Raw genomic sequence first — 72,089 nt, forward strand, 5'->3', positions numbered from 1 at the left:
TATGTGGTTTGGATTGCTTATTTGCCCTTCATGGCTTTGTTGGAACATTGGTGCCCTTTTGTGGCTTGTTGGTCATATTCGCATATATTGTTGATTTTTAGGTCATTATGCAGAGTTCGTTATGATTTTTCGGTGGAGCTGAAGTTCGTTTATCGATTTCTAGCCATCTTGTGGAGTTCATGCAATTTTCAAATGACCCCGGAGTTCCCATGTTGATTCTCTATTCATCTTACGGAGTTCAGTCGTACTGTGATTTCCAGGTGGATCATAAGTTCGCTTATCGATTTTCTAGTCATCTTGTGGAGTTCACGTACGATATGATTTCCGGGTGAAGTAGAGGTTTATATGTTGGTTTCCTAGCCATCTTGCGGTGTTCAGTCGTACCATGATTTTCGAGTGGAGCTGAAGTTCGCTTATCAATTTTCTAGCCATCTTGCGAAGTTCACGTACGATATGATTTTTGGGTGGTTAAGAGTTTGTATGTTGATTGTTTCTTCACCTTACGGTGTTCAGTCGTACCATGATTTCTGGGTGGAGCTGAAGTTTGCTTATCGATTTTCTAGGCATCTTGCAGAGTTCATGTACGATATGATTTTCGGGTGAAGTAGATATTTATATGCTGACTCTCCCTTCAATTTGCGGAGTTCAGTCGTACCATGATTTTTGGGTGGAGTTGATGTTCACTTATCGATTTTCTAGTCATCATGTGGAGTTCATGTACGATATGATTTCCGGGTGAAGTAGAGGTTTAAAGGTTGATTTTCTATTCACCTTACGGATTTCACTTGTTCCATGATTTCTGGATAGAGCTGAAGTTCACTTATCAATTTTCTAGCCATCATGCGGAGTTCACGTACAATGTGATTTTCAGGTGCAATAGAAAGTTGCATGATTGATTATTTGACCATCTGGACATTTTCCTTGCATTGCAATTAATATTACATTTTGCTTATGATTAGATTATGTTGATTGGCTAAATTTTTGAGTATATGATCATGATTATGAATTGCCCTGTTTAATATATCTATTCTCATGTCTTGCGATCTATACTTGATTATGAATGATGATCAGTGTGAAATCTTAGAGGGTGCTCCTCACTGCGATAGCCATTGACGCTATCAAACTGTAATAGTAGATGCAGGTGTAGAGTGAGCCGATGTCATTCACTGGGTCGCTAGAGCAAATCGGGTAGCAGGGGAGCTAGACAGGGTCCCTACAGCCCATGTTGAGCTCCATCATTAGACGATAGATTTATACCTTTATTTAATAAACTTTGTTATTTGAAATTTTATAAGTCCTGTATGGGTGCTACATTTGAAATTTTGTGATGATCAGAATATTTTTATACAATGCATGGTTTATTCTGCCAACATAATTTGCTGCTAACTCTGATTAATGATAAGCGGTTCAAATTTATACTGAATTTTGAAGGCTAACACTTGGGTTTTTGAAGAACGAGTCATATACTTAAGTTCCAAAAATCGGGACGTTATAAGTTGGTATCAGAGTGAGTCTAGATAAACTAGGCCTTGGGGAAAAACATGACTTATATGACTTCAAATAATCCATGGTTGTATTGAAGAAATTAGGGACTTGAAACTAGGTTTAATTCCCTTAGTTTTAGGGTAATTCGTGAACTTAGAAATCCAAAATTTCAGGCTCCCATGAAAATATCTAGGGTAGCCATTGAACTTAGAAACACAAATTTAGGTGTTGTGGAAAGTTTGGTTAAATTCAAGAACTCATAAGTTTAGACCCCTTGTAATCCATCTCAGGACACAAATATAAGCATAAGATTATCGTAGGACCTTGGCTATAGGTCGAAGATTAGAAGGTGTGGGTATAAGGATGCCTAAATGGTTATCTTAAGATCTTCGGAGTCTTGTTGCACCTACTCGCAAAGGATAGGGAGTTGTCGAGCACACATAAATTGTTTTGACCATGATAAATCATTTCTTTTAACAGGATTATGGCCCCAAAATCCCGTCGCCCGAATCCGCAGACTATTGATTTATTAACTTCACCGACAAATGTAGTTGTTAGGGAAGAGGGTCCTGAGCGCTCTCATGTACCTCTAGTCAGGCCAAGTAGCCCAGGAAGAGGGCCACCATCAGAAGATATCGCTTCTCAACTACCTGCGGGTCTTGATGGCACCCCTCCATCAAATGCACAACATGAAGCTCCACGTGGCGATGTTATTAGCCAGATGACTACCATTATAAAACAACAACAGGCTTCGATCGCCACACTGTTAGAGGCTCTCCAACATAATATGCATGCATCAGCCTGGAAGACTAAAGAGGTTAGTGGGGGAAATCTGTTTGAAAGGTTTCATAAGTTAAGGCCACCGTCCTTCTCGGGAGCACCAGATCCATTTCTAGCAGAACACTAGCTGAATAAAATGGCCAAGATGATGAAACCGCTAGATTGTTCAGATGCCCAGAAGATTGTTCTCGCCACTTATGCCTTGGAAGGCGAGGCTGATACATGGTGGGAAAGCGTGCTAAGAAGAGTCACATCTGATTATGAGTGGACTTTGACTAAGTTTAGGAAGAGGTTCAATGAAAAATGCTCTCCTCCATGCTATTGTCACAAGAAAATATCCGAGTTTCTTAAGTTGAAGTAGGGAAGTATGTCGGTGTCTTAATATGAAGCGCGCCTTGATGAATTGTCACAATATGCACTAAAGGCTGTTGAAGACGAAGAATATAAATTGTAAAAGTTTAAGAAAGGTCTCCGACCTGAAATTCAGTCGAGATTGTGCACCTTCGACTTTACTGGCTTCGCTGATATCGTGGACAAAGCCATGCGAATAGAGAGCGTATGGCCAAAACACGTTCTCTTATTCGAGTTCAGTAAGTAAAGCCAAGACGGCACCATCTTCATCTCATATGACTGAGAAGAAGGTGAAATTAATGTCTCACCCAACTCATTCTTCAGGTCAGGATAAGCTTTGCAGCTATTGTGGAAGGCCAGATCACTTCTTAAAGCAATGTTTTAAGAAACAATGAGATGAGAGGATCTTCCCTCTAGTACAACGACTTCAGCCACCGATTCAGGCTTCTTCAAATCCTGCTCAAGCCTCGCGACCTCAAGCACGAGAATGAGGAACTCATCGCATGTACGCCTTGGATACACCAAACCCTGAGCCAGCCCACCAAGGTATGATCTTTACGAATCTTCCTTCTTAGTTACATAGTAGTTAGTGAGGATTAAGAGTTTTTGAATGTGTAGTAATGCGACTTTAACAATTTGAAATAATTAAATTATAGATTTGAGAATAGCACCCCATATAGTTAAAATGCAAAGTTAAAGTATAATGGACCATTTAGGCTTATTCTTTTACCCCTAATCCATAGCTCAAGTGGTAGACTGAGTGAAAGATACCTTGTTTCAACACTGAGGTCTTGGTATCGATCCCTAGTGGGGGTGGCTAACAGTGTAGTGTCAACTGACAGGGGTGTACTAACAAGCTAAAAAAAAAAACTTATTCTTTAGGAAAACAGGAAATTAAGTAACATATCTCAAATGACTAAAATGATCAGGAACACGAACTGACAGAACCATGTCTAAACAAAGTATATGTGGTTTGACGTGAATTCTAAATCCTAATTATTACAATGATTCTTAATGCCATGATCAAGCAGAAGATCGATACTCACTGGCATTAATAAGGATATTAGCAAACTCATTGCCTGGCCAGGCAGAAGTTTAGCGTATTAGGTTCAAACCTACTATAACTGTCCTTCCGTGTTGCCTGAATAATTAGAATGTGAGATTTCTTTTAAATAATAGTAAGATATCCGCTTACCTTAGATGGTAAGAAACTATTCTCGATTTCATTCATGATGGAAGAATTGAATTTCGAGACAAAATTCTTTTTAAGGGAGTAGATTGTAACACCCAGTACTTTTCAGTACTCGGGTGTTACCATGAAGACCAAATTTGGTAAACGTGAACCCGATTTATGTGAACATTTACATACTCTAGCTTAAATCCGACCGTTAGAGGTAACCTTTATTTGTAGATCAAGTCATCCTGCCATTTAGTTTCAAGTTGGACTATCTCATCATCCAGGGATTCACATTTAATCGCAGAGGACTTGATTCTAGGGACTTAATTGGCATAAAATGTTAGATAACACTTTGTTAGATTGATTAAGCCACACCAAAATCAATTTTGAGACCAAGAGCCACTTGATCCACACTTCATTGGCTTCAAGACCCTTGGGAGTGTAAACTATCTCTCAAGTACTCATAACGGCTATCCAACTATGGTAACCAATCTCAAATTCGCTCCAAAATGGGCAAGGGAACTGTAGAAACTGTGGGAGTCGAATTTGGAAATAATCCAACCATCGAGTAGGCGAGAATCGGAACCCAAACCCAAAAACAAAGCTGATGTGGCCAATCAGTGTAAGGTAACATCAATGTAAATGAAATAGTGGCCCTCGGTGACTTGCTAGTTAGATGAACGGTTCATATTGCATAATTGGACCACATATTGTTGACAGATCGACAATGATTGGCCCTCAATGGCCATATTTCAGTTAATATGGTCCACTTAAGTTATGGATACATCTCATCCTTTGGGCTGGGTCTTAAATTAGGTGGACAAAAATGAATGGACGGAGCGGATTTGTAGGCTTCATTGCAGTGCGCCCCACATTCATCGTGAGTACACAACATGTGTGTGCACTCACAGTGCACTAGACCTCCAGCGTAGTCAAATGAGCGCTGACCCGCGCTCGTCCGAAAAAGGAAATTTTCTTCCTTCTTTCATTTCTCGCCCGAGCCAACTCAAACGGACAACATCCATTTGGCTTAGATATGCCCCACCAATTTTTTTATCCAAACTGTCTATCTGGTAGGCGTGTTGAATCCATCCAAACTACTAAAGGTTCACATGATGAATCATACGTGCAGTCGCACAAACATGGGGTGCAATTAGGCCATGTGCAACCACTCTTCCAAAAACGGAATGTTCCGTCCTTTCTCCTCTTCCACGCTGGTGATCCGCATGATGTTGAATCCATACATCTTAGCCGTTGGAGCGAGCTCATCCGGACCATCCATTTCCTCGTAGTTTAGGGCTCCCTTAACAAGGTGAAAACCATGACCGGTTTTGGTTTTACCAGCTGTACTTGAAGGCTACTGCAAACCCCTATAATCCAGGCCATGTATTCTCCATCCGACGGTCTCAAATTGCTTAGGGCTTTAAAAGAAGGAAATATATAACAAGGGATTCGTTGTCTCCATCCCTTGCAGCCATTCCTTCCAAAACTCAAACCCACCATCTTAACTGAAGCTTTGAAACTAGCAGTCGGTAAGCATGTTAGGATCAGGCAGAACCGATCCTACGAAGCAGAACGAAGGAAGGGCATATTTGCCCTATGTGGCTTGGATCGCTTATTTGCCCTTCATGGCTTTGCTGGAACATTGGTACCCTTTTGTGGCTTTTTGGTCATATTTGCATATATTGTTGTTTTTCAGGTCATTATGGGGAGTTCGTTATGATTTTCGGGTGGAGCTGAAGTTCATTTATCGATTTTCTAGCCATCTTGCGGAGTTCATGCGATTTTTGAATGATGTCGGAGTTCCCATGTTAATTCTCTCTTCATCTTGTGAAGTTTAGTCATACTGTGATTTCCGAGTGGAGCTGAAGTTCACTTATCGATTTTCTATCCATCTTGCGGAGTTCACGTACAATATGATTTTTAAGTGAAGTAGAGGTTTGTACGTTGGTTTCCTAGCCATCTTGCGTGGAGCTGAAGTTCGCTTATCAATTTTCTAGCCATCTTGCAGAGTTCACGTACGATATGAATTTCAGGTGTTTTAGAGTTTGTATGTTGATTGTCTCTTCAACTTGTGATGTTCAGTCGTAACATGATTTCCGGGTGGAGCTGAAGTTCGCCTATCGATTTTCTAGGCATCTTGCAGAGTTCACATACAATATGATTTTCAGGTGAAGTAGATATTTGTATGCTGACTCTCCCTTCAATTTGTGAAGTTTAGTCGTACAATGATTTCCGGGTGGAGTTGAAGTTCGCTTATCAATTTTCTAGCCATATCGTGGAGTTTACGTACGATATGATTTTCGGATAAAGTAGAGGTTTAAAGGTTTATTTTCTATTCACCTTACAGATTTCACTTGTACCATGATTTCTGGGTGAAGCTGAAGTTCACTTATCGATTTTCTTGCCATCATACAGAGTTTACGTACAATGTGATTTTTGGGTGCATTAGAAAGTCGCATGATTGATTATTTGACTATCTGGACATTTCCCTTGCATTGCAATTGATATTACATTTTGCTTATGATGAGATTATGTTGATTGGCTAAATTTTTTAGTATATGATTATGATTATGAATTGCCCTGTTTAATATATTTATTCTCATGACTTGCGATCTATACTAGATTATAAATAATGAGTGTGAAATCTTAGAGGGTGCTCCTCACTGTGATAGCCATTAACGCTATCAAACCGTAACAATTGATGTAGGTGTAGAGTGAGTCGATGTCGTTCATTGGGTTGCTAGAGCAGATCAGGTAGTAGAGGAGCTAGATGGGGTCCTTACGGCTCATGTTGAGCTTCATAATTAGACGATAGATTTCTACCTTTATTTAATGAACTTTGTTATTTGGGATGGGCGCTACATTTGAAATTTTGTGATGATCGGAATGTTTTTATATAATACATGGTTTATTCCGCCAACAGTTGTTGCTAACTCTGATTAGTGATAAGCGGTTCAAATGTACACTGAATTTTAAAGGCTAACACTTGGGTTTTTGGAGAATGAATCATATACTCGGGTTCCAAAAACCAGAGCGTTACATTATGATTTATGGCTTAAATCGTCCCAAGGACAAGGTAGATGGACAAACATCAATCTCTCAATTTCCTCTTTTTACTCTCGTTGTTGCTTAATGTGTTATTCACAAGATAGCATCTTCCTATTTATAAGAAAGGATAGAGAGTTTGGATGAGATCAAAAATTATTCGGTCTTATCCCTATCTCTTCATCTAAATCTTCATTTAAAGTTGAATTTGAAATTCAACTTCAAATGGAAGAAAGAAAATTGATTAATAAAAAGAGACCTAACCTTATGGGACCCACCCACTAATGATTGCCTACTAGTGGGCCCCACTGGCCTATGTTAAACATCTCCCACTCAATCACATTGTGAGATAGGTACACAAAAAAATTTGTCCATCTAACTTGCCTAATAACAATCAAAACTAAACATCGTGATCAAAGAATCAGAGGCGTGGGACCAGCTGGATCACTGTAATCTTCTCACATGTGTTTAAGTATTAAGTGACCACCTAACTAGTACTCAATAACTCAAGTTTTACATGCCTGTTTAGTCCGCATGACCACACCGAATGTAGTTAACTCCCGATCTAGAGTACTCAGCTAACATATGCACTTATCCAACTTATCGAGTTATTCTGAAAACTCAATTTTCACAAACTTGGAATTAAACTAATTTAAAGCAATACATATACATACATACATACATACATACATATATATATATATATATATATATATATATATAAGTCTATAAAAAACTTGATATTACTGGCGGATAAGTCTTCAAGTGAGTATTTATAGTTCTAAAAACTTGGTGTAACTGTCACAGGATCTTCCCCACATAGATGTATAATTTGGAATCAATCAAGTTGCTTTCCTAACGTAATTGAGTCTAGCCAATCAAGGGTCTTTCGTCATAAGACACTAAAGTAGCAACACTCAATCTCATCCTAATATACACAAGAGGAGGGTAGTTAAGGACACAACGTGTCACCTACGGGACTGGCTACTCGCACGTTACAATGATTAGATCGAATCAAAGCAATCTGTAGGTAAAAGGTCCTAGCACGTGACTACAATACACGCCGTAAAGTAGACAATATTAGATATATGTCGGGTCTATAATGCGAAGTTCATTTCACATGAGGTACGACTCATCTCATAATCTCACAACCTGACTATTAATTTAGGCCATAACATTGATCGCATGTAAAGTAATGGTGTGATTATGCTATTCTACATAATCAGTCTCATATTCAATCTTTCAAGACTGTAAGCGGATATGACTCACTCATATCCTCTTCTTTTATTATTCGTAATAAAGAGAAGTCCATACCTCAGTGTATGAACATCGTCCCAAATAAACTTCTCTTGTACATTCAAGGTTGGTCAACCCATGTGAGTGGGTGACCGGCTTGCCAACAATAAGTAGAAATCCTACATGATCTCATGGTAAATGTTGATGATCTATAAACATATTCTATATAAGTACTCAATACTGAATAAATGGAATGTGTTATTTATTAATGAAAGATCAAAGGTACTAGATACAAGCATATCAATCAAGCTCTTCTCAATCCCATCTGTCTGACGTGAACCTGAAATAGATCTCTAGCTATAGGTTTCGTCATGGGATCAACCATCATCTCCTTAGTAGAAATGTAGTTGAAGGCGACCTTCTTATCTCTCTCTTGATCACAGACGGAATGATACTTGATCTCAATGTGCTTAGACTTCTGGTGGTGTTTAACGTCCTTTACCAAGTCAATGGAAAAAATATTTTTATCGTCAGTGATATAGGTTGACGAATGATTGGTACAACACACAGACTTAGTAAAAATCTGTGAACTCATACACACTTCTGAACTATAGCACAACATGCAATGTACTCGGCCTCTATAGATGAAGGAGCCGTGGATGTTTGTTTCTTCCTCGACAATGAGATAACTCTCCCTCCGAGTAAGAAGACATATCCTGAAGTAGACCTTCCATCGTCGACGTCATTATCCCAAGCAGCATCAGAATATCCTTTAAGCTCGAGACTCGTGCCTTCATAACACAATATTAGGTCTTTCGTTCCTCTGAGATAGGGGAATATATGTTTGACGACTTGCCAATGAGACTGTCCCGGGTTACTCTGATAACAACTGACTATGCCAACTGCATAACTAATATCCAGCCTGGTGCAAAACATAGCATACGTTAAGCTCCATACTGCGCTTGTATAAGGTATTGAGGATATAACCAATTTCTCGGCTTTAGTCTGGTGACACGATTTTCTATCTAAGTTGGTAGCTTTGTCCATAGGGGTTTCAACAGCTTTTGAAATTTTCATCTTGAATCGCTTTAAGATCTTTTGTATATAAGTGGCTTGAGATAAGCTTAAGAATTTCCTAGGGCGATCATCATGGTTTTTACTCCAAGAATAATGTTAGCTTCACCAAGATCTTTCATCTCAAAGTTTGAGAATAGCCAATCTTTAGTCAACATCAACAATTGCATGTCATTATCAGCTAGCAGGATATCGTCTACATATAGAGATAGTATCAGAAAAGATCTTTCAGACTGTTTCATATATACACAATGATCTTCTTCACTTATCATGAATCCAAAAGTAGTGATGGCTAAGTGGAACCTTATGTACCACCGTCTTGAAGATTGCTTAGACCATATATAGATTTCAACAACTTCAGAGTTTCTTTCGATGTTTTTTGTCTACATAACGTATGGGTTGTTGCATATATATTTCTTCATTCAAGTGACCATTTAAGAATGCAGTTTTTACATCCATCTAATATAATTCTAAGTTTAAACTTGCGACAATGGACAAGATAATATGGATTGAAGAGAACTTTACAATAGGTGAAAAAGTCTCATCGCAATCAATGCTTTCTTTTAGTGTGAAACCTTTAACAACTAATTGTGTTTTGTACTTGTCCACTGTACCATCTTCCTTTCTTTTTGTGAGGCCTGTATCCTAGCATGTACTATTCCATAAGCTTCCGCGATCCTCCTGGTCGAATTTTGGCGACTCGCGATCTATTATCGGGATTTACGCGCAGCCCTGAGTCGTGTCCTATATTTTAGAGTCGGCTCGACCCGAGACTTGTACCCTTGTGACCGCGCCATCGCCGTGGTTCCGCCGACGCGTATTACGCTCCAAGGCGATACCCAGGCCAGGAGATGTGGGCCCACGTTCAGTTCGAGGAAAACATCGTGCGTTGCAATCTCTAGAAAATCCATCATATCAAATGTCAAATACACATCACATCACTCCTATCACTCACACCCATCCCCAAGTACAACTATCCATCCCCAAAAGTCAACTTTCCATCACTTCACCCATCCCTCTCCCAATCACTCCATCACTCACATCACCTCTCTCTCTCTCATCTCTCTCTCATTTTTCTCCCAAGCTCCATGAGAGCAACCCACGTCCAAGCTTTCCTCCATTTTTTCACCCACCATGAAGCTTCATACCCTATCATCCAACCTCTAAAATCCAATCTTAACTATTGATTCATTCTCCTTGGAGTTAGATCACCCTTGTGTGGAAAAAGGAGTAATAGTTTTGAAGGTGGGTGATTTCATTTGGTTTTGATGATTTGAGGGCCCACCTATGGTGGGACCCATCATGATTGGTATCAAAGAGGGGCCCATAGGGGCGGGGTCCCTTCGTTACTCCAATTTCTCTCTCTCTCTCTATCTCTCTCTTTCTTTCCCTTTTTTTTGGAGATGATGTGGCCCACCTGATCAGTAAACCCATGCCATCCAGCTGTCCATCTAGACGTGCTGGGTAAGGCCGACTTTGATGTATGGGTTTTATCAACACCATCCATCTGACGGTGGACCCATCCATGTGGGTCGCACCTTGATGTTTATATGTTATCCACCCCATCCATGCATGGGACGTGGGGCCCACTTTGATGACACGTTGAGCGCAGCACGTGGGACCACCGTGATGTATCTATTGATCTCAGTCGTCCATCATCTAGACGGTGGGTCAGCAACAACCAGCTGCTGTAGGATGCTAGCAAGTTCTATGAGTCGATCATGAGATATGTGTTTTATCTAGCCATCCATTCATTTGCGTGGGACCCACCCCACACGTGCGATACGTGTGAGGGTGGGGCCCACCAGATGAACGTGCTTTATATATGGCCGTCTGTCTAGCAGGGCTGGGACGGCGGGCCACGTGATGAATGTATTGTATTCAGTCGTCCATCATGACGCTGGACGTTTCAATCCAATATATATATATATATATATATATATATATATCATGTGTGGGCCACACCACGTGGGCCCACACGAGGCATCCCATCCACACCATCCGTGGCGACCAGGGACTGAAGCAGATCCAAACCTCTGGTGGGCCACCATGTGGACCACACTAGGATATATGTGCTGCATCTGCACCATCCATCTGGACAGTGCATGGTACAACCCTACCATGAAGTGTGTGTTTCATCCTACTGTCCATCTGGACGGTATGGGTGGGAGACACCATATATATATATATTACGATGGGTCCTACGTGGGACCCACCTGGTATGGGAAACCAATTGGCTGGGCGCCTCAACCAACCATATAGTTGCTATTTGTGGGACTCCCATGTGTAGTGTGTGGTAGATCCAAACCGTCCGTCCCTTGGTGGACCACACTAATGTATTTATTCCATCCACACCGTCCGCATGGAGTTAGATGGTGCTAGACAATGGCTAGACAGTGCTGATTTACATAGGTAATGTTTGGATGGTGTTGATTTATAGTGGGCCATGTGTCCCATGGAATGATAGCGTATAGTGATACACATGTTACATCTACAACTATTAAAATGATTTTAGTGTGGTCCAAGCCCACTTGAGGACCATTGGTGTGGCCCATCCATGAGGCCCAATATGATGTATTTTGGCCCATGGGTGGGGCCCACCTGTTTGTATTGTTAGGCCCAAATATGTGGCCCATGTGATGCATTTGAGGCCCAGGTGCAGGGCCCACTATTGTGTGTTTGAGGCCCGTTGGTGCGGCCTATTAATATGGCCCACTTTATGTATATTGAAGCCCATGGGTTGCGACCCATTATGATGTATATCGAGGCCCATGGGTCGTAGCTCATTGTGATGTATTTGGGGCCCATGGGTCATGGCCCATGGTGATGTATATTAGGCCTGTATGAGTGGCCCATTGTGATATATTTCCGGCCCATTTGGTAAGGCCCACAGTGATGTATTTCTGGCCCATTTGGTAAGGCCCATTGTGATGTATTTCCGGCTCATTTGGTAAGGCCCATTGTGATGTATTTCCGGCCCATTTAGTACGGCCCAATGAGATGTATTTTCTGGCCCATATATTGTGGCCCATTTGACATATATGGGGCTCATGTATTATGGCTCATTGTGATGTACATGAGGTCTATGAGTGAGGCCCAATGCATGAATGTGTGGATCGATATAATGTGTGATTTCACTATAATGTATGTAATGATGTTTACGTGGGCTACTGTTTGGGAGTATGTTGGTTGAATGTCCACATTGTGACCTTTCCTTAGGTCAATTGTCGATTCTGATTCCGATTGTCGATGTCGATTGTTTAGGTCGATTCCAATTTCGATTGTCGAGGCCGATTCTGATTGTCAAGGCCGATTGTTGAGGCCGATTCTGATTCTAATTGTCAAGGCCGATTGTTGAGGCCGACTCCGATTTCGATTGTCGAGGCTGATTCCAATTGTCGATACCGATTCCGATTGTCGAGGCCAATTGTTTAGGTCGATTTTAATTCCGATTGTCGAGGCCGATTGTTTAGGTCGATTTCAATTCCGATTGTCGAGGCCGATTCTGATTGTCGAGGCCGATTGTTGAGGTCGATTCCGATATCGATTGTCGAGGCCGATTATTTAGGCCGATTCCAATTTCGATTGTCAAGGCCGATTGTTGAGGCCGATTCCGATTCCAATTGTCGAGGCCGATTGTTGAGACTGATTCCGATTGTCAAGGCCGATTGTCGATACCAATCCTGATTGAAGAGGCTGAATCCGATTGTTGATTCCCATTCTGATTGTCGAGGTTAATGGTTGAGGCCGATTTCGATTCTGATTGTCGAGGCCGATTATCGAGGTCGATTCTGATTGATGGGGCCGATTATTGAGGCCGATTATGATTGTCGATTCCAATTGACGAGGTCGATTATTATGGCTGATTCCGATTGTCAATACCGATTCCGATTATTGAGGCTGATTCCGATTGTCAAGGCCGATTGTTGATGCCGACTCCGATTCCGATTGTCGAGGTCGATTCCGATTGTCGATGTCAATTCCGATTGTCGAAGCCGATTGTTTAGGCCAATTCCAATTCTGATTGTCGAGACCGATTCCGATTGTCGAGGACGATTGTTGAGGTCGATTCTGATTCTGATTGTCGAGGCCGATTGTCGATTCCGATTCCGATTGAAGAGGCCAATTCCAATTATCGAGGCTTATGGTTGAGGCCGATTCCGATTATCGAGGCCTATGGTTGAGGCCAATTTCGATTTCGATTGTTGAGGCCGATTATCGAGGCTGATTCCGATTGTCGATTTCGATTCCGATTGTCGAGGTCGATTATCGAGGCTGATTTTGATTGTCGATACCAATTTCGATTGTTGAGGTCGATTCCGATTGTCGAGGCCCAATGAGATGCATATACGACCCGTATTTAAGGCCCATCGTGATGTGCATTCAGCCCGTGTTTGAGGCCCAATGTGATGTATATGCGGCCCGTATTTAAGGCCCGTTGTGATGTGTATTCAGCCCGTGTTTAAGGCCCAGTGTGATGTATATGAGGCTTATGTGATGAGGCTCATTGTGATGCATTTAAGGGCCAAGTGATGGAGCCCATTGTGATGTATGTTAGGCCCATGTAAAGGCCCATTGTGCTGTGTATTAAGCAATTAGTGAGGTCATGGGTCCACTATATGTTAGACTCTATGTGGGTCATTCCTTGGGGGCAATGTTAGTTAAATGTCCACATTGTCGAGGTCGATTGTCGATGCCGGTTATTGATACCGATTATGAGTATGTGACAGCTTAACATCATGATACATACCCATACGCATCATCTACATGTTTGTTATGAGATATGATTGACCATTGCATATGTCATAATGCCGGTCGTTATGAGACTCTCTGGTAGGCAGAGATTGTCTCACACGAGTGCACGGTATGCACAGGATTGATGCATGATTAGACTACATAACTCATGCATCTTGTATTATGTGATTGTGATTACTGTACGCCCTAACGACATCAGGGCTGTGACCTCCACAGGCATGTCGTGGATGGTCAGATGGGACACCAGAAATGTTTGGTTTGAGCATCTGGGCACTTTGGATGTCCGTGGATGAAAGTCTCTAAACCTCCGAGACCAGGAGACGCCCCAACATCTAGACCGAGTGGATACATGAGCGCCCGAGTGTCGAATACCAGTAGGTCGCATCTCCCACTGTGTCGTGGTCGGTTGGGAGGGGGTGTAGCCTTATCTGCCCGAGTGAGGGGGCTGTAAGCTAGGTTGAGTTTAACCAGCTCCTAAATGGGTCCGCTATCGATGAGCCAGGTAGGCATTGGTATACTACCGGCAGACAGGTGGTGAGGTCTTTTCCACTCGCTGGGCTATGCGGCCGGCTGGGGCGGTAGCTAACTTGGAGTGTACTAGACCCCGGTGATGATCCAGAGATGTACAGTACTGATATGTAAACTTATTGAGCAGGAGTTACATACTCATTCATTCATTCATTCACTATCCACTCGGGCTGATTGTGCACAACTAGTTAATATGTGTACCTCCTCAATGGCCAGGATTTCGGTTGGGGCGTGCAACCAACCTGAGATCTAGAGTTTACCACATTGAGTCTGACTATCCAAATTAGGTATGAGACTGGTTTGGATAGAAGTCCCTTGTGATGGACCCCATAGCCTGCAATACTACGTACTATCATCCCAACTTCACACTTCAGCATGGTCATTCCATTCGCACCGCATATTGCAATATATCTGTGGCATATGACATTTTGGGCTATTGTGTTTCTGTATTTTTATGGTCTAGATATGGTTGACGCTATTTGTGAACTCATCAGGAATTGTATATTGCATTGCATCCTCGGCATATGATATTTGGCTCTTTATGACTCTTTATTTGCATAGCTGATCTGTATTGCGTATTCTGATATTGATTGACTCATGGACTTATCAGTATTTCCGCTTACTCTGATATCATATGATTTATGATCTTATTAGTATTTCCGATATTGCATGATTATGGCATTGTATTGAATACTTGACACTTAACTTGTGCACACACTTACACCACCCTCTAAGATTTCTATAAGCTTATGCACAATAGATGCGTGCAGGTAATGTTAGATTGCAACAGCGTGGAGCTTGGAGTGGTAGCTAACTTCTGGAGCTTTGATTTTGACATATGTATTTCCCTTTCAGCATTGTATTCAAATGTTTATATTAGTGGATATGTGATGATGATGTTGCCTTTGTGATTTGGGTAAACTTGTGTTTATGCTTCTTACGAGATAAATGTACGTTGAAAAATCCTCCTTGTAAGATCCTAGGATCGAAATCTGGTGTATGTGTGTTGGGAGTCGAGAATGGGGTACTACGGAGGCTGTCGGCACCGGATTCGGCGATCGAGAATTTTGTGAGCCCGATTTCCGAGTCTAGGGCGTGACACTTTTGATCTTGAGTACCCACTTATTACCTATCATTTTGTGATTGGAAGATAGATTTACAAGTTCTTAAACTTTATTTTTCTCCATGGAAGAGATCTCTTCGTCCTTAGAAGTAACCTAATCGGTTGAGTTAGAAGATAATAATGCATCCTGATAAGAATTAGGTTCATCACCATCAACCGCAATGCAAGAGAATAACTGCCCCTCAATATCGAAGTATCTTCGGGGAATCAATCCTCTTTCGCCTCGACTAACTAAGGAGACTGTTGAGATGTCCTCCCACTATGCTGACAAACTATAAGAGCATCATAATTTTCAAAAAGTTCTATAGTAATCTTTTATTTTATTCAGCTGGGGTATTTATCTTTTGTGAAGGTCACGTTTCAAGATTCTATCTCTATCTATCGTCCATAGTCTTCATAATCTAGAACGTATCCCTTTGAATGCATGTGGTACCTTATGAACATGCATTCAATGATTTTACTATTAAGTTTTCCTCTATGCGGGGCAGACAGTAAAATATATCCCAAAGATCCCCAAGGCCATAGGTTGGCTAGAAAAAGAATCCTCCTAGACCACATCTCATATGGGGTCTTAGGAATGGATTTGGATGAGACTCTATTAAGGACGTAAATGGTCGTTATCAGTGCGTCTCCCCAGAATGTGGTAAAGAGATTGGCTTGTGTCATCATTGATCTAACCATATCCAATTATGTCATATTCTTTCTCTTTGCAATACCATTTTGTTGTGGAGTGTAAGCCATTGTGCACTGTCGGACAATGCCAACATTTTTACAAAATGATTTGAATATTTCAGATGTATACTCGCCACCTCTATCGGATCGAAGGATTTTAATCTTTTTCTCAAGCCGATTTTCCACCTCAGCTTTATATTTAAGAAAACAATCAAAAGCCTCAGATTTGTATGAGATGAGATACACGTCCATAGTATGAGTAATCGTCAATGAAAGTGACAAAGTATTGACATCTATTTCTAGCAGGTACATTCAATGGTCCACAAATATTTGAATGAATTTTCTCTAGTTGGCCCTTAGACCTAGCCGCTTTAGGGAATGGTTTCTTTGAAGTCCTCCCAAACACACAATATTTACAAAATGAAAAATTAATTTTGGATAATGAATCTAATAGAGAAGAATGTGCTAGTCTTGTCATATGATCCTTTCCGATGTGATCTAACCTCGTCGCACATGTCATTTTAGAGATTCAAATGCTATAGTTTCATTCGACATAGTAGATAAAGCAAGAGGTGCATTATCACTATCTATGTTAAATAAATAAATCTAAAATTAAATTTTTCCATGCAAAGATGAGGTTATTAAGTCTTAAAGAAACTCGTGTCCCGGAAAAATGAATATCAAAACCATCAATTAACAACTTAGAAACAGAAATTAAATTACGACGCATGCCCGGTGTATAAAGAGTAGTATGGAGGATTATTGTTTGACCTATGCACGTACGGAGATGGTAAACGTTAATCCTTAGTACGTTTTCAACAGCATTATTTCTCATATACACCTTGTAACTTCCCGTGGCTCTAGGTCAGAATTCCTTGAGTCCTTGATGACTTCGTGTCACGTGCTTTCTTACGCCTGAATCCAAAATCCACTCATTAGATATAATATTAATGGAAATGATTTAAGAATAAACCCGTACATACAAAGTATCTAGTGACTTAGGAATTACTATCTTTTTATGGGCACACTGCCGACCATAATGGCTAGAGTTTCTGCAAACGAAGCAGATTATGTCTGCCTTTTTGTACGTATTCTTTTCATTCTCCTTCTTGGGATTTGGAGGAGGTGTTGTAGACTTCTGTTCTTGGTCATTCTTGTTTGCCTTCTCGTGAACTTTGTACCGTTTCTTGTTAGCTTTCCGCTTTTAGGTCTCTGTTATAAAGGCCCTGACCGAACCTGGCTGAATTGCATTTATTTCAACCTTTTATACCGAATGACCACAAAAGTCTTTGAACATGGTGATAGAATCAGTATGGTTCAGAATTCTTTTAATCAGGGCCCAAGATTCAAGCAAAGAATGGTGCATTGATATTATCTTTTGGTTTTCAGTCAATTTACACCCCACATTCCTAATGGCTCCTATCATTTGCTCCATCTTGCGGATATGATCTTTGATAAGGCAGTCGACTGTCATCCTATATTCCTGGAATTCTAATTCCATTGTCCAAACTTTTGCATCCAAATTATGCGCATAGGTATTTGTCAGTGCTTCCCAGATTCCTTTAGTGGTGTCATGTACTTCATACGTCGGTATAAGTTCTTTGTGCATTGTGCTAATTAAAACATTATGGACAAAACGATTCTGTTTACATCACTTATTGTAGCGGTTCATTGCAGCCATATGTCCTAAACTTTCGTTTTCAACCAGTATAGGTTCTTCTTAAACCTCATCGAGTGTATGCGATATATCGTCCTCGTCCAGAAGGCTTCGCATTGCGTGGGACTAGTCTTTGTAGTTGTTACCATCGAATTGTTGACCTTTGAGTTGTTCATCGATTAGTGCTTTGGTGGCCATCTCTACATTGCATCAAGTATCACTACTTAGCTATGATCTAAGGTATTGGCACTAATCATCAACATTTATACGTATTATTTAAAATTTCAAGATAAAAAAGTAGTCAACTCATTTTAACGAGATCTAAAAGTCTACATACCTGAATAGGCGGTGTAGATCAATCAAGTTCTCTTATTTAAGATGAATATGATGCTTTTATAAAAATATATTTGTATAACATGCAATCTTCCATTATAGGTTACATGCATCATTTAATGGGGAAGACTTAACTTCCACTCAGGTTATGCACAACCTTTATATATATGGAGCATCTTAGCACTAAGTTTTCTATTTTCTAATGAAGAAGGGGCATAGATCTAATTGTATTAAGCCTAATTATATCACATATATAAATGTTATCATCATAAAAAAAAAGCGCTCAGATATTAAGAGAGCCCTATCATCACTAATGATCATGTCCATTCATGATGGATCCGATCATTACCGATAATGATCACCGTTGATGATGGATCCTCTCATCAACGTTGATCATCACGATTGATGATGGTTCCTATTACTAATGGTCCCTTGATCAATAGTGAATAGAAGAATATATTAAGAAAACTACATTCTTATGCATGCATATGTACATGTAATAATCAAGAAACACGTGAGATATACATTTTGATTGTTGAACTCCAAAATGTGTAGCTCACATTATAATTATTTAAGGTAGGCTACACATTTTTTGGAGTTTTACAGTCAAAATGTATATCTCACGTGTTTCTTGATTATTACATGTACGTATGCATGCATAGGAATGTACTTTCCTTAATATATCCTTTTATTCACTATTGATCAAGGGACCATAGTGATAGGAACCATCATCAATCATGATGATTAACATTGATGAGAGGATTCATCATCAACAGTGATCATTATTGGTAATGATCGGATCTATCATAAATGGACATGATCATTGGTGATGATAGGACTCTTAATATTTGAGTACTTTTTTTTTCATGATGATAACATTTATATGTGTGATATAATTAGGTTTGATACGATTAGATCTAAGCCCATTTTTCATTAGAAAATAGAAAACTTAGTGCTAGGATGCTTCATATATATAAAGGTTGTGCATAACCTGAGTCGGAGTTAAGTCTTCCCTATCAAATGATGCAACCTATAATGGAAGATTATATGTTATACAAATATATTTTTATAAATCTTCTTGGGTCAATAGGATGTAAATTCAAATATCGCATATTTGATATTACAATTATTATTATTATCATTATTTAATTTACATACCTTAGGAAGAAAATAAATAATAATAATAATAATAATAAATGAATATATAAATGATTGATGTATAAATAAAATAAAATATAGAATATAATAAAAAGGGCCACTGATTTTTTGTGATTAAAATAATAAATTGGAGATCCACTGTTGAGTTACTCTGATACCACTGAAAGTCTGCGCGGAAGAGTGAGCCCTCAAGATTTGACGGTATACACGATATGAGACCTCCACAAAGCCGAAGATGAACAATCCAGATCTAGTGGTCCGCCTAACCATTCCTAGAGCAAATGGGTCTAATCACCCCTCTGATTCTACGGTATAGATGGCCTCAAATTACGATTTATGGCTTAGATTGTCCTAAGGACAATCTAAATGGACAAACATTAATCTCTCAATTTCCTCTTTTTACTCTCGTTGCTGCTTAATGTGTTATTTATGAGAGAGCCTCTTCCCATTTATAGGGAAGGATGGGGAGTTTGGATGAGACCAGAACTTATTCGGTCTTATCCCCATCTCCTCATCTAAATCTTCATTTAAAGTCAAATTTAAAATTCAACTTTAAATAGAAGAAAGAAAAATGATTAATAAAAAGAGGCTTAACCTCATGGGACCCACTCACTAGTGATTGCCCACCAATGGGCCCCACTGGCCTATGTCCAACACAGGTGACCCAGTCTAGTTTTCTCAATTTTTTATCTGAGCTTGAAGGTCTCATCTCAAGGCCACAAAGATTGGAACCCTAGTCAAGCCAAGGATAGTGGGCATCGGCTTCACTAGATCCCAACAAATAAAAATAACATTAAGGAACATCCTACCTATTTGCAGTCCAGTGACATAAATGGCATTGGATCTTATATCCCAGGGATAAATGATTAAAGATTCAATTGTTCCATTCTCTCCAACAATGCCACCACTAATATAAAGTTTATTCATGATGTTATTGACCCTGTCGATATCAAAAGTTGATAAGACCTTGAACAAATTGTTGATTGGGAGAGTCTGAAACATGAAAGAGGCTAAATTTACAGAGAATGTGCACCCAAATCCAGCAGATATAAGGGCAGTTAAAGAAAAGATGATCAATAGATTCATGACTGAAATGACAGGAGTAAACTCCTCATGTATCAAATTTAATCTCAAGAGATTGTCTTTGATCTTGAGTTTTCCAAAAATAAAATAAAATCACATAGTGATTGAGTGTTTTGGAATATTAGTTAAGCTAAATAAGATCAATTTTGATGATTGGAGAAGAATTGGTCCGTTAGGCTTTCATAGTAGATTTGAAAGTCATTTGGCATTGGGATGAAGAGTTCACACAATTTCATCAACTACTTGAAAAAGGCTTAACTGAAGAGCCTCATTGATAATTTCAACTAGATGAACCAAGGATGGAGGGGGGAACATAATGCAGGTGCATTTTTACGTTGAGATCGAGTGGGGTGGTTTGTTGGATATAGGGGCACACTTGGGGTGGGCAGCTTGTGTGAGACAGGTGGCTCATATGAGGCGGAACTCATGTAATGTGGGGCTCATGATAGGGGTTTGACCGAGTACCTAACCCATGGGATGTTGGGCCAGTGTATGAGATAAATGGATTGATTCACCACGCTTTATCAATTTGAACTTTTAAAGCAAGTGGTTAGTTGTCCTACATCATAACACTATCTATTTTCATAGATAAAAACATAAATGCAGATGTTCTTATCCATTCCAAGCCTATAGATGGCATGGAACTTTAAACAATCCAAGAGAAAAAAGAGAACAGAGTAAGGGTTCAAATCACAATTTTGTCAAATTTCCATTCTCAATAAGAAATCTAGTTTGAGGCTTAGTAGATCCTCAACACCTAAGATATGCGCTAAGCCCGTGAAGTTATGGTCTAGCAACCTTAAATTCGAAATAGAAGCATCCTTGAAATACTTTCCCTGAACTCACCTGCATTGCATGCTATTTTCCCTTAAAGAGGATTTTTATTTTTATTTTTATTTTTATTTATAAAGAATTGTTTGATGAGACAGTCTTGACAGAGATTTCCAAGAGAAGGATGCTTAAGTTCCCCTTATCATTTGATGTGTAGTTTTGATCCCAACCAACGGAGTGGATAGAGTTATCCCTAAGAAAGCTCCTCGTTGGCTCTTCTACTATTCATAAAGAGAACTTAGGTAACGAGAAAGAATTAAACCCAAACAAGTGTTAATTGAAAAAAGGTTAATGAAATCAGCTCAAGTATGTGGCCTACTTGAGTTTTAGAGTCCTTTTTTTTTTTTTTTCTTTCTTGGGCCAACATCCTAATATGAGTTATAAAAGATGCATTGTAGATGTTACAAAGTCATCACGGTGAACCATATGTTGTCATTGTTGGATAAATTTTAAGTGGACTAGAAAATTAGAAAGGGAAAGGAGTGGGTAAAATCCAAACCTTCTATATGACATAGCTAAACTCCAATGCGTCTATTAGGGGTGCACGCGGTTCGGTTTGGTTAGGTTTTGGAGTGAAATCGAAATTGAACCATTTCTAACGGTTCTAGAAAAATCAGAACTGGAATTGGACCATTTGCACCCTAGAATCAAATCGGAATCGGACCGTAAAAACCGGTTCAGTTATACGATTTTGGGCTTTTTATTCTCCAACCCAATTGCATGGTTTATATATATATATATATATATATATATCCAGCCCAAGTCCATTCATGTTGTGATCCATTTGATGAATGATATAGATATTATGTAAGGTGTATAAAAAGATATTTATAGAAACAATCAAATATGACATTGTAAATCATAAATCATGAGTCAAATAGACAACTAAAATACATTATAAACTCATAAAATAGCTTTAAGACAAGACCGATTAAGCATGATAATTATTGTCTAGTTCCAAGTCCGGTTCCAAGTTTGATTCTACCGTCCGGATTCAGGTTCGGCCTCCAAATTCATTTCTATGGTCCGGTTCAATGTCTAGTTCAGTTCTACATAACCCTAAACTGAGAACTGAACTCACTAGTTATTTGATTTTTGGAACCGAATCCAAAACTAGTGCATTTCAGAACTGAACCAAACCGTGCGGTTTAGCCGGTTCTGGTTTGGTTCACCGGTTCGATGTGCACCCCTCGCGTCCGTATGCACACAGATTTTCAAAATTCCTTGCGTACCAAAAGTATATTTAAAATCTCATTAATACCCTGCATAATCTTAAAGGCCACGACCCTCAAACTTAATTGCATGGGCAAAACTGTCCGTTTTCTCCTCCCATTATGCATGGTAATGATGTATTAATCTCACGGTAGAATAAAATAGGAGTACCTGCGTATCAACCGTCGTACTCTACCAGAGTATCAAGTAGCCCCACTTGTGTGGTACATGTCACTGGCACTCATGGACGCCTTTCCCTCCACTTTCATTTCTGCATAGTACATCTCTTTTCCCTTCCTCCCTCCATTCACCAGCCGATATCGACGGCTTAAATTCACGGAAAGGTGGGCCCCAAAACGCAAATAGGTTGAGATCTCCCATGAGCAATCATCTCCCAACCCTCCACCATCACCAAAGGAATGATTTGTAGCTTCTCAACCCGGTTATTGAACATCTGCATCTCTGCCCTCTGCAAAGCCAGCAATCTACCCAAGGCCGAGTCCATCCTAATCGACGGCATCCGGCTTGGCTACACGCCAGACGTCGTCACCTACAACACCTTGATCACCGCATATGTCCGCCTCGTTGGCGTTGACAAGGCCCACTCCGTCCTCTCCAGGATGCAGGAAGCAGGCATCGAGCCCAACGTCGTGACCTACAATTCTCTAATCGCTGGCGCCACTCAGCATTGCCTACCTACAAGGTCCCTCGACCTGTTCGACGAAATGCTTCAGAGAGGTATCCTCCCCGATGTCTGGAGTTACAACACTCTGATGCACTGCTTCTTTAAGTCCGGACGGCCCGAAGAGGCTTACATGGTGTTTCTTGAAATGGTCTCGAAGAATATATGGCCATCTTCGACCACGTATAATATAATAATTAATGGCCTCTGTAAGTCCGGGAATGCGGTAAAAGCGCTTAGGTTGTTCAGGAATAGGGATGAGTTGGGGTTTACTCCAGGAATTGTAACATACAATACACTCATTGATGGGCTTTGCAAATCGGGGAGGTTGGGCCAGGCGAGGAGGATCCTCAAGGAGCTTGGGGAGTCAGGACATGCTCCAAATGTTGTGACGTATACGACAGTCATGAAATGTTGCTTTCGATCGGGGAAGGTTGAGCAAGGGTTTGAGATCTTTTCGGAGATGAAGAGCAGAGGGTATACTCGCGATGCATTTGTGTATTGTACGGTGATTGCTGCATTAGCGAAGTTAGGTAAGATTGGGGAGGCCAGTGCTTGCATTGAGGAGATGGTTAGAGATGGGATTGGACTGGATATGGTGGCGTACAACACACTGATTAATGTGTATTGCAAAGAGGGTAAGTTGGATGTTGCGTTCCAGTTGCTTGAAGAGATAGAGAAGGGTGGTCTTGATGGGGATGACTACACACATACGATCTTGGTTGACGGGTTGTGTAAGACCGGTGACATAGATGCAGCCATTGGTCACTTGCAGTACATGGAGATGAGCGGCTTCCAATCTAACTTGGTGGCTACAAATTGCTTGATCCACGGGTTGTGCAAGGTGGGTCACTTGGATTTTGCATTGAAACTGTTTGATAGGATGAAGGTGAAAGATTCATTCACATACTCATCGCTGCTGCATGGTCTTTGCAAGGCAAGGAGGTTCCGTGCAGCATACAGGATCATGCTGACTTGTTTAAGAGATGGCATGAAAGTACTTGCTTCTGCTCAGCGTGCCGTTCTTGTTGGTCTTCGTTTTTCAGGATTTATTAGAGAAGAAAGGAAGCTCAAGTTGGCACTTAGGAAAGCTAGGAGTTTACGGTGTTGAAATGGCAAGTGGGACCATGATTGATTTTTAGTTATTGGAAGATCTTTCTCTCACCAACTAAGAAGTTATCAGGGAAGGGGGCTTGGTTGTCTCTAAATGATACTATCAATGAGCAGTGATAAGGTCATCCATGACACTCATGTGCAAGATTCTTGAATGTGACATCCCAAAAAAGAAGAAGGCATTTCGCTTTTCTGATGGCCACACACGCATGGCCAGCTGGTCCTTTCCCCCCTAACTGTCCATTTATTCATGCATATTGCTCACCTGATGATTGGTGACCCCCAATTTGGCCAGCTTATGTTCACTTTGGGCCCATCTCATGACTTGGCTGGATCTAGAATCCACATGTCAGTAATTGCTTCTTTAATCTCTCCTTGTGTGCATTACATTACCATTTCTCATCATGCATTGAAGAGCCTGTGGCAATTCGTCTGCATCTATCAGATCAGTAGCATTTCTTTTCCAGAATCAAATCTTTAAGAGCAGGATAAAGAAGTTATTCACACTTTGTGGGTTAAGAAGCCTTTGCGTGAACCTATATACAAGCCGAATCTGATGGAAGCCTTGATCATGACCAGAACAGATGGAATAACATTTTAATGAAAGCAGCGAGAAGCTTGGCAAGCTCAGCTTGTTGGTTCTTTTGCCATCTTTTTCATCTAGCTAAATGGAATATATGGCAATTGTACATGAAGATGTTATATATCAAAGAATGGTTTAACTCAGCTTCTATGTTGTAACAGTAGGGTTACCAATGACAATTGCTTTACGATGAGTTTTCAGTTGATGTACAAGGATAGTTCTAACCACATGGAATGGTTGATAGAATTGTTTTAATTTCTAAGTACTTTTCATGACCCAAATACTCCCAACATCTGCCTTGTTTTGGGATATGTAATACACTGTTTCTTTGGCATAAGTCCCCATTTGTTCATGGAGAAAAAGGTGGATCCCACATGTTGCAATGCTGGAATTCAGAAGGAGGGCCCCTCTTCCTCCCGAAGCCCTGCTTTCTCTTGTTGTGTTCAACACCTGGTGACGGAAAAGTTGGAGGCATTCCGTAGCTAGATAAAAGATCATCTAAGAAAATACTGCCCTGGTAGAGACTGGGAAGAACAAGCTGCCATGTGTTGGTCAATAGCAACATTGGAAGGGATTTGGAAGGGCTAAATGTATTGTTAGAGAAGAGAAGCTCAGAAGAAGCTCAATATTAATTTTCAGCTTGAAGGGAGGGGCAGAAGTTTCCTTTGACTTACCAGCTGAAGATTCATCCCTCCTCAGCATGCCATTGAAGTATCAGATGAATTTGGATGCAGTTGGAAGTTGTAACCACTGACATTTGACAACACCAGAATTGGGGCATTTGCAATTTCAAGAGCCCGCACCAGTTGGCCATATTGAGCAAGCTGGGCATGAATTATGATAGTCTTCAGCTGCTAGCTGTGATTGGTGGTGAGAAAGATGTTGGAGATTCCCAAGCTTTCTTGTTCTATGACATCATACTGTATGAAGAGCACATCTGCCAATGGTTCTTAGCAGTGGGGCATTCAGAGACATGATCAGCAGGGCGATGATAGGATGGCCTACTAATCTTCTCAAGACAGGTAATTTCGTTTTGGTGTTGTGTGTATCATTTGAACTTTGAATATCAAGCTCATTGGAAAGTTTGGTCAGTTTTGCAGTTAGTTGGTTTTGGTTTTTAAAAATGTTTTGATTGCATTGCTGAATGGGTTTTCTTTAGTTGTCTCCAAATTATATGTGGAGTATACTAAGGATAGGGAACCTCTCCTTTTTTGCCTACCAAATGGTGATCCAAGCTGTCCACCTAGAAGATCCCTCTGTAGTAATCTAATCGATATGACGAACTTTCTCATCACCTAGATATCCTTACCATCCGTACTAGGGTGATATAGAAACAATGTTTAGATTTAAACATAGCTATGCATGGTGGCAATCTCCATTTTAGCAGGATTATCCCATGGACTTAATGCAAACCCAAGAGGCAAAGTAAGTAAATCAATAAGAAAATAAAGAGATCATGGAAAAGATCCAACAATCCTCTAGCCGGATGCTAGAGATCACAATTGCAAGACTGTGAGCAAGCTCAATAGTCCTTTGGTCTTGAACTAGAGATCACTTTCCCTCACTTCAACAGCCACCGTAGAGAAAAGAAGAAAATTTCATAAAGAGAATATTGATCAAGTTGTCTTATTCCATAGGATAGAAGTCCTATTTATAATCAACCTTACAATCTGTAATCAAAGATATGAAATCTAAAAATCTATGAAATAGGAAAGCACCTAAGTAACAAAGCTTTCTAAAATAAGAAGATACTTAGATAAGAAAATATTTAAGATTATTCCCTGCCTAAAAATAAAGCTATGAAAGAAAGAGCAGATTTCCTAATCTAGAAATTTGAAAAAATGGAAAGTGAGGATGGTTAAAAAGGGAAGATGGTCCTTTTCTTGTACACACGTGCAGAGTGTGCACGTGTGGGATGCGGGACGATTGCATCAGGACTCCATCCATAGTGGGTTATACGGGATGAAGAAGTCTTGATCTCCATGTTGTGGGTAGAAGTGATGAGCCTCCTTTGTGGGTAGAAGGGGTATCTCTTCTTGATGTATAGTTCCTTTTTTTTTTTCCAATGAATTTGTCATCTTTTAGTGGTGAGGATCTTTGTGGGTTGAAGTGGTCTTTCTTCTTGATGCATTGTTCCCTTTTCTTGTAGTGAAATTGTCATCTTTCAAAATTAAAAAAAAGGAAGGGCGAGCTTTTATGGCAAACCATTTATCTATGATGTTCAACTTGCCGTTTTTTCAATGATATGTCATCCTTCTTTTCCTTAGGGCCTGTTTGGTTTGGTGTAAATGCTTGTAAATGGTGGTTAAATTATAATTATGACAAGTGCACGCTGTTTGCAATAAAGTGGGATTTCCACCTCGAAATTGGGCAATTCTCAACCTTGTAACAGTTGGCCCTAACATGACGTATGATGCAGGACATGAAATTTATATATGATGTGCGAGATTTCAGGCTTCAGATCACGTTAGTTCAGAGACAATGACATAAATTCCATATCCCACATGAAAGTCCAAACCATTCAATTAAGGGGAATCCATGCAGGTCCAGGCCTACACATGATAGGGTTGGATTAATAAAAATTATGAACCAAACGATACTCAAAGATAAGAAATAATCATCCACACATGCATAGTAATCAGTCCCTAATCCAAATGATTCAGAAATTTCAATTCGGGGAACCCTAGGGTAAGAAAAGGGGCATAAAATTGGAGATTTGAGTAATTTAGGGTTAGGTTTAGGGATTTTGGGTGAAAGCGGAGTGAAAGAAAGGAGAGAGACGAACCAGAAAAGTACCGCATGCGTGGACAACAACAATGGCCCAGACGCACGTGCGTGTGATCCCGGCCACATGTGTGTGGGGCCCACTATTCAGACAAATGCCACCTTGGCCCTGGTCGGCTAGGGATGGACTCCAAAACCCTAAAATCTCAGCTCGATCCGATATATGGTTTGTGCGTGGTGCTCGGCCAAAGTTTCAGCCCTCATGTAGGGCCAGATTTTGAAATTCTGCTGTGGGGAGGAGAATTGCTGCAATAGATGATTGATTCAAAGTGTAGATGATGGGGTGAGGTGAGAAGAAGGGATGATAGAAGATGGGTAGTAGAGATGGCGATAGATGAGGGTGAATCGGGATAGATGTGGCTTTGCACCAAGGTAGTTAATCCTTCGATGAAGGGAGGGCTTCGCACCTAATTAGGTTTTCATAACTCAGACAGTAGTAAAACGCAACAATTTTTATTAATCTTTATTGAATGGAAAAAAGCTACAAGGGGTGCCTATTTATAAGAAAACCCTATACTCCAAAACTCGCGTCATGTGCGCAACCTATTACTTGGGGATAAAGTAAACCAAAATTAAAACCAAACAAAGAAATCTAAGTGGACCACACCACAAACAACAGTGGAAATTGAACGCCTTCCATTGAAAACTTCTTAAGGGTTATAGAAGTTTTGATCTGCCTCATTTTTTGTCTCATGCCTGAAAACGATCTTCACAAAATGAATGGACGGCATGGATATTACATATACATCATGGTGGGGCTCATAGAGAATAGGTAATGCAATCAAAGTCTTTTTTCAAATCCGTACCCATCAAAATCTGAAAATATGGAAGTTATCATTACATATTTACCATTGTTTACCTACATTTATAGCTAACCAAACAGGCCCTTACTATATTTGAATGCAAGCATTTCCAATGCTAGAATGAATCGTAGCATGATGATATTTGTAGGAATTTTTGGTAGTATTTCAAAGGTGAAAAGATCACATTTTGAGTGCTAGTATTTTCAAAGATGACAATATGGCATTTTAGTAATGGAATTATTATTTGTAGACTCTAGAAATCTGTTCTTGCTAGTGTTGATTTTGTGTGATGATGAGAATCTTCTTTCTAGGAGAAATTAAGTTATGCCAATGAGAAACATTAATGATTAATATAGTTAATTGGGCAAGGAGGAAAAAGATTTCCTCTGTAATCCATGGTATTAAAAAATAGTTACGTTACAGTCAACACCCGTTACTCCATATGGGGGTGAATCGGTTCGTCCTGGAAAAAAGGGGTTGTGCTGACCTGTAATGGTCGATATGGGTTGATACCAAGGTATTTCGCAATGGTAATGGTGGCCGTAATGGCCACCATAGTTACCTATACGATATGGGCTGCAATGGCCGTTACGGTCTCTCTCTCTCTCTCTCTCTCTCTTTTATATTGAAAGAAAACCTGAAAAACCTATATTGGACCTGTAACAGACGGTTGCGAGGCCATTATGAGTCATTTTTTCTGTAATGGCTGTTTCGACCCCGTAACATGTCATGGTTGCCACTATTACCTTTGCGTAACGGCCTTTACGATCCCATAACGGCCGTTACGGATGCCATAACTTCCATGAAGAATCCAAACAATATGACTTTCCAAACTCATGCTAGGGCGTTCCCTGTTAGCGACCTGCTGCATCGGAACCTAGGTGTAGTGAGAAATGGGCAAAGGTTGGCTAGTGTTTCCCAACTTGATGACTTATAGCCTAACTAAAGGTCTGGTCCTTGAGTGGAATGGCGGAACATGGTTCATGTAGCCGATCCCAATTAATTGGGATAAAGCTTAGATGATGATGATGATGATGATGATATATATATATATAGTTGGTCTATTATCATGTGTCATCTGTGGAAGAATAGCATCGATTGCGGAGTTCGTGAGGAGTGTAGAGTTACTTTTGTGGTGTAGAAGAACTAGGAGAAAATAGCATGGGCTAACAGATTGATCTGAGGTCTGGAAGGCTAGAAGGGACAGTGATATTGGAGTTGGGATTCTACAAGACTTTTATTAGCTTGGCTTAGCAAATGAAGGTGACACATAGCGAACATCAAGTTGGAACTCAGGTTTGGTATCTTCACTTGGTAGTTGATTGGGTCAGTGCTGTTGAATGGATGGAGATCAACTTTCTACTTTTTTTTTTTTCATGCATATCATATTTTGTTCTTCTATCTATTAGAAGGAAGATCCTTTGTTTTCTCCTTTTTCGGCTATATTCAGAAGAGGTCTGCACTAAGACATGGTTTGTGATTGGTTGGACAGAGTCATTTGGAGTTGAGCCTGCATAGGCACTCAAGTGATGTTATGAGCTTAGTCAAGGATGACAAATGGGCCAGACCAGGTTGAAGCATGTACATGTCCAATCCATAATCTAAGGACCTGAGTCCAGGCTTAGGTCAGCCCAAATCGGGCTTTGACTGGGCCCTGTAATCAACTATTCAGCCTTCCAAATTCAAATAAGTAGGGTGGATAGGCCTTCTTTCCTGGCCTTAAGGTAGATGCATGTGCAAGTCTAGCCCAGTTAATTGTCAGGTGTAAACTCTGGCTGTTTCAGAGTTGATAATATTTTTTCCTTCTAGAGAAGTTGATGGTTGTTCATTTTGATTTGAGGGGATTGCAATGTAGCTATTTCAAGGAATCCAGTGGGGTCGCCTAGTAAAACCAATTTGATGAAGCAAGTGTGTTGTTACCGCTTGGCAGACTTGATCAAAAGGAATTTTCCCATTCGATCAATGTCATACAAACTGGATGGTTTGAATCGAAGAATGTTTGATAATGAGTACATAGTGCATATGGTAAATTTGACTTTGGCTAAACTGTGATGCGGACATCAAACCCTTCAAAGTTTATCAAAGACGAAGGCGGCCAACAAATACATCTTTATGGCTTGATGATGGTTCATGACACAACCGAGGATGATTTTGAAGATATGGTTCATTGCACAACTAAATGATGATTTTGAAGATCTGGTTAATTGCAAAACTAATGATGATTTTGAAGACCTTACACGTGTCCTTGGATCAATTGGAGGTCCCGCATTAGGAGGACACCCGTGTAGGATGAGTTAGAAGACAGATCTGTTATGAGTGATTTTTATTTATTTAGAAAGCTTTGTTTTACGCGTTTATTTTTTTACTTTTGTTATAGGGGTATTTTAGTCATTTCCTTTTAAATCCGAATTTTATAGATAGGGTGCTCTCTACCCTAAACCTGATGATATTTTTTTAATGAAAGCTTGGTGCCTCCTTCCCCTTTCTCTCTGTGGTAAGTTCTTCTCTTCCCCTAATCTCCTCTTCTTCTAACTTCTATTTCTAGCCTTCCAATTTTCTTCTTCTCTTTCTATGCCTAGTCTTTTTTTTTTTTGTTGCTATTGACTTTGAAAATTCGAGAATTGATCCCAACCCTCTCTCAGATTTTCCAGCTGTCCCCATTCTAGAAATCCTTTGATTTCCTGGACTAGAGAAATTGCATTGATTGTTGGATTGAAACCATGCAAGATTGGGATGTCCCGTCCCTCGCCGGATCCAATCCACACATAATTTGAATATGGTACCGTAGGATTGTGATGATGGTCTGTAACCATTGCATGTTCCCTTTATTATTATCTTTACTATGATGTGGAATGTGAATATTTCAATTGATTTGCTTAGTTTATTTCGCTGGATCATTTTTGTGCACACACATGCATTCTAGTTTAGACCGTCATGCATCAAATTTGGTATCAAAGCTTTAGGTTTTGCATGGTTTTTGTTAGATCGAGTTATTTGAACTTTGGATCATCCGTTTTCTCATCTAGGATTGTTTAGATAATTCCATATCTACATCCCACAGAAATTGCGAACCTGCTTTTTCAGATTCACAGTCCTGTGAGATATAAATATGAATTTCTAGATTTGTGTTTTCATTCTAGTTAAATCTGAAAATCTGCAGCATTCATACATCATATAGAAATACGATCATACATCCATATTGAGGTCTATTCAAACCTTAAGAGTCGAGTTTTGGAAAATCGAGTTCGAGTTTTCGGTATATGCCCACTAAAAGTGGTAAGTGTTTTGGCCTACACCCCATCATGAGTAACAAGCAATTAAGCGATCACCTCACTCAATTACTCTAAAAGATAACTGCTATAGAGACATCCAACAAAACTATCGAATGAAAACTGACCGCCACCGAAGCTAGACTTGAGCGAATAGAGGCATCCCAAAGGGAGAACCCCACTATTGGGCGAGATGTGTAGTCGCAGGCAGGTGGTGTTGGTGAGGGACTAGCCCCAAGACAAACCCCCACCAATGATGGGCATGTGGGTAGAGAACGGGCATATCAGGACTGCTTTGATCCTGACGAGAGAGCCATGAAGAATGTCAAGATTAATGCCCCGAGCTTTGATGGTCGCTTTGACCCCAAGGCATTCCTTGATTAGTTAGCTGACACCAAGGTGTCCCGTATCGGTATCGGTTGGCATAACGGTGACCTCCAAAACCGATACGGATACGGGGGCGTAACGGCGATACAGGGGCGTAACGGCCCGTAACGACGCAATTTTTTTTTTTGCCAAAAAAATATGGATTAAATCCGGAATATTCTAAGCATTCCAAATATGCATTCATTTATAAATTGGAACATGTTTATGGTGGTGTAACGGTCCACTCTTTGGTGAGAAGTTGTATCGGACTGTCTGATGAATTTATGAACCAGATAACCTGAATTTGACTACAAAATTCATATATTTAATTTTCCAACTATCTACTATCAATGATAGATGTATTAGAATGAATATAATATGAAAATATCTTACATTAGGTGTTTACAATTATTTTTGAGGAATTTCTCGAACGTACCTGTGCACGTGACTGTGATTCCTGTCTATAACCTGTCATCCTCAAGTCAAGAATATTAAAATAAAATAAAATTAGTAGTGTCTGACATACTCCTCTGCAACTTAATCAAGGATTACTTGATTGGTTGTCAGGGGAGCTATTTTAAATACAAGTTCGGCAGTGTTAAGTGTGTGCATGACTGCATGGCTTCTTGCGATAATACTTCTGTGAGCTGTTTGCTACAAATAATTACCTTAATACAAATATATACTCACAATCACAAGTCACCACCAAAATGAAAATCTGCTTTTTTGTGGTTGCTCGACCTCCACATCATCATCATCATCGTCACCATCAGGCTGAGGCTGTCCAATAGGTGTAGGTGCTGTATATCCATAATATCTAGTGCCAGAAGGAAATACTAGATCAACGAAACCAGAGGATGACTGATCTTGACTACGCAACGACTCTGACCCCGAGTAAGGATATCCACTAGTGCCCGTCGAATAGCCATACTGGTGCCCATACTCAGGCTGTTGAGAATCTTAAGATTGAGAGTGTGTCTGCTGTGATGAGTAACTTGGATTTGGATCTAGATATCTATAATCATATGGATATTGATCGGGAGGGCTACTCCAACATGAATGTGATGGAACAGACTCAGTATAACCATCATAATCATAATCCAATTGACCATAAGAATATCCATCATAATAACCAAGACCATGAGCCTGTTGATGTTCCAGACCTCTCGGACCCGGTGCACCACTAGATGTACCCTCCTCTTGCTGGCTGTATCGTGACTCGGTACACTCATAAGTCCGATCTTGTGTACCACTTCGTCGATGTTCATCGGCATCGCTATCTCTAGATGGCTGTATAGGGCGCTGAGCAACACCAGAAGTGCCAGCACCAGGGGCAGGAGGGTCATCATCACCATCATCCCACATGGTCAGGATACCAATGCTTGTACTCTTTTGTTGATCTTGAGCCGTACCCTTACTTGGCATAAACACTGCCCCTCTTACTGGGTCCAACACATCCGCACGACTCTCTTGTTGCGCTCTACGTATTTCTGGGTCATCAATTTTCAATTCTTCACTATACTCTTCAATTTGCTTTTCCCTTGTTTCCAACCAAGGTAGAAGTGGGTCATCCTCATCATAAATATTGTCCAAATTTATTGGATAGTAGTCTCCGTCATCGACAGCTGTAATGCTCCTATGATGTCGTCGCATTCTTAGTTTTATATTGTAGTGCATGAAGATAAGTCTATCTAATGTTCTAGTTTGCAATTTATTCCTATTCTTTGAATGAAAAAGCGCAAAACAACTCCAATTCCTTTCGCAGTTAGATGAAGATGTTATCTGGCTTAAAACTTTTACTGCAATTTTTTGGAGAGCCTTCATACTCTCTCCGAAATTAATTCACCATTTGGCCAGTTGCAACCTAGATACTGCATACTGTGCAAGAGCATCTCCAAAGCTACCAAGGCGATTTCTAAATGTATCTAATTCATTCAACGCCTTTATTTGCATATCTAAGTCAGGCTTTAATCTCTTTATCACATTTTTTAGCCCGACACGAACTTCATCATCCTCAACAAATGATTGGGCATATCTATACCTAGGATTTAGATAGTAACCTGTTGCATGAAGATCATGGAGTTGTTTTGTCCATCTCCTATCGATCATCCTCTAATAAGACTCCCAGCTTCTGCAATCACGTTGAATTGCCAACTTTGCCTTATCCATGGCATTGTATAGGAAGCCCATGATAGGTGCTTCGTCGGTTTCAACAAGACGGAGTACCTCATTAGTGGCTCCATCACCTTTAGGATCGACTTGACCTTCTTCCAATATTTGTTGTCTCGTATGGTGTTCGCAACTTCAACCGGTGTCCTTGATGTCTTTTTCCCATGTTTTGTGTTGAGCCATTCTCGGGAAGCGAACATCTCACTCAACTCTCCCCTATGCTGGAATAAACTCTCTAATGCTATAAAGTTTATTGCGAATCTAGTCGCCGCAGGCCTCAACAACTCTCGTCCTTTCGTGAACTTTCTCATTATTCCAACTACTTGATTATGGTTGTAAATAAACGTCGTCACTTCTCTTGCCCTTTCGACCATTTCCTTAACATTCTTCTTCTTCCCAATATCTTCCAATATAAGATCAATACAATGGGCAGCACATGGTGACCAAAAAAGATGTTTTCTCTTATCCATCAACATATGTCCTGCAAGCTTATATGTTGCTTCATTATCTGTCACAATCTGCACTATATTCTCCTCTCCAATCTCGTCCACAACTTTATCGATTAGTCCATTAATATAGGTAGAATTTTTTGTTGCCTCTGAGGCAGTACACTATGAAGTTGATCATGCTGCGTCTGGTTGGGCCAATTTAACCATCACACATGATTGTGCATCCTCTGGCTTGCCATACAAGTTTAAAGGTAGCCACGTATACTTTCACATCCGCATACTCTGCATCTGTCCATTCCCCCCTAATCTCCTTAGCCGTGGGAGTTTTATTCCTTCACTTGCTTCTACTGCTGCATCAATTACCACCTGCCAATATGGAGAATTGACTACGTTAGGAGGTATGTTGGCATGTATAAATAACTTTGCTGCTGCTCTACCTAATTTCTCAACGGAAGTTCTACTCCATATTTGTTTTATTTTCTTTTGTTTAGTTGATTCTTTCCTAAACAGGATTGGATCAATAGAGGGTCTCCTAGGCTCATTTACTTCTTCATCCAAACGTATAGGGGCATCATGTGAAGATGTCTGTCGTCGGCTTCCAAACACACGTCGTAACCCACCAAACCTACCCCCCTCACCCCCACCTGCAGAAGCAGTTGCACTTCCAGTTGCACACCACTCCCACTTCTACTGCCCCCCCTGTATCACGCACTGACCCATGCGTGCCAAACATGCGGCGACTTTCTTCCTCTTCACGAGCTAGACACAAGCTCTCTCTCCTAGTTATAGTTACTTCTCGATCTGAATCTTTGTCAAAATCAATAATATCTTCATCACGAACGCCCATATATTCAGGACCAAACACCTCCTGTCAAGCTGCATCCAAAATATCATCTTTCTTCTTTTGTATAGCAGCACGTTTATCCTTCGACTCATCCAGACTAGCTTGCATTAAAAGCATTATCTCTTTCGGTACTCTACTACATGGCGCAACTTGACCCTTTCAATATGCCAATGTTGTTTGAGACGGGTAATTCTACTAGTCACTAGTCTATCACAATACTTGCACTTCATTTGGTGCCTAGTACCACCAACCCTCTCACAATGTTGCCATCCAATATCCTCACTTGTTGTTGGCCAAACCCAGACATTTCTTTAGGTTTAGGTAGATACTAGATAATTAGATATGAGTATGAGTGTATGACCTATGCTAATAAAGATGATTTTATGTTCTAATTAAATCCTAAGAAGCTCCAAGGCAAAACCTGTCCAATATAAGCAAATAAAAACATAAAGTCACTAATTCGAAAATAGAAAAAAATTATAAAATAACACCACAAATCTGTAAAATGCACATTAACATGTTCTACTATAATTAACCCATCAAATTCTATGATTAAATTAGCAAACTATTCATTAAAAAATGATTTTTCGAATTTTAAAAAAAATGGCCAAAATTAATGCGTAAATAGAAAAAATAAAAATAAAAATAAAATGACACCCCAAATCTGTAAAATGCATATTAACATGTTCTACTATGATTAACACATCATATGGCATGATTAAAACAGCAAAACAACCATTAAAAATTGATTTTTCGAATTTAAAAAAAAAGGGCCAAAATTCATGCGTAAATAGAAAAAAATATAAAAAAATATTAAATGGCACCCCAAATCTGTAAAATGCACATTAACATGTTCTACTATGATTAACACATCATATGGCATGATTAAAATAGCAAAACAACCATTAAAATTTGATTTTTCAAATTTTAAATAAAAGGGCCAAAATTCATGCGTAAATAGAAAAAAATATAAAAAAAATACTAAATGGCACCCCAAATCTGTAAAATACACATTAACATGTTACACATCATATGAAATGATTAAAACAACAAAACAACCATTAAAAATTGATTTTTCGAATTAAAAAAAAAGGGCCAAAATTCATGCGTAAATAGAAAAAAATATAAAAAAATATTAAATGGCACCCCAAATCTGTAAAATGCACATTCACATGTTCTACTATGATTAACACATTATATGACATGATTAAAACAACAAAACAACCATTAGAAATTGATATTTCGAATTTTTAAAAAAGAGCCAAAATTCATGCGTAAATAGAAAAAATATAAAAATATATAAAATGGCACCCCAAATCTGTAAAATGCACATTAACATGTTTTACTATGATTAACACATCATATGGCATGATTAAAACAGCAAAACAACCATTAAAATTTGATTTTTCGAATTAAAAAAAAGGGCCAAAATTCATGCGTAAATAGAAATTAATATAAAAATATATATTAAATGGTACCCCAAATCTGTAAAATGCACATTAACATGTTCTACTATGATTAACACATCATATGGCATGATTTAAACAACAAAACAACTATTAAAAATTGATTTTTCGAATTTTAAAAAAAAGGGCCAAAATTCATGCGTAAATAGGAAAAAATATAAAAAAAATATTAGATGGCACCCCAAATCTATAAAATGCACATTAACATGTTCTACTATGATTAACACATCATATGACATGATTAAAACAACAAAACATATTAAAAAAAGTATAAATACCCATTTTTGACGAATTTCTGAAAAATGGCCCACCGAGCTTTGATTCAACAAAATCCGTAATATAATGTGTTTTTATCTCAAATACCCAGCCAAGGTTGGTTGAAATTAGTAGTAGAGGGAGGGAGAAACAGTTTGAAAGCAAGAGGTTTCAAAAAAATAGCAAAAACAGAGCTTAAAATGAAAAAAGAAGTTACCGATATGTGTACAAATCGGGCATCGGCCGATACGACCCCGAAACGCGTAACGGTTCCCACCGTCACCGTTACGTATCAGCCGTTACGGTCGATACGTAACCGTTTTGGGACACTTTGGTTGACACGGATCATTATTTTGAGCGGCATGAGATGTCAGAGAACCGATAAGTGCGGTTTGCCAAAATGAAGCTTGTGGGGCAAGCGAAGATGTATTGGACCAATAATGAGCGTAGGATTGAACAGGTGGGAGGAGCTCCCGTTGCTCAATGGAGCGAGATGAAAACTATCCTAAGAGAGAAGTACCCAGAAGCTCTTGGAACAATGACAATCTTTACGCCAAGGATCCATGCTTGTCACGGAATACATTGCAAAATTTGAGGAATTTATGATGCGGTGTGACATTGAGGAAGACCCTCTAGTAATGCTCACGCGTTTCAAGACAGGCCTTTGATCAGATCTTCAGCGTGAGCTTTGGGCTCGTCCTGTGACAGATTTGGACGATATGTACCAAGTGGTGCAGGAATTAGAGCAATATCTAAATACTCCTGTCACAAGACGGTTCGGTTCCCGAGACTCTAATGTTAGGACTGGTTCTCGGGGAACTAGACCCAACATTGGTAATCAACCTAGGGCGTAGGCGAATGTTCTGCCTAGGCCTAGGGATGACAAGGGAAAATGCGTCCTTGGTGCTGGTCCAAGTGGAGGACAGAATGTGCGATGTTACAAATGTGGAAATATTGGCCATTTTGCAACTCGGTGTCTTGCTAAGAGCAAAGGAAAAGCCTTAGTTATAGGCGATTCCCAGGATATTGAGTATGATCAGGGCAACTTTGAAGTCGAAGAATATCAGCCCATAGGATCATTGAGTGATGAGGATGAGGATGGGGTGGGTGATGATGCCACACTAGTAGTCGTCAGGTGTGTGCTAGCTCAGACTATAAGTAGTGTTGACCGGCGTCACAACACTATCTTCTACACGATTGCCATGTGTGGCGAGAAAAATTGTAAGGCGATAGTGGACAGCAGGAGTTGCCAGAATGTAATTTTCATTAACACCTTAGGCCATCTAAAGTTAGAGGCCACCCCTCATCCTGACCCGTACAAAGTCTCATGGGTAGACAAGACTTTCCTTCTTATCACCCATCAATGTCTTGTACCCATCAATGTCAATGTCTTGTACCCATCGAGTTTGGGTCTTATAAGGAGTTCCTGTGGTGTGATGTGTTGCCCATAGATGTAGGTCACATCATTCTAGGTAGATCGTGGCTATTCGATAATGACGTCACGATCTACGGCCGTTCTAATGCGTGTACCTTCATGCATAACAACAAGCAGATCAAAATTAATCCTATGCCACCACAAAACACTGCACAGAAGAAAGGTGAGAAGGCTAGTGAGTTTAAAGAAGTGAGGAAATCTACACCCAAGTCTCTCCACATCATCACAGATAAAGAGTTTGAAAGAGATACTGAGGAGGATTCTACGATGTATGCCTTAGTGGCTAGAGAGGCTACACTAGAGGTACCAGTAGGGTTACCCCACGAGGTAGCCTTGGTCTTAGAGGAGTATAGAGATGTATTCCCTGAGGATTTGCCTGATGAGTTGCCACCCATGAGGGACATCCAGCATGCCATTGATCTTGTCCCTGGGTTGACTCTACCAAACCTTCCTCACTATAGGATCAACCTTGCAGAGCATGCAGAGTTGAAAAAGTAGGTAGATGAGCTCTTGCGAAAGAGTTTCATCCAGGAGAGCATAAACTCGTGTGTCGTACCCGCTTTACTGACACCTAAGAAAGAGCACTTGGCGCATGTGTGTGGACAATAGAGCCATCTCCAAAATCACGGTCAAGTATAAGTTTCCCATACCTAGGTTTGATCACATGTTAGACATGATGGCTAAATCTACCATTTTTTCCAAAATAGATTTCAAGAGTGGGTATCACCAAATCTGTATATGCCCCGGTGATGAATAGAAGACAGCCTTGAAGACGAAGGATGGGCTATATGAGTGGCTGGTCATGCCTTTTGGCTTAACTAACACACCTAACACTTTCATGTGGGTGATGACCCAGGTCTTGAGATCGTTCATGGGAAAATTCTTAGTGCTGTACTTCGACGATATCTTGATCTATAGCACCACTAAAGAATCACACCTTGAACATTTGAAGTTGGTCTGTAGCGTCCTTAGGGTGGAGAAATTATATGCTAACCTTAAGAAATGTTCATTCATGTCCAGCCAGGTTGTGTTCTTAGGGTTTCTAGTGTCAACAGAAGGGATGAGTGCAGACCCAGAGAAAGTCATAACCATAGTTGATTGGCCTGAACCGAAGAACATCCATGAAGTGCGAAGCATCCATGGCTTAGCCACATTCTATCGTCAGTTCATTAGGAGTTTTAGCACGATTATGGCTCCCATTACAGAGTGTATGAAGAAGGGAGAATTTATGTGGTCAAATGCCGCAGTTAAGGATTTCAAAGAAATTAAGGGCAAGATGGTCGAAGCTCCTATCATGCGCCTTCTTGACTTTTTTAAAGTCTTTGAAGTTGCGTGTGATGCATCTGGTGTTGGTATAGGGGGAGTCCTGAGTCAAGAGGGTTATCCTGTTGCCTATTTCAGTGAGATTCACTGAATGAGGCAAAACAAAAATACTCTACTTATGATAAAGAATTCTATGCGGTAGTGCAGTTTTTGAAACATTGGCGCCACTACCTCCTACCGCAGGAATTTGTCTTATTCTCTGATCATGAGGCCTTACGTTATCTTCACTCTCAGAAGAAACTTAACCCAAGGCATGCTAAGTGGGTTGCGTTCCTTCAAGAGTATTCATTTATCTTGAAACACAAGGCCGGAGTAGAGAATAAATTGGCCGATGCCCTTAGCCTTAAAGTGGCGTTGCTCAATTCTTTGAGTGTAGGAGTTGTCGGCTTTGAGCAACTGAGAGATGAGTACCCCACATGTCCAGATTTTAGGGGTATAGGTCACTCTCGAGTGATCAGCAAAGTGCGGGGGATTTTGTTTTGAGAGATGGATTCCTTTTTAAAGGAAATTGTTTATGTATTCCCCGTATGTCCCTCCATGAATTCCTTGTCTGGGAGGTTCATTCGGGAGGGATAGCTGGCCACTTTGGCCGCGATAAGACTATTGCCCTCATAGAGGATCGTTTCTACTGGCCAAGTCTCAAGCGAGATGTTGCTAAAATTTTAGGATAGTGTAGAACGTGTCAAATGGCGACCATAGTGTTTGACCGTTATGTCAGATTTACCAGCTATTTTTGAAAGACACTATGGCGCATGACGGGAACACGTTTGCAATTTTCTACTGCATACCACCCCCAAACTGATGGCCAAATTGAGGTGGTTAATTGTAGCCTTGGAAACCTTTTACGATGCTTAGTGGGTGAACATGTGAAAACTTGGGATATGATTCTACCCATAGTTGAGTTCGCCTACAACAGTTCAGTCAATAGATCTACAGGTCTGAGTCCATTTGAAATTGTTAGTGGGTACAAACCTCGGATGCCTATAGACTTGTTAGCTGCTACCCATGTCAGTTACCCAAAGATCTTATGAGTCAGCCGATGCATTTGCATGACACATTCATGATTTGCATGCACATGTTAGACAACGAATAAATGCGAGTAATGATAATTATAAATGTTCAGCTGACCAACATAGTAGGTGGACGAAATTTAATGAAGGGGATTATGTAATGGTTAGGATTAGACCAGAGCGGTTTCTTCCGGGTTCCGCTAAGAAATTACAAGCTTGCAGTACTGGACGATTCAAAGTATTGCGTAAAATTGGGTCTAATGCGTACAGAGTAGACCTTCCACCTGAAATGGGAATAAATCCGACGATCAATGTGGAAGATCTAGTCCTCTGTTCTAACCCTTCCATTGTTTCTTCTTCCCACCCTTGACCACTTTCTGACTTTACTTCTCAGCCCACTCCACCCCTTCCACCATCAATTGACCATAAGGAAGAGATTGAAGGGATAGTGGATGAGGAGATTGTTTCCACACGAGATGGGGGCTTCCAAAGGTACCTTGTCAAATGGAAGAACAAGCCACCATCCGATTCCACGTGGCTTACAGAAGTGAAACTACAATGGATTGATCCAGACCTTCTCGAGACGCACAAAAGTTTTAACTCGTCGGATCCGAGTTCTTTTCACTCGAGGGGAGTTGATGTGAACATCAAACCCTTCAAAGTTTATCAAAGACGAAGGTGGTCGACAAATACATCTTTATGGCTCGATGATGGTTCATGGCACAACCGAGGATGATTTTGAAGATATGGTTCATTGCACAACTAAATGATGATTTTGAAGATTCGGTTAATTGCAAAACTAAGGATGATTTTGAAGACCTTACACGTGTCCTTAGATTAATTGAATGCCCCACATTAGGAGGACACACGTGTAGGATGAGTTAGAAGATTGATCTGTCACGCATGATTTTTTTTTTTTTTTTTATTTATTTTTTAAGCTTTGTTTTGTGCGTTTATTTTTTTTTACTTTTGTTATAGAGGTATTTTAGTCATTTCCTTTTAAATCCGAATTTTATAAATATGGTGCTCTCTATCCTAAATCTGATGATATTTTTTTAATGAAAGCTTGGTGCCTCCTTCCCCTTTCTCTATGTGGTAAGTTCTTATCTTCCCCTAATCTCCTCTTCTTCTAACTTCTATTTCTAGCCCTCCAACCTTCTTCTTCTCTTTCTATGCTTAGTCTTTTTTCTTTTTTGCTACTGACCTTAAAAATCTGAGAATTGATCCCAACCCTCTATCAGATTTTTCAGCCGTCCTTATTCCAGAAATCCTTTGATTTCCTGGACTGGAGAAGCTGCATTGATTGTTGGATTGAAACCATGCAAGATCGGGAGGTCCCATCCCTCGCCGCATCCAATCCACGCATGATTTGAATACGGTACCGCAGGATTGTGATGATGGTCTGCAACCATTGCATGTTCCCTTTATTATTATCTTTACTATGATGTGGAATATGAATATTTCAATTGATTTGCTTAGTTTATTTCACTGGATCATTTTTGTGCTCACACATGCATTCTAGTTTAGACTGTCCTGCATCAAACTGTCTCCAAGGAAACATGTTGATAAGATGACCATAACCATCTCATCCTTGGTGCAGCAAACATATGGTTATAAAAAGAGATCCCAATGTTTGGAACATCCTTTGATCAATATGAGCTCTTCAGGGTGATCCACAAAAAGTGGTTGGGTCAACCTATATCGGAGTGACCCAACCCGAGGTTGGGTTGGGTTCAGTTGGAAAACACCAACTTGATCTGAAATTGGGTTGGGTTCGGGTCGAGCAAATTTGAGTCGGTTGGGTTGGTTTGAATATGGAGGAATTTGGGTTGGGTTCGGATTGCGCACCTCAGGTTAGAATTCGGGTTGACCCTCAATCTGGCCCAACCTGCTTGAGTTGCACCCCTAGTTGAATCTAGTTGGTGATTAGAGTGTTCGCATGTCTAGAAGCATAGGGGTGCACGAAGAGGAATGTGCACGTGGATAAGGAGTAATTTCTTCACACTTATTGCAGTGGTCAAAATTTCTTTTAGATGCATGTACTTTAGAAAGATCCCTGTATTCTTCTTGTTCAAGAGAATGTGCATTAGGCCCAAGCCCAAGATCCTCATGAGTGCCAATTTTGATGCTGGAATAATTGATTGGGCTTCTGCACTGAAGTCATATTACTTGTCAACATGAACAGTTATGCTCTGCTTTACATTCTTGGGCTTTTCTTATTTGATCAGACTGTTTATAAAGCAGTCCCAAAAACAAGGAAAACATCTCGTCTTCCTTTCATCATGAATTTGTGTAATTTATTGATGCTCTAAAATGTCTTCAAGTCATTGCAAACTTTTCTGTTCTTTTTATCTTTCCTAAAACATTCTGCTTAGATAGTGGGATTTCTTTTTCTTTTCTTTTTGTCTTTTACTTTTAAGTAGTTCTTTTTTTGTTTTGTTTTATATAGTTTTTTGCCCCTTCTAATCAAAAACTTTGAGGAATTGTTTCTATTTTAAAATAACTTCATTTTTTATTTTATTTATTTATTTTTATTTTTATTTTTTTTTAAAATTTTTTTTGTTGGGTATCCTATCCATTAGAACCCTTTCTAAAGAGACTAAGATCACATGCTGGTCCTCTCAGTTAACTGAACACCAACTACTACTTTGGAGTCTCTGGTCTACAGCGAGTGAATGCAACCCCCAATCATAGACCCCAGAAGCTAAGTTGAAAAGCATAGGAAAACATTCAGAACAGCAACTAAACGATGCCTTTTGGACCCTAATCTATTAGATATTGTTCTCGACCATCGCTTAATGCTTTGCACAATGTTTCACAACCGTGTTTCTTGGTTAATAATGTGCCGATTTGCAGTAGCAACTACCGAGGGACCCTGTAGTAATGATATTTGGTAGTGGAGCAATTGGCTGGCCTTTCTTGTTCCTACTTTGACCTACTACATCCATGAAATTACTTTTTTTTTTCTTCCCTCCATTTTGTTGAACTTGACATGCTTGAGATACCTCCATCTCAGGCTGTGCATAAAGTCAAGCATCTCAAGCCATCTTATACTTTTCCTTAGTTTGACTTGTCAAGTACTTCTGTTTTTGCTGGAAATAGCTGTCACTTTTCTCATGTGGATCCCACTTTGACTTCAGATTACCATCTTTTGTCCTTGTTATGCAAAATGCTGGAATTGGATTTTTTTTTTTTTTTTTTTGTCATATTTTAATCTTGGAGGTTTGCTCAAATACAACCCGGCATAGTGCAATATGATATGTTGGGATTTTATCCATTGAAATTAGGTTTTTTAATGACCAAACCGTTTGGGTGACGGACTCCTCTTGGATGGGGATGCCCAAAAAGTTTATTGGATTGAATATTTTAACCCTTTGATTACACAAAGGTTATGGTGATTGTCTATTTTCAAAGCAAAAGACCCAAATTTCAAATGGTTGAAATAATCGAATATAAGAGATTTTATTTGTTGTCTATCTAGTATACAATTTGAGGCTGATTGTATAAATGGTTTGGATCATTAAAAGATGATCCAGGTTCAAAGGATAAAATCCCGATGTATCACATCGCAATGAGTCTAGATGTATTGGAGCAAACCTGTTCATCTCGATATGTTTGATTCTGACACTGTCCTGCAAGACCTATGGCATAAATTTGTATGAAACATGTGAATTTCATCAAAGAGGACATTTTCTGTTTTCGTTGATTTTATGTCAGGCAATGTCTTTGTATAGATGAATATAAACAAGAAAAGGTCACTTCAGGTTGTCGCAGCACCTGCCAATATGGCATATGTGTGCAAGATCTACATGGTTCCTTAGGTAGGACATGGTTTAGATATTCTGGCCCAAAAATCAGGTTGCTCTAACTCATAGGTGGGCCAGTGTCCACCTATGAGATGAAATTCCTGCTTGTTTGGGCCAGGATATCGATGTTGGCCAACCTGATGAAAAGCTTGGAAATTGCATATATGTTCCATATTTGCATTTGTACTGGTGTGTGGATGGGCGGTGTTGTACAGGTGTTTGTATGGAACATCTGATATGCATCAGATTGGCCCCATTGTAGATGCCCTGGCACAAAATCATGCTGGTCCACTAATCTGCTGGACCACGTGTACAAAACAAATGGATAGCTAAATGTGGAGGCTATCCTATCCATTTCTTTTGGCCCACCTGATAGCATCGGCATGACTTTTGCACCGGGGGACCTAGAGAGTGGAACCTACCTGACTGCTGGCTCTGATATTCCACATGATTTGCGTGCAGTTTCGGACCATTGCTTTTACACATGCATGTGGGATTAGCAATCCCAATACGAACCTGTAAAACATCTAACCAATCTGCATTGCATAAATGAATGCATGAACATCTCATGGAGTCTGTGGTTGTATTTATTCATGATTTGGTGTCTGTTTTGTCTATTATGCAGGTTTTATGTAGCAGAGGTTCTCCTTGCTCTGGAGTACCTACACATGCTCAGAATTGTCTACCATAACCTGAAGCCCAAAAATGTCATTGTCCGAGAAGATGGCCACATTATGCTGTCCAACTTTGACCTCTCTCTCCGCTGTGCTGTCAGCCCCACACTTGTCAAATCTTTGTCCATTGATTCTGATCCCTTGAGAAAGAACCCCGTCTACTGTGTTCAGCATGCGTGCATCAAACCCCCCTGTATCCAGCCATCATGTGTGGCAGCCCCCACTTGCTCTGGCCCCCTCTTCTTTTCTAGCAAGTCCAAGAAGGACCGGAAACCGAAAAATGAAATAGGAAACCAAGTAAGCCTATTGCCTGAGCTCATCGCTGAGACAACTGGGGCCTGGTCCATGTCATTTGTAGGGACACACGAGTACCTAGCGCCCGGAATCATCAAAGGTGAAGGCCATGGGAGTGCTGTAGATTGGTGGACATGCGGGATCTTTCTGTACGAGCTCCCGTTTGGCAAGACCCTGTTCAAGGGGTCAGCTAACCGGGCTCCACTGTTCAATACTGTGTGCCAGCCACTCCGCTTCCCAGAGTTGCCGATTGTCTGCTGCATCAGCTGGCATATAAGCGTGGAGCTATGGAGATAAAGCAACATCCGTTCTTCGAAGACGTCAATTGGGCTTTTGATACATTGTGCCAGCTCACTGGAGATTCTGAAGCCAGTCGAGATTGACTGGATCTCGATGCCTGCAGCATCGACGAGCGAGAAAGTGGCTGCCCGTGGTACGCAGGGATTTTTCCCATTTAAATCTCTCTCTCTCTCTCTCTCTCTCTCTATATATATATATATATATATATATATATATATATATATTGTAATTTATAATGTTTTTATTTTTATTTTTATTTATCTATCGTCTTCTGCCCATTTTCTAATTAAAATAAAATCTCTAAATGTAATTTTTTCCTTGTATGTTTTGACTTGTCTTTGCCAAGCTTTTGCAATAAAATTCTATTCATAACTCAAAAAACTCTAAATGTGTCAGCAATGATAGCTACAACCACCACGGACAGCCCACCTCTCTCTCTGTCTGTCTATTTCTCTCATTGCCGGCAAGGGCACTGCCGCTGGCTAGCTGCAGTAGTGGCCGCCATGGCCACCATTGCCGCACTCTTTCTTCTCTCTCACTCTTTCTCTGATCTCCTCTCTTCGTATCTTTGAACAAGGTCGGCTAGCCACCACTGGCTGTAACGTTTGCTGCTGCTGGTAGCCATGATGGTCCCCAACCCCGTAAATCTCTCTCTCTCTCTCGATCAAAAAAAGGGAGATAGTGGCAGCCATGGCCACTGCCGCTGCGGTTCTCATAGCCAGCCAAACCTTGCTATTGATCGCTTTTTTGCAGTCACTCACTCCATAGATTAATCGGAGAAAAGATGGATGGGAGATGGGTTAGAAACCCTAAGGGTCATTTGGATGCTTTTAATTTTTTAAGTTGTGACTTTCAGTTGTAAGTCACTTATAGGGAAGTGCCTTCTCACCCCTTAGCTCCATGAAGTTTCTTGGTGGTTTTGCCTATAAGTGACTTACATGTTGCAAGTGATTTACAGGTGAATTTCCTCCTCCAAACACCACCTGTAAGTCACTTCCCACTTGCATAACTAAGAGGCATCTAAACGGCCCCTAAGGAAGAGAGAGGGGAGAGAAGAAGGAAGAGGTTTTAGGCTTTGTGAATGGGTTTATGGCCCATTATTTTTGGGCTCAGACGGAAAGTTTTTGGCCATTGTATTTTTCCGAAAATCGAAGCCCTAGGGCCCACTCTGTGAAACCAATGGATGCCATAAATGTTGTAAACATGCTGTCCATAGTCTCTTCAAAAGTGTGGGGTGCAAATCTAGGTTCAGGCTCATTAATAATTAATGAAGTTATTTAATGGTATTATTGCCACCATTAATTTTCCTCTTATATGCCATTAGATAGGGACCATCATAAGCTATCCATGAACATTTGGACAACACATGTGGGCCATATAAAACATGATGGGCCCAAAATGTAAGCCAATTACCTCTTTTCAATAAGATTAGTTGTATCTTATTGAGGGCTTTTAATTGGTTATTTGTGGACTGATTTAGGCAAAGTGTTGAGAAGTTGGAATTTTTTGACAAGGTTTATCCAATGGCATGGTCCATTTTTTGTGATTAACAGTCCAAATCTCCTATGATGGTGATGATCGATATATGGATTAAGAATAAATGTATTAAATAATAAAAATTTGAATTTTATGATCATAATTATGGATTTTGATAATCTTTTTTTTGAAGGGGATGGATTTTAATATTTTGATTATGATCTATTACACGGAACCATGAGGTGGGCCACACACTTTTTGAGATGATGCCCAAAAGTGTGTGAGCCAACATGATTTTTGCTTTTAACTATTAGTAATCGCATGTATGGGTGCATTATTGCAGGCGTGTGCATATGAGTGTAAATCCTATTATTTAACCCATCTCTCACATTGATTATGGATCCACTAGTTATCAAATTCATTATCAACGGTGATGATCACATTGATGATTGGATCTATCATCAATAGTGTTGATCAATGGTGATGATAGGCTCCATTAGTAATGATATAATTATTATTTTTTATTGATTTTTATGATAATGAATCATTTGTGACATAATTAATGGGCTTGATGTGTTTAGATTATTGACTCTTTATTATTAAAACCCTTGAAATTCTAGTGCTAGGATCATTCCCTTTTTAATTTAGGTTGTACATGACATGAGTGAGAGCTCCTCTTAACCACCAAAATGTTGTCAGCACTCATAATGGAGGGTTGCATATTTTATATAAATAATTATGGTATAAACATATTCTCCATCTTAGTTTTTAGAACTTGATTGATTTGTAACGCTCACTCTAGGTATGTGGATTTGTAGATCTTATTTAAGATGAATTAGTTACCTTTATAACTAGAAAATTTGTATAAAATGTAGATTTTTTTTTGAAGGTGAGAAAATAATTTGTTACCAATCAAGGGCCAAAGGCCCTCAAAGATTACATTCGAGGGTACAAGGGACTAAAGAAGGCAAAGGGAAAAGATAAAAGCCCATATCATGGGCGAGGGGAATAGAAGAAGAAACCAAAGGTCCACACCCTGGGCCAGGGAAAAAACACAAAAGGAAGGAAGCCCACACCCTTGGATTGGAACGAGCTACGAATACAGTGAGCGGGTCTTCTCGTTCCTTCCTCGTACCACTTGCCACTCTCTATCTTCCTCTCCTAGATTTTTCATCGGGGTTCTGATTACCCTACTTACCTAATAAAATTCAGTTATCGCTAAAAGAAATCACTGCCAAAAGCCTGTTGGAATTAGCGTTCGGCCAGGTTCAATATGCATTTCAAGCCAAGCATCCGTTCCCTCTAATGAAAATCTGTTGTTTGCCCACATATCATCATAGATTGAAATTCTGGAGTTACGGTAAGTAATTTATCTACAACATTCCCTCCTGAGTTCCCTTTGTAGAAATTGTTGATTTTAGTGATCCATCCACCGTCCTCTTTATCAGAGCCCTCTTTGGTCTTCGTTGCACAATTTTTTTATTTTTAATTTTTTGTTGGTAACAAAATTTTATAATACCCCAAAGGTAAAAAGGAAACAAAGGCAACAAGATTCAAAGCAATGGTTATCTTGGCCTGTTTTGCTCTGTTGGTTTTGGTGTTTTGTTTTGTTGTTGAGGATGGCCCAGTTTTTTGTTTTATTGGGCTATTGCTCTGCTGTTCTCTCCTTTTTGTGCCTTTCTTGAATAAAGTTTCATTAGGCTGCATTTGGTTGCACCAAATATCATGAAATTTCATGATAATTTGCACCAAATTAGACTAATTAACCATGACATATCATTAAAAAAAATGCAGCCTTACCCTTAATGCATCAAGGAAATGGACGTGTCTTTCCTATGCAAAGAACAACGAGCATAGCTGAAACATGTCAATCTCTCTCTCTCATCTCTATCATTTTATCTCTTACTGTGCTAAAAAGACTTAAAAGGGTTATATTAAGACTTTGTTCACTGAGGATAGTGACTTGGATGCGGCAAACAGGATTGATAAAGCTGCCCGCCCACCCCCGAAATAGCTTGGACAAGGCTATGATGATGGTGAGTGACTCATCGCTGTAAACACGATTCATCACTGTACACGTCATGCATGCAAGTCACCATGTCTCATTCCAGCAGTGGGCGTTATACGGTTGTTTTGTTTCGATTGACTTTTTTTGGTTTTGTTTTAAATTTAAGTAGGTCACAAGTATTTGATGTTTCTTGTCACTACGTGTTTCACTATCTGCAACAAAGAAACTCGCTCTGGAGGCCTGCTAGCCCCACATGCACATCCTCATGCACCTTCACATGTGCCAGTCTGGCAAGTGTGAGGCATCTAAGCGGTGCATAAGGTGGCTCCCACTGTGAAGATGACCACTAACTAGGCTGCTCTGTTTGTTCACAAGGTGTGTTACCTATTATATGCAAATGGGTGAATGGTTTGAATGAACTTGGTTATAGTTTACATTCAATCAATGCATGTGGTCCACCTGGTGACGGAACTGGCTTGATCTCTTCATATGACCATCTTCATGGTGGGGGCCACCTTATGCACTTTCAGATGTATCGCACACTTGCTAAACTATGACATGGGGGTGCATTAGGGGCCGGCTAGCGGACCTCCTAAACTATGTCATACTCCATTTCCCATCTCTTCCTAGAGAGTGATGGTCAAGTTTCAATTTGTAAAGCATTACTAATTATGGTCATCATCATCATCTAAGCCATATCCCAAGTAATTGTAGTCAGCTACATGAATCCTGTTCCACTGTTCCACTCTATGAAGGTTCATAGGCCATTAAGTCTTTTCTTACTACCTCCACCCACCTCCTTTTGGGCCTTCCCCTTGTTCTTTTAGATCCTTCAACTTGTACCAACTCACGCCTTCTAACCGACGTAGTTCTTGGTCCCCGTTACACATAACCAAATCATCCAAGTCTTTCTTCCCTCATCTTATTACCTAATGGTGCTACTCTTAAGTTTCCATGAGTGCATTCATTTCTAATTGTATCCTTGTCTTGCCACTCATCCACCTCAACATCCTCATTTCAGCTAACCCTCATCCTATGAACATGTTGTTCCTTAACTGTCCAACATCATGTCCTATAAAGCATGGCTGGTCTTATAGTTATCTTATAAAATTTCCCTTTTAGTCTCAGTGGTACACAATGACCACATAAAATTCCAGAGGCAATCTCCATTTCTTCCACCCAGCTTGGATTCTATCAGCTAATTATGGTATTCAGTTAATTTTTGTAGGCCAGCAACATATATTCTTGGGGTTTGTCAATGGTTTGACATGTTTTTTTTTTTTTTGATGGAAAGATGGTGTTCTACATGCTTCAAGAAGTCGTTGAGTGGAGCGAGATAGACACAAGGATTCTACATTCATTTGTATGTTTATTTTTCTCCAATTTTCATATTGAAATTTAGTAAAAACAGCAACTTTTGTTGCTATCTTTGAGACAAATTTAACATAAAATAGGAAGGAGAATGATCCCATGCAACTCATTTGCAACCATATTATGGTGAAAATAATTATATTGAACATGTGGATGGTCTCCGCATCAATCTGGATTTCCCTCTGGTGAGCCCTGCTTTTGCAGCCCACCAAGCAGAAGCTAAACCAACCAGACGGTCCTCATGGCTGAATAGTGGCATATAAATTGGACAGTTAAAAGGCAAAAGCCCTTTCCATTGGAACCGTTTGTTTCTAGATCAACAATCCCATGGTTGGATTCGCCTATTGAACCATTGGCCATCAAAGATGGGGTCCTTTAGATGAACCAGCTGGATTGATGATTGGATTTTGCACATATCCAATGCATCTTACATCATATTTATGATGCAGATGAGTTGCATAGGTTCATTTTTCAATGGGAAATGGGGATAATATTTTATTGCAGACCTTTCTATTTCCTAAACATCCCATAACAGATTGTTTCAAACCTGAATATTAGAAGCCTAAGTCAAGATAAATTCTGAAGTTGTGGGCAGAGAGATGATAAAACCTTTTTAGGTAAGCCATCCAGTCCGTTTATCCGTTATGTTTGGAGATGATAAAGGTCATGATCATTTCATCTTTCAATGAGCTTTTCATTTCCATTGGTCTTTAGATGCCTAATATTTGTTTTGTTTTGTCCCCCCCCCCTTTTTTTTCCCCCAGAATTACTTGCTTTTATATTGAGGTTTTGAGGTTCTAATAATTGAGATAAGTTAATTTCAACAGTTTTAGTCGAGAGTGAGATTGTCCTTTGTATAGAGATTCAAAGAGAGAATCTACTGCTGTGAATATAATTTCATGTTAGATATCAGATTCATATTTGTACATGTACGACACATGTAGGAGATTAGTAGCTTTCGTCTGCTGAGCCCTACCGTGGATGGGCATTCCCCCAAAATACTCTGTTTGATGATAATATCAACTGACTGGAGGATTTTCGAGGATAACAAATGGGTTTAGGAGAAAATCCAACTAACAACCATTTTCAATGCGCAAAAATCCTCCAATTGATGGCCTGGATCGTCTAAATGGTGTGATTTTTGATGCATCCGTGGTAGGGAACAGTCAAGAATGGGAGAAACTTCATAACACCCATTATGATGAGAACGATCATCTCCGTGGTGTTATTTATTGAAAAATGTCTGTCAGATAACACGCAGTATTTTGAGAATAATGAATGTGAATAAGTAATGGCCATGTAAGAAGGCCCTTTCAACCAAAATGGTATTATGGAATCGATTTCTCTCCCGATAATCAATGTCTAATTTTATAATAAAGACAGAAAAAAATACAGATACAAAATATCCATTAAGATATTGGATAGGCATTCAGAACACATTTCCACTCAGTCAACCCCATCCTTAGTAAGTTGACAAAAAGAAACTGTAGTAGAGGAATGTCAAGCTTTAAATTTGTTTTTTAAGGGTAAGAACAGTTTATTAAAATAATACAAAAGAGAATTACAAAAGGTGAAAAGAATCCCCTATTAAAAAGTTTGAAATCTCACTCTCTTTAGTAGCCAAGGTGTACCGTTGCAGTAACGGTGAGCATAATGGTGCCCACCAGTACTGATATGGTTATGATTATGGGCTATATCGGCCATTATGGCCGATATGCCCCCTGTAACAGTTGGTTTTTTTTTTTTTTTTTTTTTTGTAAAAAAAAATCTAGAAAAATATCCATTAAATCCAGAAAATTCTAAATATTCCAAATATGCATTCATTTATAATTTTGAACGTGTTTATGATGGTGTAGCAGTCCAATCTTTGGTGAGAAAGTTGTATCAGGTGGTTTGATGAATTTATGTACTTGACGGTCTGTAATTTACTGCAAAACTCATAGATTTAGTTTTCTAACTATCTAATACCAATATAGGTATATTAGAATTTAGAATGAATTTAATATAAAAATATCTCACATGTGTAGGTGTTTGCTATTATTTTTCATAATTTACTCTACAATTCTACATTACATACCTGTCCTTGAGGAGTGTGGGTGAGGAATTGCATAAATTACGATGTTTACTTTATTCTATTTAAAGTATTGAACATGCTAGAGATCTCTCCTCTTTTGTAATTCTTGTCTTGTAATCCTCAAGATATACATATAAAAAATAGTAGTGTCTGATTTACTCTCCCACAACTTGATTAAAGATTACTTGATTGGTTGTCAGGGGAGTTATTTTAAGTACAAGTTCGGTAGTGTCAAGTGTGTGCTTAGTGAATGTGTGGGTAATGGGTATAGAAATACTTAACTTAAATGTAAATAATATTTTAAAAAATATACTTACCTTAATAAAACTCTCGAGTTAACATCAAAATGAAAATCTGCTTTGTCGTGATTGCTTGACCTCCACATCTTCATCATCATCATGCTGCGGTTGTAAAGTAAGTGTTGTATATCCATAATATCCCGTGCCAGAGGGAAATATCAGGTTAACAAAACTAGAGGGCAACTGATCTTGTGATGTAGGACCGGTGCATGAACTCAAATATTGTGAGAGATCAATCAACAAAATTAAATTGATTAATAAAAATCACAAAACTTGCTACTATCATCACAAATACCAAGATTCCAAAAGGAGATCATGTATAATTCAAGTCCAAGTCACTAAGCATTATCCTACAAGACCATTAAATAAGAAAAATAAGGATCTAATGGATGTAAGGACATCCAAGTAGCATAGGGTTAAGCCTATTTCAAAGGAGGTCTAATACTACATAGGGTGAGATTAGGGTTTAGGGAAATTAGGGAAAACTTGGAATTATGGTTAATGGAGTAAATTGGGTAAATGGGTTAAAGGGTTTAGCTACTAGGATAAGTGAATTAGGGTTTTGGATGGACGAAATGTATGGATTTGGGTTTAATTGAAGATTGAGAAGATCCAGGGTTTGGGGATTTGGGGAAATTGGAAGATTTTGGATTTTTAGGTTTAGGGCTAAGGTTTGGACAAGAGAAGGTAGGGTTTTGTTGTATGAATAATGGAAAGCCAAAGGATTAAGGGTGGGGTCGTATGACCAACCCTGTGTTCACACATGTGGTCGTACGGTCACACGTGTGGGCTAGGTAGGTTAGGTTGGGTTTTGAGGGTTCGGCATATCATGGAATGTATAAAGGATGAGAAACGAAAGGTTGTTGATGGATTTGAAGAAATGGAAAGAAGGCACGGAGAACTTGAAGAAATACCTCAATCATTGATAAAGAGATGTGAGTGTGGGGATAGATGGAAGCCTTGTACTTTCGTTGATGAAGATAAGCTTCTTATTGATCTTCCTTCCAAGGCACATGGAAGACATCCTTACATCACATGAAGATTGGAGAAGAAAACAAGGAGCTCTCTCTCTCTCTCTCTCTCTCTCTCTCTCTCTCTCTCTCGTTTTTTCACAAAACCAAGCAATGAGGAGGTCACACGCCACTCCCTCTTTATATTGTCTGAAGACCTTTTCCAAAATTACAATTTAAAGCCTCTTTAGTGAAATTTGACCAAAATAACCCTAATATAATGCAAAATCAAATAAAATACTCAAAAGGTGTCCAAAGCATAAATCAATCATAAACTAAATCCTAAAGCATAATAATGTCCAATGATGATGAAAATAGTACACGATCAATGGCCAAATCGTCACGTCCCTCAAATCTGACAGTCCAAATTACTCCCTAAAGCAACCCATGTGCATCTTCCTGGTGTGGGGTCTTCCGTATGCTCGCACGTGCATTTGGGGTCTTCACATGATCATGGGTACTCACCTAGCTACAGAGAAATTGGTGTGGCCCACTTCCTTTTCTGATACGTATACAAATGTGTCAGTGAAGTGACGTCCTCATCAATTCTCCTCGACTAAGAAGAGTTCGCCTTTGGCGGACTAAAACTCCTGTAGCGCTCCAAGATGTCGGGATCCAAATTCTGCAGCTCTGCCTTTGTAATCCAGGTGTTATATGAAATCGACCCATGCTTCCACTTGACGAGGAATTTCTGAAATCTCCCATGGCGAGTGAAAATCGCTTGCGCATTTAGTATGTCTTCAACTTGTTCACTTCGAGCAAACAAGGAGGGTAAGGGTGGCAAAGGTTGGGATGATTGGTCAGGTAAGGACCATAGTTTAGAGACTGTGTCATGGTCTGTGGGAGGGCTTCAAAATGGATCATACTAGATTTTCCATCTCAAAAGGTGAATTAGCAGGACTCTTGTATCATACTAGATTTTCCATATTAAAAGTAGAACTAATTCCCATGATAAGTGGAAGGTCTAGTACATATGCATTAGGACCTAGTTTCTAGAGTATTTTGAATGGTCCTGCACTACGTGCTTGCAACTTTTTAACAACCCCAATTTGGGAACTGCTCAGGCCTCATACGAACCATGGCGCAATCTCCTACTTGGAATTCTTGAAATCTGCGATGAGAATCAGTAAATGCTTTGTATTTTTCATTACTTAAATTTATCTGCTTCCTGGTCTCACTATGCAACTCATGTATATGACGTGCAAACTCATGTGCTGACTCACTGACACATCAATGTAATTGTCTAACAAACTTTTTTTGGCAGTAATACAAGCTCTGGGAGGCTATATATACCCCTGAAAACCTCATTTCCAAGGACTTTTAGTTACTTTTGATTCTCCAGGACTTCAGACATTGATGCTCTCTTCCTAAGCTCGAGTGAACTTCGCTAGTTTGAATACTCTTATTCCCACTGGAAGTGGTCTAGACCAGTGCAACAGACCTCTTAGGGTCTGTTTGGAATGTGGGATTAGGTGATATGGAATTGCATTTGGTCCAACATAAATTCCATCAGGCATTTGGAAAAGATGGAAGGATTGGATTAATCCAGGTATCATATTATCTAGTTGGGATTTATGGTGGATTTTGAAATCCATTACATCTGTAGGCCCCATGTTGATGCATGTATTTTATCCATGCTATCCATCCATATGCACTCTTAAATGTGACAATCGAGTTGAATATGCATACATGTGACTGGCATCAGTTGCGAAATCTAGTTCGTTTATTACAATTCCAAGGTCCACCAAGCACAAGTTTCGCTTAATACAGAGTTTTTTTTTTTTCTTTTTTCAAAGGAATCTTTTTAAAATCCCAAATGTAGGATTGGACAGTCAAAATACCATGGTATTTTCAGACATAATCATTGTGCAATGATTGTGTTAATTCCGACCCAACACAATTCAATACCATTTACTCACGCATTTAGGGAAAGGCTATGTGGCTAGCCGTAGACTTTTTGCAGCATCTGTGCCAATAGAACATTTCCAGCCATTGTTTGTTTGGACAATAGGCACTAGGACATGAATCTGTTGCATTTTTCTCTAGCACTAGCTTGTGCCAGGCCCGGACCATAGTTATAGAACCTGGTGACTTGAGTTGAAGCTTAGCTGAGTAAGCTCGACTCAACCAGAAATAGAGCCGAGTCACTATGAAACTCAATGTGGGGTTTGACTTGGTTTTGACTCGGTTCACTCTTGGTCAACTCTACACGAATCAAGTCACTCAGTTGGGTCAAGACATTTTTAATTAAAAAAAATAGTTATAATCGAAATGATTGGAACTTACAACCTCAAGGAAATTGACAACCTTTACCAACTGACCAAGTAGTTGTTTGTATTAAAAAACTGCCAAGTTATATATTCATACTAATTTAAGTGTCTATTATTAGTGTAATTAAGTTTCTAATTTAAATATTGAATATTGAGTCGAGCCGAGTCTAATTTTTGAGTCAACTAGATCTGGCTGAATATCGAGTTTTTGAGTTTTTAATTATGTTGTAGGCAACTAAGGGGGTGTTTGGACGGGCAGATTCGGGCGTATTAAGAGGGATTCGGCGGGATTGGATTGTCAAATCCAATGCCTTCCATATGCCAGGCTATTTGGGTGGCGAAGGATTGTTGTGGATTGCGAAGATTGCTGGATATCGACGGGACTCCTGAGGGATTCCCAAATCCCGTGCTGGACCTTCTCGCTGATGCCGATCCCTTCTCGAGCCCATCCTATGCCCGTCCGCAGTCCATCGTACGGTGCGGGATGGGATTGAAGAGGGTTTCTTGCTGGCGGGAGACATGGCGGGAGGAGGGTTTTTAGCATGAAATCATCGCTATAAGGGCTGCCTTTAGGTCGCGATGACCCTTTTCATCGACTGGTCGTTGCCATCGTGAGCTGACGGTGTCTGAGGGCTGAGGTAGGTCTTCTTCCTCGCCCCCCGGCATGAAACACCCTGGTGTACTGTCCAGTGGTCCTGCATGTTCTGTATATGTTTATTTTTGAAGTGTTTGAGAGAGCCAGTGGTGATCTTTCATGCCTGTGATGTATCCCTGTTATCATCGGGCCGTGGCCCTCCGAGATGCATTTGTGATGTCTGGCTGGATGCCATGGCTTCCGATTTTTGTGATAGATATGTGCATGTCGGATTTCCGTTTGGATGGGCTGTCTGGCCTGGGCAATGTAGCCTCGATGAGTTTTAAATCCCACCCCAACCAAACCCAATCTACCCAAACGGACAATTGTTGAAATCCATAGGATTGCATGCAATCCCACGCCCGGCCAAACGGTATAGGAGTTTGGCATCCCTGGATATGCCAACCATCCCAAACAGGCAGGAATTTTAGCTCTGGGATACACTAATACTATGGGATTGCCAACAGTCCACTGACGCTGCAATCATTACCTTAAATCGGATCCCATCCACCCTAATACCATTCAATCCGCCTGGCCAAACACCCCCTAAGCGCAAACCCCCAAGTGTCAGGTCCTAGGGCCCTATTACCAACTGAGAGGTGCTTGCATAATTTTGATGGCATACTTTACTTGCATTATCTTTGGCAGTTGAGACCCATGGCAACGCTGGAAGCCTAAGTTTTAATTGTGACGGTATTGTTAGTAGCTGTCTAATGATATAGTGTATGCCACGAGGTTATATGGTTATTTGAAGCCAATGCCTCTTAGGATACACAATACACATCCTTTAGTAATATCTTGACACTTAGATGGCCGTACGGGTTGCCTAAATGCTAAATGTTATCATGCTTGTGCTTCAGCCTAATTGATGATCCATACACTCTGAAGACGAAGGACAGATTAGGATTTTCATACATAATTTGTGTCTGCTACTTTGTATCATTTAACAAGCTAGTTTTCTAGTTTTTACCTTTTAATCAAGGGTTTTATTTTTATTTTTATTTTTTTTAATTTCTCAAGGATTGTAATTAAGGACTTGTGTTAGATCACGGCTTGGAATGTATTGTTTTCTAGAATCAATAAAAGCCTTTCAACAAGGCATTTTTAAGTGCAAATATAATTTCATTAACATGATAATCTAAATTAATCGAAATTGTGATGTTGGTTGGTCAATTTTTGTGCAAACATAATCTCATTATCCTTATTAGCCTCCAACCATGCATGGTGGAAAGGGTCCTAGGCACCCTCTTCTTTCTTTGCAATAAACCTTGGATCCACAAGGTAGAAAAATGTCTAAAAGAGAAATATTATTAAGAATAATGAATAAAATCTGAATAAAGTTATTATTATTATTATTATTGTTGGGGACAAAAAGTACAAGTCCGCAGACTCGGACTTAATGCCTCGGATCACCAAAGGATGTGCCAAATCCGAGGCATGATTCGCTAAACCGAGGCAAAGGTTGAGTCGGTTCGGACGACTCATCAGCATTCCGGGCATGCGTCGAACCGAGACAAAGGTTGAGTCGGTTCGGACGACTCATCAGCATTCCGGGCATGCGTCGGGCGGACCTCCTTACCAGATCGACCATCGCAAGATCAAGCCTCATCCCGGATATCTTAGGATATGATCTCCGACCCCGAAGCTCACGGGATCGGATGAAGGCTCGAGATGGGCACGATCCTATCTCCATGATACCAGGAGAAGATCCCGCGCACAATATCAGGAAGAGCACCCCAGCAGCTATAAAAGAGAGACTCCTGTCACCTTGAGAGGTACGAAAAGAATTCTCTCTAAAAAATCCTTAATACACTTAGACTCGGAATCCAGGCCTGACTTTGGCATCGGAGGGTCCCCTGCTCAAGCCAGGGTCTCCTTTGTCCTCTCTCTGTACAGGTATACGAAGGCCTAAGGGGACGAACCGGATATTTTCATCAACAATTATTATTATTATTATTATTATTATGTACAAAGCCCTTTTGATATGACTTGTATAAGCTCTGAAACTTAAATTCGTAACATTCTCAAAATAGTAAACTTTGCTAAAATATTAAACTTTCTAAAATAACAAACCGCTTTTAAACTGTGGCTCAAAAACTCTTTCACATGATTTAAACAATGACTTTTTAAGTATTCCAAGACTCTCCAAACCGCAAAATATTTAAAACTAGCAAAAATTGTAAATGACAAAAAAATAATATATTTTAAGTTAAAACTCATAACATAATTAACCTTAAAGTGACCTTATTTTGAAACACTATTCAGGGGCCAATTGCTATTGGCATTAGCCAAGATATAGAGCTCTTTGATAACTTTCCAAGGATACATTATACACGCAAATTGGATAAATTGGTTCAAAGCTATGGGTGTCAAGCTATAGTGCACGTTATGCCCTGATCATCGTACTTTTTGGCCTGATTTCCTTTGATCCTATCCGTCCATGAGATGGTTACATCCTCATTGAAGACTAAGGTACATACTCAACAAGAAGACAAACCTTCGACGCTTCTTTTCCCTCTTTCATTAGACGAACTATTCCTCACCTTTGGTAGCACCGGTCAGATAAATACCTTAATGTCTTTAGTCATAAGGCCCCAATTTCAGAAGATGGTTTGATTCTCTTAATTGGTCGTCGTCGTCATCATCATCATCTAAACTTTTTTCAATTAATGAGAGTTGGCTACACTAATCTTGTTCTACCATTTCACTCTATCAAGGGGCATACCTTTAGTTACACTCATCAAGTCCTTTCTTACTACCTCCATTGGGGCCTTCCCCTCACCCTTTTAGAACATTCAAGTTGTACTAACTCACTCTTAATTGGCATGGTTTTTGGTCCTCGTTGCACATGACTATCTAAGTCTATGTTTCCTTAACCTAACTCTATGTTTCCTTATCCAAAGAACTATTACTGCCACCGGTAAATTCCCTCAAATGCATTCATTTCTAATTTATCCCTCCTCATCTTGTCACTCTACCATATAAACATCATTGTTTCAGTTACACTCATCCAATGGACTCATTATTTTAACTGTCCAACACTCCGTCCCATAAAATATGGCTGGTGCTATAGCTATCTTACAAAATTTCACTTTCGATTTGAGTAGCATATGGTGATCACATGAAACTCTGGAAGCACATATCCATTTCTTCTACCCAATTAAAATTCTATGGAGAAAATCCTTCACAATATCTCTATTCTCATGAATTATTGATCCAAGGTGTTGAAAGTGACCATTTTGAAAAACTTTTTAATTGTCAATCTTAATTAATTCCTTGTTTTCACTCACTCCTAGCATTTGTAAGGCAAATCCAATGAGGAAGATGTGGTGGAGTAAAAAGCAACGACATCGACATATAGAAATGAATGATGAACTATTCCATTCACCATGCACTGGCCCCATTCACTTGCTTATCATAGAGGCTGTAAGTACACAGTGCCTCACAACTATCAAGCAGATTGATGGGGATTTGAAACAGGAGAGTGCCTACCTCTGGGCCAAGAGTACCTGTCCTTTCTTTAAAGTAGGCCACTTTTTTGGGAACATGGATTGATTTCCTTTAGATTCTAAATCACCCTTCCATAAACTTTGTAAGAGCTACCACTAGAGCTGTTGATGGGCTAGGCTTGGGGTTGGCTTCATCATGGATTTTTGAACTGTTTGGGCCGGGCCCGATAGCGTTGTCCGTATTCAAAATTTGGATTTTGCTCAGCCCATTGACACCCCTTAGTCACTGCATAAACTTTGAGGCTTTTGGGTCGTTGTCCACTGTTTTCTGTGGTTTTAGTCATACCTAATGACCTTATAGGTGTAATTCTTCTAAATCTCATCATTACGGTGGGGCTCACTTGATGCAAGCATGTTGGATACCGTCAAACCAACATGGTGGACACACCATACAAAATAATGGACAACCAACCAAAAATCTGTAATTCACACGGCTCATAAGATGGTTGGATCCACTCTTTTTTCAAGTTAATCCAACTTCATGGTGGGACAAATCACCTGAACGGTTTAGATTCACTCATCAGGTAGGTGGGACCGCACGTGCTTTTGCACTTGCATTTTACTAGTATAATCAAGTATAAATATTTTTGGCCAGAATCAACCCATAAGGGTCGGGATCGTCTGATCATATTAGGCGTGTTTGGGCAGTAGGATTAGAAGGGATTAGGTGGGATGGGATTCATCTGGTCCTGTGCCAATTCCACTCCATGTTTGGGAAGAATGGAATTAGATTAGATGGAATTGTATTGGTCCCGTGCCAATTTCACTCAATGTTAGCAAGTTGTGTAGGTCCCACCATGATGTGTGGGCTATATCCACACCGTCCACCCATTTTTCGAGATTATTTTAGAGCATGGGCCAAAAAATCAGGTAAATCTAAAGCTCAAGTGGACCCCACCATAGAAAGCAAGGATTGAATACTTACCGTTGTAAACTTCTTTGGGGCCACATAAGTTTTGGATCTACCTCATTTTTAGGCCCATGCCATAAAATGAGGTTACAAAACAAATGAACGGTTTAGATATAACACATGTGTGTTATTCTAAGTAATTTCTAATGATGGTGGGTATATCCATTCAATGTACCACTGTATTACCAACAAAGCATGCCATTAATCTTATCCCATGGCAAGAGGGGACAATCCCTGCCATCAGTAATAATTATGTTTTTTGAATCCCATCCCACCTAATCCCTTCTAATCTCACCGCCCAAACACGCCCGAAGGACACATGCAAAACGAACTCGTCATATAAATATCAACAAATATGATTCGGTAGAGCCAGTAGGATAGGAATATGGTAGATCCATCAAGGTGTCAGCGGTGAGAATTTCATCTTCACATGGTGGCCCACCTGAATTTGCGTTCTGCCTGGTTTTAGGTTTCACTCCCTATTGCAAATTGGCAAAACTGATCAATGGAGTGGATGCAACAAAGACAATGTGGTGGACCCAAGAAGATATCAACTGTGGCGTTTGCATTCCCCATTACTTCCTTAGGGTAGCCCATGAACATATTACACTACCTTACCATGGTTGATGGCAGACATACGATCTTTTGTCATTTTATCAATATAAAAATGCCCGTTCTTGCTATTTCCCATTGGTGTGGCGCATCCGAGTTCACTGTCGAGCTGCTATTTGGTATGTACGGTTCAAATGAGTGTTCCTACCTTACGGACAGAGTTGATTACATTAGAAAACATGGTAGGTAGGCTCCACAGTGTTTGGGTGTTTTAGAACCTGCGTAAAACAGTTCATTGTATATACTATTCGGATCATGCCTACATTTACAGCAGCACACGTGCCTATTACAGACACACGAATGGTACGTCAGGTGGCCACATTGATGAGCTGGATAAGAAAAAGGCTGTGGTCCGCTCGCAGGTGGACCACCTTTTGTAGATCCATCTATCCATGGTACGCTTGGCAGTGCGATGTACCAATGGGACCCTTCATGTTGTTGTACCTACCGTTGATGGCAAATGGTTCAAATCCCACATGGATCAGATGACCCTACCCATCTGATCAGTGGCTTTCCACAGTAACCGTAGAGAACAATAGCTTGTTAACGGCTGAGATTCAACAGGCCACTGAAAAGGCTCACCTCGTTCACGGAGTGGATGTTTTACAATCCATGTAACATTGCAGCCGGACAACAGTTCTTGCAGGGGATTCCTCATCGGAGCCAATTACCTGACACGTGTCATGTTATTAAGATGAAAGTTGCGATTAAGCACTTTCTTATTTTCGTTTCTTTCATTCCTCTCTCTCTCTCTCTCTCTCTCTCTCTCAAACCTCTACTTTTGCCTCTCTACGTCTCTCTCAAACACCTACCTCTCCCACTCTCTCTCCACCACATTAGGGTTTACTACAATAAGAACTTAGATAAGAATGGATGCTGACTTCGGCAATCTGCTGATGTTAGTAGAGGTCGCAACTTCTGCTTCTCATGTTCTCTCTACTTCTTCCATCACCACCCTACCCAACAACAATATCATCATCAATAGCCACAACAAGAAGAGGAAAATGGATGACTCCAACAACAACAGCAAGAAGATAGAGAAGTCAATTGATTACAACAAGAAGCTCACCATTGAAAAGCCATATCCCCACGGATGGATCGAAGCCCACCTCCGCTTGAAAGCAACAAGTCTCATATGGGCCTTCGACAAAGAGCTGACATCTACTGACATTGATTCCCATCAAAATCGTCTACTCTTCCCCACATCATCTATCAGCCAAACCCTCCTTCCAGTACTGACGTCCCACCAAAGATACAAGTTGGAGAATGGTATCGGGATCGAATGTGTTACCCTTGATCATCAAGGTCGGGATTGGTTCAGACGCTTTAACTATTGGAAATCATCAGGAGGCTATACTTTAAATGGCAAGTGGACCTCTTTCGTCAAAGCAAATGGTTTGCGTGCCCGTTTTCATACCGTTCGAGTTTGGGCATTTCATCACGGGCCTGAAAATCAACACTTGGGTTTTATGATTTTCTTTAATCATCATAGGCATGAGCAAGGAAGATTGAATGGAGAATGATATCTCATATCATCGACATTGGCAAGGAAGATTGAAAGAAGTGATAATTTTCAATTTTTGTTTTTTTCTTTTTCTTTTTTCAATTTTGTACATGGGCTACATCCCACGCTTCTCAAATTATTCATCAATCAATTGTAGATAACATGATTCTATTCATGATTTATTTGGCTGAATGTGAATTGTTTAAATCTTCTTTTCATATATATTGTACTCTTCCAATGTTTTTCATTGAATCGTTCAAATCCTGGATTCATTTATTCATGGATCATTGCACAAAAATCATGAAACATCCAAGGCCCATGAATGAACGGTGGGTGTACAATCCCCACTGTTTCCTGTCGTGTGGCCCACTTGATCTTGGTAGGGTTTATCTCTCGGATTTTATTTTGATCGAATGCATGTCCTGCATTTTTTGATCGGTACCATTCATCAATGCAAATAACATGCCGTGGACAGAAAAATAAGAGTGGCCTACTGATCAAGCAGATAACTGTTGTATAAGAAAAATGACCATTTGTACAAAAAAGAAAGTCCAAGCGTTGATTTGTGGCTTACATGACATGGTGCATTACCTAATATTGAAGGGTCCAGATTAATCACACGTTCCATCCAATTGTTGGAACTGGGCTCCACATTGTAGCCGAAATGGCTGATTACACATTCTATTGCAATCATGCACCAACCCTTCCTGGGGCCATTATCACATCTCTATGCCATCCAAATTGGTCATAAGATCATTCCCACTGGGATGAACTGAAAATATAAAAAATACTAACCTGATCCACACCTTTTGTACCCCCAAGAGTGTTTCAATGATGGGTGTTAAATCTCCACTGTTTCTTAGTTGTGTGGTCCACTTGAGTTTTTGGATCTGTCTCATTTTTTAGGTTACGTACTAATATAAGGTGGTAAAATAGATGGATAAAGTGGATTTCTTAAAATTATCATGGTGGGCTCCAAATGTTTTAACAGTGGCCAATCAATCTCTACTTTTTTATTTCTTCCTGGTGGTCCACTTAACTTTTGGATCTGCCTCAAATACATGGTGGGCCATAACTAGAGTTTCAGCCCTGGCTCATTTTTTTTTTTTATAGCTCACGGCCCATTGATAAACAGAGTGGATTTGACCAGACAACAAAGCAGCCTCATCAAAGTATCATCAGTGGGCATTTCTATCTCCCACTGTTGATATAGATGGAGTGAATGTCACAAAGACAATGTGGTGGACCCCATGAAGATATCAAATATCAATGGTGGGCATTTCCATTCCCCACTGTTTCCTCCGGGGTGGGCCATGAAGATATTAGTCGTACATTGATGTCACACTCTCAAGTGGACCACTTTTTTATAGATCCATCTATCCATGGTACACGTGGCGGGGTGATGTACCAATGAGACCCTCCAAATAGTTGTCCCTACCATGGATGGCAAATGGTTCAAAGCCCATATGAATAAGATTTATCTATCCATCTGATCAGTGGCTTTCTGCAGTAACCGTAGAGCACAAGAATTTGGTAACGGTTGAGATTTAGTAGGCTGCTATGAGAAGGCTCCTCATTGACGGAGTGGATGTAATGCAATACATGCCCCCAAGTAGCTCCGGCTTTGTACGTGTTTCATACAGCAGCTCTGGCAAAAGAATCCTAGTTGGGACGCGGATTTCCTGCGAAAGCCTTCTGCGTGAAGTTGCTGCGCAAGGATTCTGTGTGGGGCCTATTGTGATATTTGTGAGAAAGCCACTCTGTCCATCCGTTTTTTCGATATCATTCTAGCATATGTGATAAAAAATAAGGTATATTCAAAATTTAAGTGGGCCACACCAGAGGAAACAGTGAGGATTTTGTGGCCACAGTTGAAACATTTATATGACCACAAAAGTTTCGTATCGGTTTAAGCTCCCGGTGTTTTCACTTCGTATTAATGAAAATGACTTTATAAACGGTTTACATGGAATATAAACATCAAGGTGGAGCCTAGGAAGGTTTCAACGCTAGGCATTACTTTCCCCACTGTTTCATCTTGTATGGCCCACTTAAGTTTTGGATCCTCCTCATTTTTTGTCGTATATACTGAAATGTGCTCAAAAACTGGATGGACGGGTTGGATTTTTCACAAACATCATATTGAGCCTCACCCAGAATCCTTGCGCAGGAACTCTCATAGAGGCTTTCTAGGAAATCCACGTCTCCTTAGTTGGAGCCAATCACCTGACACGTGTCCAGTTAGTAAGGGAAATGGATTGGCTACTCCCCCACACTCGCCAATGGCTGGTGGTCGGTGCTCTGTGGGCCCCACCATGATGTATGTGTTTCATCCATGCTGTCCATCTATTTTTACAGATCATCTATGAGGTATATCCCAATCTTAATTGGACCACATTACAGAAAACAGTGTTAAATGAGAGTCGACCATTAAAAAACATTTTGAGGCCATACAAGTTTTGGATCAAGATGATTTTTGTTTTTTCCCTTCATCTGGTCCTGTATGACCTAATCAACATATTGGATGTCAAAAAAAAAAGTACAGTGGGGCTTAGGAGGATTTTAATGGTGGATATCCAATCACTATTGTTTTCATGTGGCGTGGTCCACCTGAGATTTATATACCCCTCATTTTTGTGATCAAGCCATAAAATGATCTGTAAAAATGTATGAACGGAATGGATGAAACACATACATCATGGTAGGGCCCACAGAGCACCGACCACCAGCAACGGGGCTGGTGTCAGGGGGAGTAGCCAATCTGTTTCCGTTAGTAAGATGGAAGTTGAAGTTCTTAAAAGGCTTCCTAGACGGACGCGGATTGCAAACTGACAGTTACTGATGGATGGATGACTCCATCCATTTTCCATATCATTTTACGGTACGAGGCCAAAAAATGAGATAGATAAGTCTCAGGTGGGCCCCGCGATATGGGAAACAACAGTAATTGAATGGTCACCATTGAAAACTTCGTGCAGGGCCACAAGAGTTTTGGATCAAACTGGTGATTATGTTTTCCCTTCATTTAGATCCGTGTGACCTAATCAACATGTTATATGGCAAATAAATATCATAATGGCCCTGGGAAGATTTTAATGGTGATGTTCAATCACCCCTGTTTTCCTAATCCATGTTAGACTTAAACATGCCTCATTTTTGGGCTTACCCTTAAAATAAAAATGCAAAAATGAATGGACGGCGTAGATAAAACACATATATCATGGTTGGACCCATAGGGCACTGTCGACGTTGCTAGTGTCATTGTGAGCATGTAATCCCCGTCCGTACGTACCGTGGTGATAATAAATGGCTGACTTACAAGAACCAAGAACCATGGTAGAAAGAATGGCGTATCCATGACTAACGCAACACCACCTGGGGAAGAACGTGCGTGATATCCATGCCATCCATCATGTGTGCAGCCCAATTTCACCTGAAAAAAAAAGAAAAGTGAGTCGGTGCTATACTTAGGTGGGCCACACAGTTAGGAAGAATTGGTATGGGATGCTCACCGTTAGTTATATTTGGTCCCTCCTTCATTTAATTATGTATGCCATCCAATCCATTCGCATGACTTTTCCCAACAAGAGGAAGTACTTTCAAAATATCTCGCTGATCTAAGGGTTATGTGGAGCACGCTATTACGTGAATCTAGAGGTTGTAAGCATATTTCATATTGTTCCTTATGGTGAGGCCACCTTGGTTCTGGATCAGTAGTGGGATTGGAACAACTACCGTTCAAACCTTTTGGATGTTTACCGTGAAGCTTATTTACCATCAAATCTCTTTATAAGGTCACACATTCCTAGACAAAGGAAAAACACAAAAATCAGCTTGATCAGAGCCATATGTGGCCACAAGAAGTTTTCAATGATAGGTACCCAAATTCCCACGGTTTCTTGTAGTGTGTCTTCTCTTCATCTAGTTGTTTATGACCTTTTCAATAAGTTGGATGACAAATAAACATTTCAGTGAAATTCATGAAAATTTTAAAGATAGGGATTCAATCACAATTGTTTCATATGAGTAAATGTGTCAAATTAATATATTTCAAACATTTAAGACGTTAGTTAACAAACAATTTATTCTAGATTTACTATTAGTTTTCCGACTTCAAATTTCAAATTTAACAAACAGGCCCTAAGTGTCATTTTCAATAGGATTAAGCGTCGTTTTCAGCAACAAGTCAGGTAATGGCTGCACCTACATTTCGTCGTCTTATGAAAGAGATTTATTAATGGTGAAGTATCATGAGTATTCCTTCCGCTCATGTTGTAATTGCATAAATAAATGAAAGCCAAGTACTTGGTCATACCATTGGCCGTGACAAAAAATTATTGTCCTTGTATGGCCACTACAAAATGAATATTTATGGTAGCCTAGTACTTTTTGGCCCACCACGTGTGCCAAAACCTATTGTTGCTTGTTTATATATATATATATCAATCATGTGTGGTGCATGTGGGCATGTTAGAACCAACTGTGCGGCTCGATTTCGACTGAACAATTTGACCCCAAGCGCCAATACAGGTAGATACATTGATTGCGATCATATATGATCGATATCTGAGGAGATCAGACGCCTATTTAGCCACTTGCAAATTGTATAAAAATGATTAGGTGATCAATAAAGGGTGGGGGTTCTTCCTCTGAAAATGGGTTGCAGCTTGCCTAATATACGAAAGGACTTTTTATTAACCGACAATGATCAAATACAAGGCACATTTAAGTCTACTTTTCCTTATTTGATGACCTATTGGTGCTACTCCTAAGTTTCCTCAAATGCATTCATTTCTAATGTTACGCCCTAGACTCGGTAACCGGACTCACAAGGAACCCGACGGCCGGTTCTAGTTGTAACAGCCTCCATAGTACCTCATTCTCGGCTCTTGAGGCAGGTTCCGATCCTGGGATCCTACAAGGAGGATTTCTATAATAGTATAATCATTTTCCATGCGAGCATACCCAAGATCACAGCAAGTACATCTGGAAATAACAAAGGATATACATCACAAAATCCACTAAGAATTTGAACTTTTACAAGCTTACATCAGGTCCGAAAGGAGATACATAAGGTAATAAGAAAAAAGAGAGAAATCAGCAACACTGGAGTCTTCAAGCTCAGCTCTACTCCACGCTCTACTGCTACGACGTCTGTCTAAGGTCTCCTGCACGCATCAATCGTGTATAAGCTTATAGAAGCTTAGAGGGTGATGTAAGTGTGTGACAAAGGTGCACAGAAGAATAACAGGAGGTACAGGGAAAGAAACATGTTCAAGAGAATATCACTAGCCTTACCAAGGCTTATCATGAATACGATGCAATGAATACTGGATGCCATACCAAGGCAATGCATGAAGAGGCTTACACAGCCAATGCTAATGCGATGCAAGTAATGCCAGTGCTCATATCCAAACCACATATCAAGTACATTTCCAATTATAAGGAAATTACTAGGGTCCATTACACTAATGAATGACTGTCGCTCTACAGACCCTGCACAGTCAAATGAGCGTAAGAGTCCTCACTACCCGCATGTGGACAGCTAATCACCAACAAGACTTGAAGGTAGCGGACCCATTTATGAGCTGGTCAGACTCAGCCTAGCAATGTCTCCTTACACCAGGCAGGTAAGGCCACACCCCTATCAAACTGACTACACGACAGTGGGAGTCGTGGGTTAACGGTATAAGGCCCTCGTGCGCTCATAGTTTCCACTCGGTCACGGCGTTGGAGCAGATTCTTTGTACTAAGGAAGTTTTGAGAATTTCACCCATGGGCATCCTATGTACCCGGTATGCTTAAGTAATATTTTCGGTGTTCACACATACGGTCATCCATGAATGTCCCTGTGGAGGCAAGGCCCTGATAAAGCAAGGGCGATATCATCATGAAATGCGATGCCAATGCATGAGTCACACATATAGATCATGCGCAAGTTTCAGGCACTCAACGTGCACAAGGAGAGAAACTCCGTCCCTCAATGACTACCATACAATGCAATCAATTTGTACAGATAATGCATATGGGTCACAATGATGTAAGTATGCTACCTGTAAAATGTATTCCTCCTTCCCAAGGAGGGACAAGGACAAGATCTATGGACAAGTACTTTAAGGAGAAATGAAGTTCTCTTAGTGGGGGCCCAACAATTTGGGATGACCCACAAGCTAGGGGAGTTCTAAAACCTCAAGGAGAAAACGAGCCTAACAAGGTCCAAGGTGGGCCTTCAACCACCTATCAGGTCCTTATGGGCCTACCTTAGGGCCGCCAAGGAGGACGTCTAACCTCAACTGGGTCCCAAAAAGGTAGCCTGCTACGTTTGTAAAGAAAAGTCCAAGGCCTAAATCAATCCATGACCTAGTGGGCCATACACTAAGCCCAATACATAGGTAACCTGGTGGGCCTTTAAGTAAGGTTAGGGCCCAACCATAAGGGTCATGTGTTCACTCATTGTGGTGGGCCTAATGGGCAGCCCATTATCCCAACATATGAAAAATCCTTATATTTAACATAAGTAAGTTATGCCTCACATCTTGGCCCAAGTATGGATTTATTGTAGTGGGTAAGTAAGGGCCCAACTACATGAGTATTTGGCCCATAAGACCCATCACAATGGCATGGTAAATATAGGACCCAAGGGTCCAACGGGCCTATCAAAAGTTTCAGCCCAACCTAGGCTTTAAGGCCCACTAATTAACTAGAAGACTAGCCCAAGAAGAATCCAATTGGAATGTGCCTTTAATCATGTACTAATTAAGCCTAAAAATAAAATTAAAATGGTAAGATAACTAACTAATCCATCCTCAAATATGGTGGGCCATGTTGCTCTAGAATAAACTCTTATGGGTAGCAATATTAGGCCCATTACCAAATTCCAGCCCACCCATTTTCTTGGGTTGGTTAGAATCCAACAATAAGATTATTTTACAGTATATTTAATCCCTGATGGCCCACACACATCACTATGGGTCCCATCAGATAAGAAGGGGGATATACAATACTTACTTCAAGTAGGCCATGCCGTTGAAATGCAGGCCCAACAGCCCAAGGTAGGGGCGTCCCATGGTGGGAAATCCTACGGGCCTGGGTATTTGGCCCAAAACTGATCCTAATTGTAGGCCATACCATGGTCGGTACAGGAACCCGATGGCCCTGAAAATTTGTAAGGTGGTCCTTCTATAGGTGGGCCACACCTCTACAAGATTTTGTGATTTTTGGATAACTAAAAGTATTTTAATTTATTTTTAGAAGACAGTCTGTCCAGAAAATCGGACTGACCTGGACGTCCCAACGTGGTGGGCCAGTCCGGCCCTTACCATGGTGTGTATAGGCATCCATTGGCCCTGAAAGTTGGTAGGTGGGTCTTACCATGAGTGGTTCACATCCCTATAAATTTTTATAATTTTTAGACACCCAAAAGTATTTTAATAAATTTTAGAATTCTAACCTGTCTAGGGTGGTTTGTTGCTGGAATTGCATCTGTCCCTATGTTTGGGACCACATGGAGTGGGCCAAACCCACCCAAACCCTTGGAAAATTAGGGAAAAAGGTGGCCCTACATCTGGACAATAAGTGGGGTCCACTGGAGTGGTCCACTTCTTCCAAAAAGTCAGGTGAATATAGTGTTTCTCTCCATATTGTATTGCTGAACTGTCAAGAAATTTCTGGACAGTTAGCCATCTTTGGCCCAACCCATGGGCCTCAAACATGGGAGGTAGGGTGTGGGCCCCATACCACATCAAAGTCGGGTCCACACACTACAAAACTCCTAAATAAATTTGGGATAGAATGTAAGACCCATATCATAGTCCGTACCATTCCGTGAACTTCCGCGGTCCTTCCGGTCGATTTCCGGCAATCTTCGACCTGTATTCGACGTTTGCGCGCGATCCTAAGCTGGGTCCCGCATACCGAAGTTGGCTCGAACCGAACCGATACCCAGGGTAGAAGATGTAGGCCCACGTTCAATTCAAAGAAAACGCTGCGCGTACGAATTCTGAGAGATTCTCTATGACCTATCACATCAATCAATCAATCAATCCCATCAATTAAGTACACATCACACATCAAGTCAAGTACAAGCAACCCATACCCTATCCTTACCTCTCTCTTACACAAGCTACCTAAAGTCAACCCTTACATTACTTCATCCATCACTCCACCCATCCCTTTCTTACAACACATCACTCCATCCATCACCCATCACACCTCACCCCATCCCTTTTCACCATCGCATCTCTCTCTTCCTCATTTCTAAAAAAAATCTCTTCAAGCAACAAAC

At 40.2% G+C, this 72,089-nt stretch overlaps 3 protein-coding genes across 3 annotated transcripts; all 3 read left to right on the top strand.

Annotated features, from left to right (window-relative positions):
- The first annotated feature begins 22,573 nt into the window (after window positions 1–22,573).
- Window positions 22,574–25,024, top strand: LOC131258207 (putative pentatricopeptide repeat-containing protein At4g17915). The gene has a single exon (XM_058259345.1). It carries the CDS (start codon window positions 22,923–22,925, stop codon window positions 24,294–24,296), a length of 1,374 nt encoding a protein of 457 aa, XP_058115328.1. The 5' UTR covers window positions 22,574–22,922; the 3' UTR covers window positions 24,297–25,024.
- A 13,829-nt stretch (window positions 25,025–38,853) lies between these two features.
- On the top strand, window positions 38,854–40,135 carry LOC131217447 (uncharacterized mitochondrial protein AtMg00860-like). The gene is made up of 2 exons (XM_058212367.1): window positions 38,854–38,990; window positions 39,742–40,135. Exons 1-2 carry the CDS (start codon window positions 38,854–38,856, stop codon window positions 40,133–40,135), a joined length of 531 nt encoding a protein of 176 aa, XP_058068350.1.
- A 661-nt stretch (window positions 40,136–40,796) lies between these two features.
- Window positions 40,797–46,125, top strand: LOC131217448 (serine/threonine-protein kinase D6PKL2-like). The gene is made up of 3 exons (XM_058212368.1): window positions 40,797–41,051; window positions 41,449–41,546; window positions 45,486–46,125. The coding sequence occupies exons 1-3, from the start codon at window positions 40,797–40,799 to the stop codon at window positions 46,123–46,125; spliced, it is 993 nt and encodes a 330-aa protein (XP_058068351.1).
- Window positions 46,126–72,089: the final 25,964 nt, after the last annotated feature.

The sequence above is a fragment of the Magnolia sinica genome, chromosome 10 (assembly GCF_029962835.1).
Source record: "Magnolia sinica isolate HGM2019 chromosome 10, MsV1, whole genome shotgun sequence".
Classification (NCBI taxonomy): Eukaryota; Viridiplantae; Streptophyta; class Magnoliopsida; order Magnoliales; family Magnoliaceae; genus Magnolia; species Magnolia sinica.

Excerpts from the sequence above, each read along its gene's own strand:
- LOC131258207 (XM_058259345.1), top strand. The coding sequence starts at position 22,923 with ATGATTTGTAGCTTCTCAACCCGGTTATTGAACATCTGCATCTCTGCC.
- LOC131217447 (XM_058212367.1), top strand. The coding sequence starts at position 38,854 with ATGCCACCACAAAACACTGCACAGAAGAAAGGTGAGAAGGCTAGTGAG. Across the intron at positions 38,991-39,741 it reads ACTGAGGAGGATTCTACGAT|CCAGGTTGTGTTCTTAGGGT; the intron begins GTATGCCTTAGT and ends ATTCATGTCCAG.
- LOC131217448 (XM_058212368.1), top strand. The coding sequence starts at position 40,797 with ATGACGGGAACACGTTTGCAATTTTCTACTGCATACCACCCCCAAACT. Across the intron at positions 41,052-41,448 it reads ACTTGTTAGCTGCTACCCAT|CCCACTCCACCCCTTCCACC; the intron begins GTCAGTTACCCA and ends TTTACTTCTCAG. Across the intron at positions 41,547-45,485 it reads CGAGATGGGGGCTTCCAAAG|GTTTTATGTAGCAGAGGTTC; the intron begins GTACCTTGTCAA and ends TCTATTATGCAG.